The sequence below is a fragment of the Dryas octopetala genome, chromosome 9 (assembly GCF_963921425.1).
Source record: "Dryas octopetala chromosome 9, drDryOcto1.1, whole genome shotgun sequence".
NCBI classification, from domain to species: Eukaryota; Viridiplantae; Streptophyta; class Magnoliopsida; order Rosales; family Rosaceae; genus Dryas; species Dryas octopetala.
In genome coordinates, this window is record NC_141374.1 from 9,697,886 (window position 1) to 9,769,786 (window position 71,901).

Here is a 71,901-nt window from a genome sequence, read left to right on the forward strand (position 1 = left end):
ACTCTCACAGTTAGTCCTTAACATTTTGCTTTTGTCCATTGACTGGTCCTTACCATTTTCTTGTTAAATACGTAATCGGCTACATATTATTACAAAGCAAAGCTTCCTACTTTGGAGATGATGTAAGAACCGCATTCATAGATTGTAGACCATACATATTTATACTAATTTTTTACTTGAATTATTATCCTTTTGTGTATTTTTCTTCAAACTGCTCATGCTCAAATGCTCAAGCAGTTTTTAAAGGTTTACCATACAAGCTCTACAGCAATAAATTAAGCAATTAATTTCTTGACCTCCATGCTAAGCGTGCATGAATGTGGTACGTATCATAGACGAAGAATATGGTGGTGACAATTTTTATTTTATTTTATTTATTAAAAATAAAAAAAATTATCTACTACATGGACAGATGGACTTCAATGATAAAATAATTCATCTAAAGTTTTGAATGTTAAAACTAATCACCCAAGTTGTTTAAAATGTTAAAAAGACCAACAATATAAACGTATATTCCATCAAAACGTTGTTTCGTTCCGTATTGCTTTATTCATTTTCCATATGTATATACAACAAAAAAACGTAAGACATTTATTAAATATCATTTTCACATGTATGTTGTTCAATTGGGTTGTGATTCATCAAAGTGTTCAATTGGGTTGTGATTCATCAAAGAATGAGCTATGCTGACCACTCTTAACTGCTGAGTTGACCACCATAATATATTTTTTTCAACTTTTTTTCTATTTTACCCTTTATTGCAAAAATATGATAAAATCACCCAGATCCATTCGGTGGTCATCTACCGAAACATCCACCAATGTTCGGCAGATAAGTGTCGAATAAATACAAATATTTCGACAGATAACTGTCGAATGCCTTTTTCATTTCCATTCGGTAATTATCCACCGAATAATCTATCAATGTTCAGCAGATAACTGTCAAATAACCATAAATATTTCGGTAAATAACTGTCGAATGACTCGACGAACAAAATTAAAATTTTTTATTTTAAAGGTAAAATTAAAATTTTAAAATATTGTGGTCAACTCAGTAATTTAGGGTGGTCGGAATAACACCGGCCTTCATCAAAACATGGTGCAAAGCACTCGATGTAGTGCTGAGTGCTCGCTGATTAAAAAGTAGACTGACTTTAAATAAGTTTTTGTTTATGTGCCATTTTGTTTTTCTTTGTTTACTATTTTTTTATTGATAAAATGTTTAAATATTAATTTTCATATCATGTTACACAACTATTATATTTCAGAAACTTAAAATATTAAGTAATGGACAGAAAAATGTGCGTAGATTATAGAGTTAGGTTTGTAATTCATTGTTTGGTTGAGGGGTCACCTCATGAACTGCTCTTTTTGCCATTTGGAAGAAAGAGAAAGAGAAAAAGAATAAAAGGGGAGGCTCTAACTCGATCCGATTTGTCAAAACTGGTCCCCATAAACTATTATCACACAACATAAATGGTCCATTAACCCTACATGGTCATTGATCTGTCGATTGCATTATTGCACCTTAAAAATTCTCTCTGCCCCTGTTTCTCTATTTTGTGGTGGTCAATTGCATGTGGAAGCTGAGAGAGAGCATATGGGATAGGCATGTGGAAACATGCATAATCAGCAGGACCAATCATCTTAATTACCAAGAATTAGAAAACAAAAGGGTTGCGATCTGGTTTAGGTTATTGTTTTGTTTTTTTCACAATAATGATAATTATTAGTGGAAGACAAAACATTATAATATATGGCTTTTTGACATTGGCTAGCTATATGGAAATCAAGGATCTTAATTAAGCAAGCTGAGTCATCATAAGTTGCACATGTGGTTAGGAACATCTCTGTCCAATAATTTATTTGGATAGAGATGAATTAAGGCCACATCACTCTGTCCTGCCAAATTGGAAACTGCAAGTTTTTAAATTCTAATCTCTAATCAATGGCTTACCATGAACAGCCGTCACCTTTTCTCAATTGGGATTTCATCATATATATAAACACTGCATAATATACAAATAAATAAATGTAATAATAGAAATTACCCTAACTCGCAAATATGTAAAGATTATGAATGTGTTTTTATGTGATATATGTTTATATGGTATAATTTTCCCTCAATTTGAATTTGCAGCACCAACCTAAACTGCTGATCAACATCAACCAATTGTTTTGGGGCTAATTAATAAAAAACCTTAAATATATGTTAAACCATCAATTTGACCCTTTCCCGAGCCTTCTATTTTGCCTTGTTGTGTCTTAATCGTTAAGTTCAATTAACCCTCCTAAACTAGTAAATGATAAAGCCACTACTCAATATTGATTGATATTAATTTTACTCTTAACTTATTAAATATAACCCACGTTCTTATTTTGATTGAATGTTTCAGCTTCTAGTTTATGGCGTTTGACTTGGACTTCGACCTCACCAAATGCACAAAAAAGCTGAGATGCATCTGCACTTGGCAGCTTTATTAACATTATTGACCGCGCATAAAAATAGAATATTCTCTGACTTAATTTTATTTTTAGAACGAATTTTTACTTAACTAATAATAAGTGGACCATTTAGTATATGCTCCTAATTATTTGTGGACATTTTGAAGTTTAAGGTGAATGAGGTAAATGTGACTTTGCTGTCTTTCTGCATATATTTTCTAGCTTAAGGCGAAATTCCCAACATTAAGAACCAGAATAGATTTAAGACCACGAGGATTACTGCTACCTTCACGTTTATCATCCTTAATAATTAAGACCATAACGCCAATTTCCATCGTCAAACAAAGTGCGTATTGAAAAGTAGAATCAAGACAACAGTGCCACAAGACTCGATCCCAAAGCTTCAAACTCTGTTGTTGTCCACTTCTTCAGCCAAAAAACTAAACCCTCTTCTCCACTTGTCCTCATCTCCAATAATTCACATTTCCTCTCATGCATATATACATACAGACACGCAACACATGCTCACTTGTCTGAAAACTCTCAACCCCAAACCCCAAATTAAATCTCTCTCTACTTGTTTAATTGCAGAGAATTAAACAAACCCACAAACCCATTTGTACCATTTACCTTTCTGATTCATATAAATATTTGTACCAAACACATTGATTGAATCCCACATTGTGATTCATCAAACGTTAACCCACCATGACAGACCCGAGACCATTTCTTCCATCAGATCCCACCACCCTCCCCTGTACCTACGCTCCACTCCCAAACGGAGCCAACCCGGATGGAGCTCCGGCGACCCGAAGGCGGTCCATGAAGGAGCTCCTCGCAATATTTTCTGGGTTGCTGATGGTTCTTCTGGTTGTGGTCATCATTGGTGGGAAGGAAGCCAATTTCCATGCAAACAAAAACAGTACTGGACCATCTTTGGGCTCTGCTCCTAGTCCTACGTCCAAACAACCCGAGAAATTGCAGCCGGTGACAAGTGCCGTGTCGGCGGGGGTGTCCGAGAAGTCGAACCGGTTGTTCACCGGCGTCGGAGCGCCGGTATATCCGTGGAACAATAGCATGCTGTCATGGCAGAGAACAGCTTTCCATTTTCAGCCAGAGAAGAATTGGATGAATGGTACATACATTAATTTTCTCTACTTTTTCTTTATATTTTATTTATTTTTGACTCATAAATAAGGTAAATCAGTAAAAATTACATATAACAAGTACATACTATAAAACTGTTGTCCACTACTATTTCGAAATAAATTAATTAAACCACGTGGTTTCATAAAGGAGAACATTTATTATTGATTTTTCTTTATTCATTTGGTCCTCAAAAAAGTGATTCCACTTTTTTTGGATACAAAATTCCACTTTATTTTTGGGTGACCAAAATTATTCTACTTTATAAAGTTTTGAAATGAACTATTCACCCACATTTTTTGGAAAAAAACATTAAAACAGAAGTAAAATTGTTAGCAAAATAATATTCTCTTATTACACTGTCCGCATGTTATGATGTCCTATACTATGTTGTCAAACTCTTATCACATTGTATACATGTTATTTAAATTTGTAATTTTAATTAAAAAAATATTAAATATGGACGGTGCAATTTTTAATCTTTTTCAAAGATGTGTTACATGAACAAAACGTGAGCTGCCAAACTATTCTTCCTTAATAACAATAGTTAATTAGTCACTACAAGAAACCTTGTCCCATTGTAAAATGATGGCTTTGGCTGCACGTCAAAAATCAAAATAGTTCCCTTCTTACTTTTTGATTGATTAATCATAATTGGCAACATCACTCATAACAATCTAAAAACTTCAATTTTAATAAAATAAACTTGATAGAAGATTTTTATTTTTATTAAGTAATTGTTGCTAAGAAAGTTATTGCGTGGGTCTAGTGCTTTCATATTCTTATTTATTAAAATGAAATTATTGTTATTATTTTATTAATTCCATCGTCATGTGCTGACTGTTTTAATGGTTGGCTTTTTCAATTGGCAATTTTCTGACTGGTCCTCTTCCTGCTGCTTCAGATCCCAACGGTAAGCCAACCTTTAATTTTTTGTTTATGATCTGTCTATCTTGATGCTTGTGACCTTTATGGAATTTTATTATTGATAAGTTGATAACAGATGAATCATATTTACCAATTATATCTTCTCTTTTTCATATTAAAAAATATTTTTAAATCATTGGATCTATTTTTATTTATATGTTATATAAAATTTGTATTAATATACAAACTCTTTACATAGATAAAATCTATTTACATAAATACATTTTATATGAATCCTATGATCCTATTTATGTAAGATGCTTAGGAAGATGTGATGAGTAAACATAATACAAATATTGATCTCAATTCATGCATAGGAAAGATGGTCAATATATTTTCTTGGAAATTGAAAAAGTGCAACCCAAATTTGTTTTTTCCTTCTATCTTCAAGGTGCTCTCTCTCACATATGGGATATGATGTTGACATGTCGTGAAACCCTTGGTGAGAAAAAAAAAAAATTTTGAGTAAAAAGTTAGGCCAATGCTAGACCAAAACATTAGAAGACCTGTCTCAATGTCAAATTTTGCCACCTCTATGCTGCTGTGTATAACTTTCCATGAACTTCACAAGAAAAACAAGAAAATCAATATATCACTGACTTTTTCGACAATAAAAATTCTCGTCCTGAATAATGGGATCAGATGAAAGTAAATTGCACTTGTAGAGAAGACTATAGATTGTAACATCTAAATTTGAAATGTTATGCAGGTCCTTTATACTACAAGGGTTGGTACCACTTTTTCTACCAGTACAATCCCAATGGTGCAGTGTGGGGAGACATAGTATGGGGTCATGCTGTGTCCAAGGACTTGATCCATTGGCTTCACCTCCCTCTGGCCATGGTGGCTGATCAATGGTATGACATCAATGGAGTCTGGACTGGCTCTGCTACCATTCTCCCCAATGACGAAATTGTCATGCTTTACACTGGTTCCACCAATGAGTCAGTGCAGGTCCAATGTCTTGCATATCCTGCTGACCCCTCTGACCCTCTCCTCCTCAAATGGGTCAAGTACTCCGGAAACCCGGTTCTAGTTCCCCCACCGGGTATCGGGTACAAGGACTTTCGGGACCCGACGACAGCTTGGTTGACATCTGAAGGGAAATGGAGGATTACAATTGGATCCAAGGTTAACAAGACTGGCATTTCCTTGGTCTATGACACCAAGGACTTCAAAAGCTATGAGCTTTTGACAGGGGTGCTTCATGCTGTCCCTGGCACTGGCATGTGGGAGTGTGTCGATTTCTATCCAGTGTCGAAAATCAGTGACAAAGGGTTGGACACCTCTGTGAATGGGCCTGATGTGAAGCATGTGATTAAGGCCAGTCTTGATGATGATAGGAATGATTACTATGCATTGGGGACTTATGAGGAGAAGACTGGTACTTGGGTTCCTGATGAAGGCCAAATTGATGTTGGTATTGGAATTAGGTATGATTATGGGAAATTCTATGCCTCCAAGACTTTCTATGATCAGAACAAGAGTAGGAGAGTGTTGTGGGGTTGGATTGGAGAGTCTGATAGTGAAAATGCTGATGTCAAGAAGGGTTGGGCATCTGTTCAGGTACACTGGTTTCTTTTCTGCTTAATAAACAGAAAATAGTACTAAATTATGCTATCCAGTCCAATCTAATCTAGTCTAATCCAATACTGAGAGTAGCCATAGGAAAATGAACAAAAGTACCCTAAAATACTTTTGCACATGTATCTTATACAATGTTTGTGGGATACTTTTATGCAGGGAGTTCCAAGAACAGTGTTGTTTGATCAGAAGACTGGTAGCAACCTACTTCAATGGCCAGTGGAAGAGGTTGAGAGGTTGAGATTGGGGAGCAGGACATTCGATAATGTAGAGGTCAAGGCAGGGTCAGTGGTGCCACTTCAAGTTGGCACAGCCACACAGGTATGTACTAATTCTGCTCTTCAAATTATACTAATATAGACACAATTTGTAGGACATTTGTTAAGCTTAACTAGAAGATGCTTGGTAATGTAACAGTTGGACATTGTCGCGGAGTTTGAGTTGGACAAAAAGGTTTTAGAGAGCGTAGCTGCATCCAATGAGGTGTTCAGTTGCAACACCAGTGGCGGAGCTGCCAAGCGCGGTGCATTGGGACCCTTCGGCCTTCTTGTTCTTGCAGATGAGAGCCTCTCTGAGAAAACTCCTGTCTACTTTTATGTTGCCAAAGGACCAGATGGCAATTTCAATACTTACTTCTGTGCTGATCAGTCAAGGTAAGTCTTTCATGATCATAATGCATACATACACGCTCAAATATTCTTTTGTCAGACAGTCTGACGTATTATATTGTGCGGTCCTAATTTACATTTTAATGACATACCAATATACCATGTGAGATATTTGGCAATTAAACATGTCTTTTTCTCTCTTACAGGTCTTCTGTGGCAAATGATGTTGTAAAACCAATCTACGGTAGCTATGTTCCAGTACTTAAAGATGAAAAATTATCTGTGAGGATTCTGGTGAGTAGGTCTTTTCTGCTATGTGAATGAATGTAACATATATGTTATTCCAATTGTACCAAGGCTAACAAAGTCATTTCACCTCCTGCAGGTTGATCATTCAATAGTGGAAAGCTTTGTTCAAGGTGGAAGAACAACCATGACATCAAGGGTTTACCCAACCAAGGCAATTTATGGGGATGCAAGGCTCTTCCTGTTCAACAATGCCACTGAGTCCAGTGTTACTGCCTCCCTCAAGATATGGCAGATGAACTCTGCATTCATTCACCCATTCCACCCAGATGAAAAAAGTCATGCAAGCATCAACCCTGTTACAGCATTCATCAAATTCATTGTCCCATTTGGCATTTTTTTGACCTTATTTTTTGTCAGATAGGAAAGGTCATCGATTATTTGGTTTGTGGATGATATTTATGGAAGCATTTATTTTTGTTGAGAGTTCAATACCAGTTTCTGCAATTGATTTTTTGATGCCCCCAAGAAGTTCTAAACTCTCTTTTCATTCTACAAGTGCACAAGTTATTTATAGCCAAAAGGAGAACCATGTAATAAAGCATGACCAAACAATAGAGCATTCCAGAGCTCTGGACCAATTAATACACCCTCTAACCTGTTTTTAAGAAGGAGAAGGTCCAAAGGAGATTTGCATCTAATCCATTTCTCTAAATTAATTCTGAAAAAGGATCAGAGCGAGTCCAATACAAAATGAGGTTTATTTATTCCTATTTGAAGGACTGCATGCCAATTCAAAGCATTACAAATGAGTTGCTGGGCTCTTGAGTATTCTTTTCCTATTTTGTTCCGTTTATAAGGCCTTAAATAAGACTGTAATAGATTTTTTTTAATATAAGTAGCTAGATATAAAAGACTCTTGCTCTAAATAATCAACCCGCACATTTATTAGCAAAGTTTGCTTTGTTTAATCATGGATTCAATGTTTGGTTTTTTTTTTCCTCTTTTTCAGATTCAATTCAATGTTTGGTTAGATCTGATGTATGCCGGGCTTCGTTGGCTTGGACAAACTTTGTATGAGGATTTATTATCTTGTATAAAGCTCATAATGCTCCTCTAAAGGGGTGTTGCTCAAAATGGGGCTCAAGGCACAAATCTTATTCAACTTCAGTTTGGCCCCTTTGGACCGGCCCTAATTAGGATTTATAGATCATGTGATGAATGTAATGATAAAATAGGACATCACACAATATATAAATGTATCTCATTATTACTATGGAAATATCATCTTGTTAAATATATAGTTTAATTTGTTTGAATGTGTTATTCAAATTTTTCTCAAAAGAATGTATTATTCAAATAAACAGTTTGATAATATAACATGTCACTGTATCAAACTGTTTGACAAAACAACATTAACTCATCATCAAGTATTGGAAGTAGAATAAGTTGATGCTTGTGTGGTTCATACGACTTCTTGAATTATTTTCATAATTTCAAAGTAGACAACATGCCAAACACCTTTTGTCCTCCCAAGTATAACCAAAAATCAAAATCGAGGACTCTGAGTCTCAAAGGCTTGAGAGCCCAAATTCAAGACTGGGCTCTACACCTGTTGGGTCCATGACCTTTGAGGAGTCAGATACAGGATATCTGTCTTTCATGATTGATATAGACACAAAGAAAGACAAGGAATATGATCTTCCCTTAGCATGCATGAAGAACACTGAAAATGGTGGCTGCAAATAAGGTCATATGACTCATAATTAACCATAGCACAGATTGCTTCTCTGCAAAACGTTGGACCACATGGATCAAGTTTCTGTTGTGGTCCAAGACTACTTTGCCCCTTGCCCGAGTTTTGTTATCGTGAAAGGTATAATCCTACTGCACCTGATGCCCTATGTATAACTTCAATCCTAAATGCCAAATGGTGCCAACTTTCTTTATAAATATGAAAATCCATTATTAAAAGTAAGAACAGTTTTTCTTTTCTCACAAAACCATAATGTTTTGTGTCTATTTAGTTTCTAATTCTTCGGTCTTTTTATCATAATTTAAAACTCACATTTACACAAAAAAGATACAAAATTAGTAGATTATCTTTTAATATATTGGTATAAAAGTAGTAGAAACCATCTTTCAAATTCAACTTTGATAAAGAAAGTAGGTATTTAATTGTGTTAGGTTATAAACGCTTATAAAACGAGTTAATCATGTGAATTCAAATACGACTCGATCTACCAACCCAATTAATAAATGAATTATACATGTTACCTTGTGTTACTCTTTCATAATAACTTAGTTCAACTGAACACAAACAAATGAGAATTGCCCCTCTACCCAAACTAGTTTAATTATTCATGGGCCAGTTGGATCCAATCCAGCTGGATTTCACATTTTCACCACCTGATCATAATAATTCATAACCACTTTGTCTCTCAAATTGTATATAATATTTTTCTAAAGCAACTCATCCATTCCATCATTCTGGTTGGCCCATTGGCTCATTTACTATTTTTTTGTTGTGGGTGATCCATATCTTTCTAAAAGTAGCCAATTGAGTATTAAATTGTTTTTTTTTTTTTTTGTGATTAATTGAGTTGTATATTGTTATTACTCATTAGCAATAGCAATTATAGCATGCATATATATATGCATGGCCGCATGGGTATTTTAGTACGTCTATTACTATATATAGATGGCAACCTCTGACAAATGACAATACTCCAAGAAAAACGCATTGAAATTAAAATAACAACATTCCTTAAATCCTTATACAAGTTGAATACCACCAACAACAGAGATTTCATGGTCTACTAGCTATATATAATAAACAAATTTTGAACTGTATTACCTGTTTTCTCTTTTCTCATTAAAAGAATTGATGTATATTGTTTGGCCGGTCCCCTCCTTGTCATGATATGATAACTTAATTTCTTCTATATTTTGGTCTTGCTCTACAATAATTTATAGCACAATTACGTTTGTACGTTGGTATTGATCACTCATAAGTCAATAAGTCATGTACATAATTAAGCTTGTTATATTACTGAAGAACCACAATTAATAGTGAAGTGTGGGGATGCGATAACATACATATATGCCACGATCATTGCTAGCTTTGAGCAAAGATTTTAAATGGCATTAAACTCATAATTAAAGTGCAATTATTTAGATGTGCATTATTCTTTGCTGGATACCTACATAGTTAATATATATATATATATAATGGGATAGGATTATGGACAAACATTCAGACAAATACATTAACAAATATTTTGAGCATTTAGATCTTAGAAGATCCAAGAGCAAAAAATAAGACTAATGTATAATGTATAGAGGGGTCCAAATCATAAAGAACATGGAAGAGCTATATTTCAAAACAATGAAATTAAAGGGGCGTACTCAATCCAGACTTCTAATGACTTTTGTTAAATTAAAAACTCATGTGGTACTCAATCAACACTTTTAGGTGCTCAATGAAGACTTTTTAAAAGTCTATAAAAGTCATATGGTATTCAAAATGTCAATTACTTTCATTAATTTTTTCTCAAATTAATAGATTTTGAAAGACTTTTAGCATTAAAATACAAAAAGAGACTTAGAGTCCAGTCCATTTTATGATTCTTTCTTAAACTAAGACCGGTAGTAAATTAGGGTTTTTAATTAAGTCTTTTTATTTTTCTTCTTTGACCGTTTTATGTTAGGTTTTAACTCCAAGATTTTGGGCTCCGCTCAAAATCTCAGAGTTAAAACCTAACAAGCAGCCTCTACAAAGCCCACCCTACACCCTAGGAGGGGATATACCCTTTAAATAGGGGGAAATACCCTTCAAATCGGGGAATGACTTTATTATGAATTAAAATGATTTTCTTATAAATTATTATGAAATAAAAGAATTTTCTTATAAATTTTAAAACACCCTCGGTTTCCCACGTCATACTCTAGAGTTTCTCAAGTCGTTCCTTAGTGCATCTTAAGTCGTTCATTAAGGCATCCAAAGTTGTTTGTTGAAAATTTATGTTCGTACCTCGAGATAATTCAAATGTTTATATCATTGCTACATTTCAAATGGTACATAGTGACATTGCAAGTCATGCTTTGACGCTTCCCAAATCATACCCTAAAATTTCTCAAGTCGTTTTTTAGGGCATCTCCAGTCGTTTATTAGGGAATCCCAAATCGTTCGTTGAAAATTATAGTTTGTAACTCGAGTGATTTTAAATGTTTATACTCTTGGTGCATTTTCAAATTATACCAAGTGACATTACAAATCATGTTTTGACTCTTCCAAAATCATACCTTAGAGTTTTTCAAGTAGTTTCTTAGGGAATCTACAGTCGTTCCTTATGGAATACCAAGATATCGGGTGAAAATTGTCAATTTTTGGAATCAATTCGATGTTTAAAAAAACCAAAATAACAACAACCATCACCCCTTCCCTTCTTCTTTCTCCCCCTTTCCTTAATTTCTTTTTCTTCCTCCCCCAAACCCTTCTTTTCTCTGTTTTTTCTCCATCTTTCTCACCTTTCAATGACGATGGGAGCATTCTTGGCTATAGATGGTGGAGATGCCATCTGGGTTTCTTCAACGTCATGGTGGCCGGATCTGATAAGGAGGGATGGAGAAGGGATCTAATCGATTTGTCTTTCTCTTTTTTTTTTTTTTTTTTTTTTCAGTTTTTCTTATTTCAATTTTTTTATTAATTATATTCTACATGTGCCATGTCATTTAATGAGTAAATATCTTATACATTAGTCTTATTTTAGACCCTTGGATCTTCTAAGATCTAAAGGTTCAAAATATTTGTTTAAGTGTTTGTCTAAATATTTGTCCCATTATCCTATCCTATATATAATACATGTATAGAGGATTTGATGAAGAGATTCTTTAGATAAGCTTATATAACTATATAAGGGTTTTTATCAGACCAATTCCATATTGTAGTTCAATGATCAATTAGAACTGTCTATCAAGTACCCATTCAATGATTCTTCTAACGGAGAGTTAGATAAATTGGATATCATTTAACCATTTAATTAACTTATAATCATTTCAATATTTATAAAAAATATTGTATTCCTCTATCTGTTTTATCATACTTAGATATCACAATGTGTATATATACACACATATATTACCATCATTACTAGATTTGGGAAAGCTAGGAATTTACACGGCGTTAAACTCATAATATGTAATTATATGACCATGCATTATTGATTGTTAGATATCTACATATTAGTATATATATGGCTTAATTATCGATTTACCACCCAAAATTGTAACTCATTCTCACTTTACCACCTGAAAGTTTTTTTGTCCCAGATTACCACCTGTAACTTACATCCGTGTCCCATTTTACCTTGTTCCGTCAACAATTCCGTTAATGCTGACGTGGCGCGCTGGATGTGCGCCACGTGTCACATCTTTTTTGTATTTTTTGATTTTTCTATTTTTATAAACTTTGAAAATTAATTAAAAATAGCTCCGAACTTAGAAAAATACACGGAAAATTCCTACCGACTTGTCTTAACTAGTACTAATTTACTATGGGGTCAAAATGCCAATTTTCCCTCTAAAAATTTCCAAAAAATTTGGAAAGTCCAAATTTATTTCTAGAAAATTAAAATACTCTAGACTCTTTGAAAATTCATAGAATAATCTCCCGAACTCCAAAAAATATGAGGTCTGCACCGTTAGTCTTCTAAAAACTAACAATACCTTTCTCGTGAACACTTGCTACCCAAAAGACCTCTCGGTCTTAGAGAAAAATAAAATTCTCTATAAAATAAATTCTAGAAAAATTCTAAAATTTCTGTAAAGTCTCGAAATAATTCTCTAAAACAAGCTTTTGGAAATTTTTCAAAATATTTTTGAGAATTTTTCCAAGAGTTTACGAAAATTCTAGAATTTATTTAATAGAGGAAAATTTATTTTAATTTTTTAGAAATAAATTTGGACTTTCTAATTTTTTTGAAAATTTTTAGAGGGAAAATTGGTAATTTAACCTTATAGTAAATTAGTGCTAGTCAAGACGAGTCCGTAGGAATTTTTTTTGTATTTTTCTGAGTTCGGAGCTATTTTTAATTAATTTTCTAAGTTTATAAAAATAAAAAAATGCGAAAAAAAAAAAAAAAAAAAGATGTGACACGTGGCGCACATCTAGCGCGCCACGTCAGCATTAACGGCCAGATCGTCAGCATTAATGGAATTGTTGACGGAACAAGGTAAAATGGGACACGGATGTAAGTTACAGGTGGTAATCTGGGACAAAAAAACTTTCAGGTGGTAAAGTGGGAATGAGTTACAGTTTTGGGTGGTAAATCGATAATTAAGCCTATATATATATATATATATATATATATATATATGAGGGCTTATTCCTTGAGGTATATTTCATTATAGGCATAATGAGGTATGACTTGTGAGATTTACTGCGCATTATAGTTTGATTATCAAAGTCGTTTATTTTCTGAGTCTTTATATAATATCACCTATGCCAAAAATTAAATAAATTAGAAACCATTAAGACACCTAAATGTCATAAAACAAATAAAAGAACATAGTAATTTCGGATAAACACTTGAAATAATAACCATTTAATCAAATAATTAAATGATTTTTTATTTATTGAACTTTTTGTAGAAGTGATCCTTAAATTGATACTTAAAAATTAGAGGACTTTGATCATTAAACTATAATACTAAGTGAATCCCATAAGTCATGATTTGCAATTACTATAAGGGCCAGCTATATAAGTGATGTTATATACATACACATATATTGATGTGTTAATGCTTTTCAATAGTATATCACTTTTGGGTTCTGATTAATTAAAGTACGAGAAGCATATACTCCTTACCGTTAGGTTCATCTACATAATTTAATATGAAATGTGTATGTAATTCTCTTACTAATAGCATGCATAAATGACTGATGTAGCATTTATACAAAATAAAAAAAGTTCGTCATCCAATTCAAAGCCATAGAACTATTTTTTAGGGAAAAAAAGAAAAAAGAAAAACCTTTTAGAAGAGGAAAAGCCCTTATTTCTTGGGTCCCATCGCACGTGACAATCCAAGTGGCATAGGTGATAAAAGATTAAAAGGTGGCCTATGGCCCCTATCCTTTCTACCTGCTACCCCAACCACAAGGTCCAAAACTACCTATTATTTATGCTTATGCCTACACCGCTGGGCCCAGTTTTCTTTGCCATGCTTAAAAAGCCCATCTCAAAATGCAGTACCAATTTAGCATCTCGAGGTCAAACCACTAAACCAATTACAGGTTTTGGTTCAAATTTAAAACTCATAGTTTTTTTTTTTTGCTAACAACTCATAATATTATTTGAAATGTTAGCGTATATAAATCATCTGTACCTTCTTTTTCTACTTAGTTTTGCTTGATAATTTTACTATGCATTTATTATGGGAGGTTAAGGAGTAAAAGATAAAAGGCTTAATTATGTTTTTACCACTCATAGTTTTATTTGATTTCTATTTTATCATCCAAATATTTATTTATCTTACTTTACCACCTATAACTATTTTTATCCTACTTAATTGGGTTGGGTCAGCTCATTTAATAATTGGGGTGGGCTAGCCCAACTAAATTATTATAAACTTTAAATCCAATCCGGCTCATAGCCCAGTCCATAACGGCTCGTGTCGGGCCATGTTGGCCTAATTAATTATTTTAAGTTTCTATTATTATTTAATAAATCAAAGACTTAATTTTTAAAATTAATCAACAATATCAATATAACTTTTAAGAAAATAACAATTAATAAGAAATAAGTTTGTAATTGAATATATAATTGTATTTTAGTTTTTTGAAAATATTTTTATTTATGAAACTAAAAATTAGTCTTTAAATTTATAAAAAATAATTGAGAAACTAATATAAAAACTGATCAGCCCATAACGAGATTAGGCCAGCCCAACCCAAGACGAGTTTGTGCCGGGCTGACTCAACTGGATATAAAATCTTGACTCAATTCGACCCATAAGTACGGGCCGAGCTTGGCCCAGCTCACTTAATGATGAGCTAAGCCAAGCCGACTTTAAACGGGCCATGCCCGTGCTAGACTCGGGCCGGCCCGATCCTATGTACACCTCTATCCACATCTATAGTTTGTATCTTGTCATGCAACTCCATTAAGTTTATATGCAAATTGCCAAATTATACATAGACCCTTAGGCTGTGTTTGTTACACAGGGCTAGGTGGGATTGTGTTAAATAACCCATTATCCTGTGTTTGGGGACACACCGGATTGTATTTAAGTGGGACTATGCAACACCGGTTTTCTTAAAACTCCTCACTACGCCTTCTTACATAGCACGGTTGAAAAGGACCTCGCTACATAGCACGCCTTCTTCAGCCTTCTACATAGCACGCTGTAGCACAGCATCTCTCTAGTCTCTCCCTCCTTTCTCTTTTTTTTTTCTCAATCTCTCTCTCTCTGTCTCTCTCTCTCCTCTTTACTGTTCAAGGTGGCTTGGGATTGATCTACCAGATTTTTCTTAACTTTTCTGGAATTGATTTATTGGATTGATGGCGTGGGATTGAGCCACTGGTTTTCTGTTCTAATTTTTTTTATGGGTTTCTTCTTCCCTTTATCCCTATTTTTTTCTCTGAGTTTTTGCTTGGTGGCGGAGGGGCTGCACTCAAAGAGAAAGCACAGTGGCTCGAAGCTTGCGGCCGACGATGGGTGAGTTCAAGGAGGAAGAGAAGGCTCTGATGGTGGGAGAGCGGTGGGGTTTGGTGGTGGGGAGAGGAGCAGCGAAGAGACCCAAGATGGCTGTGAAGCTGTGATGGCCATTGTAGTAAGGGTTTTGAAGCAAATACCCAATCGACTCTGAGAAATGGGAATGGTAACCATGGATTTTGTGTTTTTTTTTGTCAACAAACTGCAGTAACAGAGGCACCAAGCTAGGAAAAACAAAGCCAAAAAAGAGGGCCAAAACAAAAACATTAACCCACCCTACCAGAAGCCCAATTTAGAAAGAGAAGGGGTAGGCATAGAGCTAACTGATCAACAAAGACGAAAAAATAAGCAGAAAAAAACATGGGTTTGGTTGCATTTCTTTTGTTAAAACGAAAACAAATATTTTTTATCATGGTTAAAAAAAAATAAACTTGGACATTAAAAATATGGTGTGATCTCAACCACACATTTTGTTTCAATGGTTGAGATTGAAAATTGATAATTAAACTTTTTTATTAATTTAAACAATAAAATAACTTTAGCTTAGTCTGGTCATGCACCAAACATAAGACAGTGCTATTTAGCTTATCCAGCTTCATAATCCGACACAGCACCAAACATAAAATAACATTTAGTCCAGCTTACTCCAGTCCAACACAATCCTGCATAATCCATAAGAATAGTCCAGTCCAACACAGTTCAGCGTACCAAACGTAGCCTTATTTAAATCCCAAAACAAGTCAACGACTTTGGGTACTTCAAATTCAGTCAACTCCACATCAAGAGAATTAGACGGTCATGATCTGCTCTAATAATCAAACCAGCACCATGATCACCATCCCCATGCACGCCTACATTTATGCTGTAGGGTCCTCTTCGTGGGAAGTGGCTCACGGCTGGCAATCATGTGGCGCTTTCAGAGAGATCCATCCGAACGTAGAGCATTTATGAATTTCTTTTCGGTTTTTTGTTCGTTTTCATTTTGTATCCATTTATCTTCTCGAAGGCAGACAACAGTCACAACAGTCAAAATAAAAGCATACGCGTGTGGGTGTTTATGGGTGAGAGACAGACCGTGAGAGAGTGTTTTGTGTATAAATACTATATATAAATTATATAATGTGGTTGTATAGCTCAAAGTGTGAACTGGCTATTGGCTGTCACTCCATCTTTCTCACTCCCTTTCCGTCTCTAAAAATGCTTACTCTCTCTTTCTCTCTCTCATGCTCTCATGGCTGATGACTGGTGACCGACAAAAGCTTGACCTCTGCTTGGGATCAGACCTCAGAAAACCAACCAACCAACCAATCTTCTCTCTCTCTCTCTCTCTCTCTCTCTCTCTCTCTCTCTCTCTCTCAAAGACTCAAACTTTATTATAATTTTTTAACCAAGCCCAAAAAAACAGCACTACGGTCACTACCCAACACACTATACAAGTAAAGAAAAAGAGCCGTTCTTTCTCTCTCTCTCTTCTCAGTTCTCTGCCACACACATACTCTTCTCTCTCTACTCCCTTTCTCTCTGGACTTCTAGAGGCTCTGGTTTCTCGTTCTTTCTTTCCTTCTTCCTTTCTTTCCTTCTCTTTCTGATAATGTAAAACAAAGAAAAGCTAAGGGGAAAGAAATTGGCTTTAGATTTGTAAGACACATTTTAAAGTACTACTTGGAAAATGGCTTCCTTAAGCTTTTTAACTGTGTTTCTCATCCACATTTGCTTGTTTGTGAGCTTGTGTCTCGCTGAGGATCCAACTTTTTACCACGAATTTGAGGTCTCTTACATCACTGCTTCTCCTCTGGGTGTTCCTCAACAGGTCTGGTTCCTCATATGCTCTCTCTTTCTACTTCTATAGCTGCTTTCTCTCCTTATATTCTACATTTTTTTCTTGCTACATTTAGCTAATCTTTTCAGTGGATGTGGGTCTGCATTTAGTATTCATGAATGAAAAATGGGTTGCCTTTAGATTTCTTAAAGTTCGAATTTTTAGCTTCAGATCTGCTAAGTGTGTTTATATTTTCAAAATCTGAGCTTATTTTGTTAGTTGTAAACTTAAAGTGATATCAAGTACTGAGCTTTTTAGGGTTCTAGTAACTGTTTCTAAATCTGCATTACCTTGCAGGTTATTGCCATTAATGGAAAGTTTCCAGGTCCTACTATCAATGTGACCACTAACAACAATGTCATTGTCAATGTTCGGAACAAATTGGACGAGAACCTCCTTATTACTTGGTAGAATTTACTGTAATGTGCACAAGAAATTCAAGCAGATGCATTATTGTACATGGATTGAATTCTTGAAATTGGATTTGTTTCAACAGGGCTGGAATTCAGCAACGGCGTAGCTCTTGGCAAGACGGAGTTCTTGGAACCAATTGTCCAATTCCGCCAAAGTGGAACTGGACTTATAATTTTCAGGTTAAGGATCAGATTGGGAGCTTCTTTTACTTTCCCCCTCTTGGTTTTCAGAGAGCCTCTGGAGGGTTCGGCGGGTTTATTATAAATAACCGGGCCATAATTTCCATTCCTTTTGCAACCCCAGATGGGGATATAACTATTTTGATTGGTGACTGGTACATAAGGAACCATACGGTTAGTGCTTGGTGAAATTTTTGACTTTAAGTACAGATTTGAGATTAGTGTGTAGCATGTTTGACGATGATAATGATTCCTTCTTGGAATGTAGGCTTTGAGGAAGACCCTTGACGCAGGCAAAGACCTTGGGATTCCAGATGGCGTTCTTATCAATGGGAAAGGCCCTTACCAATACAACACTACACTTGTTCCGGATGGCATTGATTTCGAACAAATTGACGTACACCCAGGTGATCAATTTTAGCACACTATTTTAGTACAACTATGTACCTAAAAAAATGATGCAATTAGAATATTGCAAACCAGAATTTGGAATTTATCTGTGCATGCCATATGCAGGTGATCAATTTTAGCACACTATATATGTATAACAATGTACCTAAAAAGATGATGCAATTAACTATGTACCCAGAATTTGGAATTTATCTGTGCATGCCATATGTCATATGAATATGTCTTGAGCTGCTAGATGCAGATAAAAATGTTGATTATACCATGCTATATGGCTGTTTGGGTTTAATTTAGCAGTAAATAAACTCATAGTAACATTTAAAACCATTTTTGGATAAGTATTCACAATAGATAGTGTTCATTCCATGCATCTGAAATGACTGCTCTTTTGACCGAAGTTTGCTTCTTCTACTGATTGTCACTGTCATGTGACATCAATGTCCATGGTGTCAGATGTGAAAGCTTAAGGCCAGCTTGTCATTCATATTTAGGTTTTCAGAGGAAAATGATTCATGACTTTGAAATGTATGGTTTTTGCAGTTGTTATTTTGTATATGTAGCATATCAGTGACCATAACAGGATGTGCTTGAAAATCTATATCTATGCATAAAAAGTTGTGAACACACTTCTTATTTCATTATGTAGTTTCAATGATGATGCTTGTGTGAGCTTATTGATTGTATTGAATTCTTCAAACTTCCAATGACAATGAAGTAATGCTTGACAGGGAAAACTTATCGTCTTCGCGTACACAATGTTGGGGTGTCAACTACTCTAAATTTCAGGATCCAGAACCATTATCTTCTTCTAGCCGAGTCAGAGGGATCATATACAGTGCAACAGAATTATACAAGCTTAGATATACATGTCGGACAATCTTATTCTTTTTTGGTAACCATGGATCAGAATGCAAGTACTGATTATTACATTGTAGCAAGTGCTAGATTTGTAAATGAGTCACACTGGAAAAAAGTTACTGGAGTTGGAATCCTGCACTATTCAAATTCTAAAGGAAAGGCAGCTGGGCCCCTGCCAGAGGCACCAAATGATGAATTTGACAAAACCTTCTCAATGAACCAGGCAAGATCCATCAGGTTGTTTTCTATTCATCTCTTTTGTATAAAGATTCTGAGCCACCTTTTTAAGCTCATGACATTTCAAGGGTTGGGATGCTTTTATATCCTTGAATTCTTTGTTCACAGATTCAGAAAAAATTCAAAATATGGGGAAAGAACATGGGGCCTATGTGTATGATTTGTTAATAGACTTAATATTCCCAGACATTATGGTGGTAATTGAATAGTATGATATAAATTGAAGAATTTCCCAACTGGTTTATTCATATTAAATCTCTTTCTGAAAAATTTGTGGACTAACTTTTCAGATGGAACGTATCAGCTAGTGGTGCACGTCCTAATCCACAGGGGTCTTTTAGATATGGCTCAATCAATGTAACTGATGTTTATGTGTTGAAAAACAAGCCACCTGTAATGATCAATGGGAAACGCCGAACAACACTCAGTGGAATCTCATTTGTCAATCCTTCCACACCGATCAGGCTCGCTGACCAGTACAAACTGAAGGGTGCTTATAAACTTGACTTCCCTACTAGGCCGCTTACCGGAGCACCCCGGATGGAAACATCTGTGATTAATGGAACATTTAGAGGATTCATAGAAATCATACTACAGAACAATGACACCAAGATGCAGAGCTACCACGTGGATGGATATGCATTTTTTGTTGTCGGGTAGGAAATTTTGCACTTCATTGCATCAAACATGTCTGATTAGGAATCCCTCAATGTTTTAACATGCATTGATTAATTTCAGGATGGACTATGGTGAGTGGACAGAGAACAGCAGGGGTACATATAATAAATGGGATGGAATAGCCCGGTCCACAATACAGGTATATTTCTGACAAAGTATCTCTGTAAATATTTGCATTATGTGCTATTAGAGTATTGACTCTCTCTCTCTCTCTCTCTCTCTCTCTCTCTCTCTCTCTCTCTCCGTGTTTAGGTTTATCCTGGGGCATGGACAGCAATCTTGATATCTCTGGACAATGTTGGAGTCTGGAACATTAGATCTGAAAACCTGGACTCTTGGTATCTTGGCCAAGAAACATACATCAGGGTTTACAATCCAGAAGCGACTAACAAAACCGAGCTGTCTATACCAGACAATGTCCTGTTTTGTGGTGCCCTCAGCAAATTGCAAAAGTACGTGCTGTGACCCCTTTGTACCAAACTTTCTCAAGTCACTAATGAGGAGTAATAATAATTCTAATTCTACATTTCGATTTCGTTTTTCAGGCCTGAAGACATCTCTGCAGCATCAATCACCATCAATAAGTTGTTCTTCACTCTCCTGGTGATCATCTGCACCACAATTCCCATTTTCCACTAAACATTTTGGTTTCCCATGGGAGTGTTCTCCCCCTCCCCCCCCCCCCCCCCCTCTATGTTTGTTGGAGCCTGGTTTCTTAGTGAGAGGTTTCTTAGTGAGAGGTTTGTGGTTGAGTGTTTAGGATTTTAAGTTTTTGTCTTGTTGATATAGATCTTCAGTAAGTTTGACATTCTTTTTTTCTTTTTGTATGTTCTAAATTTGTCCACGGCTTCCTCGTTTAGTTTATTGGGAATTATGATTCTTTTATTGCCTCTAACTTGTGTACCGTAGACAATTCATCAATTCAATACAATGCAACTTCTTACTTAAATTTGAATTTATCTCTTTACTGACCATTTTGAGCTCCTCTGATCCCACTTGTGTATTTCAAATTACTGAAGAGAAGATATGATGTTTGTAGAAGGGGACTTTGGCTTTTGCTGGTCACATGTTTGATGTTTTGTTGTGGTCCTGGGGTGTTTAATTGTCCTTTCAAGTTGTAAGTAGCTGTCTCTTGTTTGCTAAAATGTATACTATATCGGCCAAAAAGAGTACTGTGAAATATCTTGTCTCTCAACTGTGGTGGATGAGCTAAATTATCTTCATAAAGCATGATACAGAGACCTGTATATACAAACAAAATTGCCATTTTAATACCACTTTTATGAAGACCCAAAAACTGGTATGAGCTGGTACCCAAAAGACATGGCATAAACCAAAACACTCAACTACAAACTGGTGTTCATTTATTTTGTTTCTGAAGCATTTGTATTTTATTCCAGAACAAAAAAAAGAAAAAGAAGAAAAACATTTGTGTTTGAGGCAACATAATTCCAACTGGGCGAAATGAGGATAGTGTGGATTGAGAACATTCCAATTTTGTCTGTAAAATGGCAACTTGCAGCTGCAGGACTCTGCTGTAATTGAGATTGTCTTGCAATAAATGTAGACAAAGAAGCTCATGAGTCATTTTGTTTTCTCTCTCAGGCTCTATGGTATATATAATAATTCCTCTAACGTGATGCACAGTTAAACTTGTTTTTTTACTTGTGGTATTTTTATCTGTTTATTTTATTTAAAAAAAAAAAAAAACTCAGCTGAGGGGAGAGTCAAACTTCAATTGTAGATCTGAGAGTAAAGTGCTCTTCCTGTAAAACTATAAGCCTCCACATATTTTTAGTTTATTAGATTAAACTACTAGCTAATTGGATCACAAGGAAGAAATATCTTAATTCATATGCAATAGTGATGGGGATTGTAAAAAGCATTTGTCATATCTAAAATATAAAACGCCGGAAATTAAAAGTCTTAGGCTTCGTTTGTTACGCCGGACTATGTTGGATTGGACTATTCTGTTGGATTATGCTGGATTGTGTTGGACTGGAGTAAGTTGGACTAAATGTTATCATATGTTTGGTGCTGTGTCGGATTATGAAGCTGGATAAGCTAAATAACACTATATTGTGTTTGGTGCATGACCGGACTAAGGTATAATTATTTAAAATTTAAAATTAATAAAAAAATTTAATTATCAAAAATTTTAAATATAGTTTCAAGGCCAAAATAATTAACTATGTATTTATTTTAAAGAGACTTAGAGTCCACTATCAGCATCTCTTTTGTTTTTTAGACATTTCTCAAATCTCACGTGTAGATTAATAATGTATAACACATAAGCCCACGCATTAATAAATTTGCACAATCAATGTTCATAAAATTCGACTCATTCATAGTTCATAATGCATAAGTTCAAACATTACAAGGCTCCATTGCACATTAACTTTAATCCCTGCAGACTCCCGTGCTTCTTTTACTGATGATGTAGCATTGAGAACTACTGTTCTACCATCATCCTTCTTCCAAATTGGTATGATCAGCCACCTAGAAGCTAGTGATGAACTAGACAACTACTGTGATCAAATAAAAAAGAAAAAATGTAGTATTCTTCCTTAGAGTTTAGAGACGGAAGATTTCAACAACAAAGAATATTCCAGAGCAAACTACTCACCTTTGATGGCAAAAAGTTTACTTCAACATGTCAAACCTTTAAAAAATTTCAATATGTCATTAACATGCCACCTAGCTTCAGCATTGGTATACAATCAGAAACAAAGTCTCAGCACCAAACAATCAGTGATAAGCTAAAAATAAATCAAACATATAATTGAGAGACCAACATACAATACTGAGATTATCAAATACAAAAACATTGAGAACCCATGGTAGAATCCAAGTATCTGATTATCAAATACAAAAACATTGAGAACAAAAGCACTAACCGTTCTGATGTTAATTACTATTTCGCTTTATTCTTTTCTGCAAGTTGTTTTGCCCATTCAATTCATAGATTGAATGCATCCAGCCAAATGTCCCAAGTTAAATTATGATGAAGAAAAGTACAATGGGTTAGATTACTTAAAACCCAACTCTAATTCCTTAAACTTTCCCTAAGTTTGAGAAATTCCCAATCTTCTAACCAAATTCTTAGCCGTAAAGCAGAAACTCATTAATTGAACTTCTTTGTTTGTTTGCCGATTAATTCAAACAGAGAAAAGAAGTTCCTATGCTAAGACACCAGACGAGAGAGAGAGAGAGAGAGAGAGAGAGAGAGAGAGAGAAGACTCTCATTCACAAAACTCACATTTGCTGATTGAAGGTTTATGTTCAAAGTTTGGGTGCCGAAAAGAACCCAAAAAATATACAGAAAAAAACCCAATAGATCAAGCCATCTAAACAACAAAAAATCCCAATATCTGAAATAAAAGAAATCAAAAGCAAAGAACCAACAAATCCAGTAGGGTGAAAAGAAAAGAAAAGAACCAAAAGCAAAAGAAAAGAGTCATCATCCAGTAGAGTGAAATAAAATAAGAGAAAGAGAGAGAGCTGACCTCGTGAGATTTGAAGCAGAGGAAATTTGAGGAAGACGATGAAGTTCGCGAGCGTGGAAGGCCTAAGCAGATTGGGTGCTGTGTAAGAGGGAGCTTACATAGCGAGGTGTATCTGCACGGTGCTAGGTAAGAAGGCATAGTCAGGGGTTTTAAGAAAACCGGTGGTAGTTAGTCCCACTTAAATGTTATCCCATGTGTCCCCAAACGCAGGATAGTGTGTTATTTAACACAATCCGGTCCTAATCCGGTGTAACAAACGGGGCCTTAATATATATATATATATATATTTGTACGTGGGGATAACATTTGAACTTGAAACCTTTCCCGGCCAAAAAAGAAATTGAAATTTCTCCAATATTGTGAACATAAATAAAACTAAACCTTAAACCTTAAATCAGGAGAACATGCCAATGGCCTCTTAAGATTTATTTCACAAAAAAACGGTTATATCATATTATCACGATGTAAAGTCGGGGGTAGTCAAGCATATTATTCATTGGATTAGTTGGGAGAAGCTTGGCTTTCCTAAGAAGGATGGAGGGATGGGATTCAAAGATTTTGAAGAATTTAACTTGGCTTTACTGGCCAAGCAGGCTTGGAGATTGATCCATGAACCTGATGCTTTATGGTCTAGAGTTCTCAAGAGCATTTATTTTCCATATACTGATTTTTTACATGCTAAGATTGGGAGTAGGTCCACTTGGGCTTGGTCAAGCCTGTTGAAAGGAAGAGATATACTATTGGCAGGAGGAAAGTGGCAGGTTTCAGATGGAGCTTCAATTCGAATTTGGAGGGATGTGTGGATTCCAGGACAAACTACTCCTCTCTTTACTGTTGATATTTCTGGTGCTTCTGATGTCCCTCATAGGGTCTCTGATCTTATTAATCAAGAAAATTGGTCTTGGGATTTTGATTCTGTTCATTTTTATATGGATGAGTCTATGACGAAGAGAATTTATGAGATTCCATTGGGACCAAGGATTTGTCCAAATAGATTTATTTGGCCATTCACGAAGTCTGGTGTATATTCTGTGAGGTCTGGTTATCATTCGCAGCATGCTCAAAGGCCAGGTTCTAATATGGTGTCTTCTCATTTATCTCATCAAATAGATTCTGGTATGTGGAAAGCTATTTGGAAACTGAAAGTTCTTCCAAAAGTTCAGCATTTTGTTTGGAAGCTAATGCATAATGCTTTAGCAGCAAATTATAACCTCTATAAGAGAAAGATTATAAATTCTTCTCTCTGCCCTATTTGTCATAGATATCCTGAAACTTTGGAGCATTTATTCTTGTTATGTGATTGGGTGGAGCCTGTTTGGTTTTATTGTTTGGGGTATAAAGTTGATAAAGCTGCTGTTTCTTTTTTGGATTCCTGGCTGTTGGATGTGTGTCAGCCTTGGAAAAATGATGATGCGTCATTGATGGCCAGAATTGGTTTTATTTTGTGGCATATATGGAAAATGCGGTGTAAATCTTTTTTTCAAAAGCTAATTCCTGATCCTGCAGTGGTCTGTTTTAATGCTTTGAAAGCCTTTACTGAGTTTATGGAATCTCTTCCTCCCCAGGTTCCTAAACCTATGAAGCAGGTTTCCAATCCTATAACTGATGCTGAGATGTGGTCACCTCCTTATGGAAATGTGGTTAAGGTGAATACTGATGGCTCTTGGCTTAAAGACTCTCATATTGCAGGGATTGGAGTGATTATTAGAAATCATGTCTGTCAAGTTCTGGGGGGTGTTGCTAAGCCTTGTTCTGCTGAGTCTGCTGAATTGGTGGAGGCTCTGGCAATTAAGGAGGGACTTCTTTGTGCCAAGAATTGTGGTTTTGCTGAGTTGCTGGTGGAATCTGACTCTAAGTCTGTCATTATGGCTTTGACTCACTCTACTCTACCTATTTCTTGGCATATTGCTCCTGTGGTTCATGACATTAAACTGTTGCAGCAAGGTTTTATTTCTGTTAGATGGTCATGGATCTCTAGAAAAGCCAATCAGGCTGCTCATGAGTTAGCTCAGCTGGCTCGAAGGGGAATGTGTCCTGAGGACTGGGTTTCTAAACCCTCATTCTCCTTGCTTGGTGTGCTGTTAGCAGATGGACTACCATTGGATTAATTTCTGTATATGTTTTTCTGCATTATGTTGCTCTGTTTCATTGTGTTGATGCTGTTTGTTTTAGTTTGATGCTTGTTGTTTAATTGGTTTGAATTTTCTGCCTTTGTGGCTTCTTAATGGAATGGTTTCCAATTGGTCAAAAAAAAAAAAAAAGTCGGGGGTAGTCAAGTAAGACCCTTCTTGAGCCATATAAAATAGGAAAAATTATAGTTTAGTTCTTCTAACATTTCTTATTTAGAAAAAAAAAAACCTTATGACTTTTTTTTTTTCTCAAATAAAGTCCTTATTTTTTTTAAATAAAGCCCTTTGGCCATTGTCTTGTCAAAAAAATATGTCATTATTTTTTTACTTTTTGAGGGTATAAGGTACGGGTTCACCTCATATCTTCCTAGAGTATAGAATGAGGTTTGTGGAAGCTGCATTTTAGGTTTTAACTCTGAGATTTTGAGCAGAGGCCAAAATCTCAGAATTAAAACTGAATATAAAGCCAATAAACCAGAGCTTGAGAATGAGTAAAAATGCACTGCCGAACACTCGAAAATGACCACCAAGGGCTCAGCACTTGGTATGTGTTAAAAAAATTGAAACTAATGAAATGGTTACAATATTATTGGACTTTAGTTAAAATTTTAAAAGTCATAAGGTTTTATTCAGTAAATTGTTAAATTAAAGGATCTAAATAAAAATTTCCCTATAAAATATTGATCACACTCTAAACTGTAATGTGCGAATTTGTGAGCAACATTATTACAAATACGTGGTTGATAATAATGAAGGGAAATGAACTGAAAATGGCTAGTTGGTAATCTAACATGAAAGTTCTAGACTTCCTATAAGCCTGTAATTATAAGGTTCATTGATTTTAACTACTAAATTTTAATAACTTTTTAATTTAGGTACCAAAATTAAATAACATTTTAGATTAGGTACTAGTTGAAAAGTCAAACAAATTAATAAAGTAAAAAGTATTAGAATTTACAAATATTACATCACATGCCACTACAATAAAAAAAATTTAAAAAATATTACATCACAAATATTACATTAATTTATACTATATTGTATTATAAAAAATAAAAAAAAATCAATCCAGTCACAAATTAATTGTGACTGTTTTAGTAAATTGAAAGAGACAACTCACACCACTATACTATATATTATTTTGAGTAAAAGTATTGTTTTGACCTCTATTTATACTATATTGTAGTATAATTTCTCTAAAAAAAATTCAATTAAGTCACAACTTAACTGTGACTGTCTCACAAATTAACTGTGACTGTCTCACAACTTAGATGTGACTGTCATTTAGTCACAACTAAATTTGAAGTTGTGAGTGTCGTACAGTCACAACTAAATGTGAAGTTGAGATTACATTAATAAATTTTCAAGATAATATAAAAGCCTTAAGGGTAATTTTGTCAAAATCTTATAAATTTTAACTAACACTCATCATATGTGGGCCAAAGGATAAAAATGTCAAATGGAAAAGGCTCAAATCAAAGGGGCCAACATATCTGTGACCTAATCTAAAAAACTACATTTAAATTTAGTAGTTCAATTGAAATATTATATGGTATTCATGCTATACCAAAAAATTATTGAAATTTAGTATTTAATCCTAAATTTCTAGTAATTATACAGGTAAACTTAACTTATTTATTAGAAAAGTTTAACCATACTAAATTAATCTGACTCGATAGCCTATTGGGTTGGCCTATTGAACCAAGTATGCATGGGCTATGAGCTGGATCTGGAATCTGGATGAGTCTATTTTCTTGAACTAGATTGGGTCGCCTCAACAAAACCTTTGGATAAATTGAAGTCGGGCTTAGGCCCAGCCTAAGCTGGACGATTGGACCAGACCTACTTTGGACCTTTGATTCGTAGGGATTATTGCTAGATATATCATAATAAGATGGACATTAATATATGACTATTTTATGGGGCTGCTTGCTTTTGAGGTTTTCTATTTGCTGGTTATCTCTTTGTTTCCAGGCATAGTAAGCTACTAAGCTGTATGTTTTGCCCTTGAGCCTTCGTGCTTTTTCTATAAAAGTATATTTCAGACCAAAAATATAAAATAAAGAGGGCTGAAAGTTCAATGTCAAATGGTTTAAAAAGAGGAGAGAAAACTTGGTTTATGAAAGTGGAAAATATAGATTGACTAGTTTAGATGGGACCACCAAAGTTTATTGCCATGAACAGTTTGGTTGAAGTTTGCAGAGAAACCAAAGATTCTCTCGAGGTTGAAGGTGGAGAACGATAAACAAAAATAAAATAAATAATAATGATATTAATTAAGTACTAATTTCAACCATTTGATTTGATTTGGACAAGATTATCTTTTAATATTTGTAATATTAATCGGATATGGCAAACTAATGATATATGCAAAATAATTTTGTCACCAAAAATAGCTCGAGCCTCCAAATAATTCACCGAAAAATTCTACGCACTCGTATTTATGAGTACTAATTTCTTATGACCTCAAAATAGTCAAATTGCTTTCAAAACAATTATGAAAAATCCTACTCTCATAATTTAATTCTGAAAAAAATAATAATGACCAAATTCTTAAATTTTCGTTTTCTAAAATTCATTTCCACACAATTATGCTCTAGAACCATAACCAAAGGTTAAGTTAGTTAAAATAAACTTAAGGAAATTTCTAATTCCTTTAAACAAACCTTAAAACAAGTTTGAAAAATTTAAGTAACAAAATCACCATAAGCCAAAATTTGGATTGTTACACTCAGTAAAGACAAAGCTTGGCTGGGTGAAAGGCACGAGAAAAAATGAAGGAAAGATTAAAAAAAAAAAGATTGAAGAGAGAGACAGGGAAAAAAAGTAAGGAAAGAAAAAAAATGAGGGGGGTTTGGGGCCTTTGGGTAATTGAAAAGAAAAAAAAAGGTTTAAGATTTCGTTTAGTTATTTTAAACCTTAAACTCTAATACATTTATATATAAAAAAATAATTTAAAAATATCCTAAAGAGTTTAAAACCTAATATCCTAAACAATATAGAGTATATAGGATTTAATGTATAGATTATAGAGTATAAAGAGTATTAGGGTTTAGATTTTAGTGTATTATTAAATTATACAGTATAAAGAATATACTAATTTTATTATTCATTATACTAATTTTATTTAACAGTACGTATTTGCTCTAGTGCGCATTATATTCATCTGATATCACATGAAACCTACTATATAATTTGGTTTCTTCAATGTTTTTTATCAATTTAGTAGATAATATGTTAAATAAACATATGGTAAAGTTTCATTAAAAATCTCTGTATTTCCGTCTAATTTTTATCGAAATTTAAAAATTTTAGAAATTTTCATCGAAATTTCCGTAAAAATTTCTTTCGAAATTTCTATCGAAATATTTTCAAAATCCGAAATTTAATTCTTGGTTATATAATAGTCTGGTAAATCTCCTATACGCTAGGATTGATTTATAACTTATTCTAACAATAATTGTTTTAAATTTGTAATAATATTTGATCAATTGCTTTTTCTTCTTTGTTTTGTCTTCTTGGGATGGGATTGGGCACAGGGTTAAATAGTTCGATGAGATGATATTTGAAAAGACAATATTTAATGTGCGAAAATAGTAAAGTTGACGAGTCCAACAACTCTTCATGCATTTTTACGGCCCACACATATAACACGTACATGTTGATATTTTTTTCAACTTAGTTATTCGCGGTACTAAATGATTAATAAAATTTTTCTGAAAAATCTCGACATCCATTTTAGTTTTTGTGTGGTTTGTTTCACTATATACCAGTGAATAATTCCTGTGGGAGCACACATATATATAACTCCTAATCCACTTTTTCCAATAATACTAAACTTCTCTTTTTCTTCTTTTGATAATTACTTATTACTTTTATGAGTGTGAATTTTTGAGCAATGTACGTGGAAGTGAATTGAACGTGGCAACTATGTGGAAGATTTGAATACTTGGATATATTGGACGCATCTTTTAATATGCTAAATGCATGCATGCTTTCTTAAAAGTCAAAAGCTAGGGAGTGCTGCTGCATAGGGTGTTGCAATGTTGGAGTCGACGGTTGCATTTTGCTTGTAAGATGGAGCTGACGATCATGCTTTTTGAAGTAAAATGGAGGGTCGACAAACTCAGTTGGAGACCCCTTTTTTTAACAGAGATTTGTAGGGTTTTGTTCCAGGTATTCATGATTTCAGCCAACAGTGTTAGATGTTGGGACCATAAAATCACCTTTTGGTAATGGCCGCGCGCATCCTATGCATATATATTCACTGTCTACGTGAATGTTGTTTCACTTTAAAAGTCACTCCATACCTGCTATATAAAGCTTAATTCTCTGCATATATGTATAAATATAATATACATAAAATATAAACGGTTGGATCATAAGATTATATTATGTAATGGGCTCAAAAGAATAGTTAATTAACATTGTATTATCTTATTAACTGGTTAACTTTAGAATATTTTTTATTTATATATATATATATACAGGCTCCTTTTATTGAGGTTAGAGGTGTCAAACGGGTCGGGCCGGCCCGAGCACGACACGGCACGGGCGATTAAAATAGGCACGGCACGGCACGGTACAATTAAATGGGCTGGGCCGGGCCGGGCCGAAGTTTTTAGCCCATCGGGCACAGCACGGCACGAGCACGACAAGGGCCAAGCACGGACACGAAATGGGCCCGAATTAGGCACGACTATTTTAACATTATTTTTTACATTTTTAGAGAACTTTCCAACAAAAATATTCAATTTTTATGTAAAATAATGTTAATATTTAATTATAAATAAGAAAAAATATCATAAGATTAGTTTTATCACCATAAAAAATAAAAATAAAAAAAGGTTCGTGGGTCGGCTCGTTTAAGGCACGACACGAGCACTAATGGCCCGCGGGCCGTGGGCCGTGCCGGGCTTAGGTCTTAACTATATGGGCCGGCCCGAGCATGGCACGAAAGCACAATGGGCTCAACTTAAACAGGCTGGGCCAGACCGTTTGACACCTCTAATTGAGGTATACCTCAACTTATTTATGTTGAGGTATACCCTATTGGGGCCCACACGAGTCGTTTTGTGTCGATCCTAACCATTCATTTTTTACATCTTCATTGATAGATCATCCTTGCAAAAAATTAGCCAAATCGGAAATCATTTGCCTATCTAACTTTGATCAAATAAATGGACGAATCAAATAAATTTATAAGTACGGAATTGTGGGGTTATACAAGTTAATAGATATGGAATTAATTCTACATCTGAAAGGTGATTCAACAATCTACAATATATGAGTTAGGCCGGGATTCATTACATCAAGGCCTTTTGAAATAAAACCCCACACGTCAATAGTTTCATGAGGCTCACTCTTACGCACCCTTTGTTCGACCTACGTAATTAAGTTATTAGGGACAATATCGATTTTATATCAAATTTAGTAATGTGTTCACATTAATTAATTAGTCCTATAAGAAGTAAATATTTTAATGTATAATTAAATCAAAGTTCCTCATTTTATATCATTCCATCCAAATTGATATATGGAGCTTTAAGTGAATTTTAAGAATTTCAGTTGGACTGTATCATAGAAAATGTATATGATATGTTTCCCAGAATTCGGCTCACTTTAGCCCAAATTTTGAAACTTTTTTTTTTTGTCAGTTAAAAAAAGTTAGGCGTAAGTCCAAATATATATTGACTAACTACTACAAGTAACCCAGACACTTTGTTTTGTCTAGCTAGCACAAGTTATACACAAGTGATGGTTCACCAAGATCATAGGGCTCGCGCTAATCAGCAACTTAATTATATTGATCATCACCAGTTCATTTTGGAACATATCATATATATATATATATATATATATATATATATATATATATATATATACCCACGTTTCTAAAATGAATTATATGAGAAATTGCCTTACGCATATTATAACTTCATTTCGAAGTTATAATCATTCTTATAACTTCATTTCGAAGTTATAATCATTCTTATAACTTCAGTTAATTAGACATGCATTTGACTTAGGACGTACTCTTGCTTAAAATTAATAGCATAAAATATCAAATCCTAATTCTTCTCTTTTTTTTTTTTTTTTTAATGTTAAAGCTAGCTTAGTGTGCGTGATCATTCCCACAAAACAAGCAAGCATGGTTTTACATGACATGCTAAACAAATTAAGTCCATGCTCCCATGTATATTGGTTTGACCAAGATCAATGACCTAGATTTCACACATTAACGTCAAACATTATTAAATGGGATTCCAAGAAGCAGTATGCACAATTGTCCATGCAGAATATGTAGGAGCAAAACAACGATGAAAATAATTGATATCCCACCCAAAAGATTTATTATATATGGACCATGTTGTCTACTGTAATAAGTTCAAAAAATAGTTTATTTTGGAAAATGTTAAAATGATCATATTAGATAATTATATGCTATATATGGTAGTTGATGTAATACTTATTACATCAATTCTATATTATCACTATATTGTAATAAATTAACACATCAACTAGCTGTTGTCAATTAATGTTTTTCGTTTAGCATTACTCATACATATTTTTTCAGTAAAATGTGATTAATTGCTAATATGTGGGTGTGAAGACAAAAATAAAAAAACTTAAAATTAACAAGATGCATGGAAAAATAGTTGATTGATGAGCATCAATCTAGAGCTAGCTATAATCAATTGATGAGCAACATAAATCATCATAAAATGGAAAAGGATGGATGAACTCTTCTAAGTACAAGGTTTAGTTAATTTCAAAGCAAACTGAAGATCGAAATTAATTAAAATCTTAATTAAAAGTACTACTACATCTAAACGTGCAGTTAATTATCAACATTAATTAAAGACCTCCAGTAGCATATGGATTGTGAAGAAAGTAGAGTCATTAGGCATCACAGCTTCACAGGCATATGTTTGGGCCTCAAATCTTTCTCCCACCCACTACAAATTTAACTCATGATCGATCAATTAAGCAAAGCTTGTTGCAGTTACTTAATTAGGTAGCTAGTAAGGGGAGACACGCACATTAGCTGCTGAAGTGAAAAACCCATCCTTCATCAGAACGTCCTGATCTCCCTCCTGCACATCAAACCCAATTAATTAAACTCCATGCCAACATCAAATTAATGAATTAAAATGGTATTATTATTAACACCAATTCATATATGTTTAATTTTGTGGCATTTGCTAGTAGTAGTAGAGAAGAGGAGGGTTAATATATAGTACTAGCTAGTAGTAGTACAAGTGCATGGGATTAGGGGGTAATTTAATTTAATTAATTACCTGCTGCTGGCGGACGTTTGTCTTCTTGACAGACGTCTGGTCAGGCATGAGACCAAAGTGAATGTGTGGAAAGTGGGCCCACTGCATCATGTTCACACAACACAGAAATCAAAGAAAACTATTTTAAGAGGTTCACATATCAACCGACCCCATACCCACACATGCAGTACATTAATGTACTATTGATAACACAAAAAAAGAAAAATATCAAAAACCCTAATTTGGTAAAGCCGTAAAGGAAATATCAAAAGCTAATATAATAATATTTTATGAGAATGAGAAGCAATTAATTAATTAATGGAATATTACATTCTTAGCAGCTGCGCTGAAGGCTTCTCTATGGGATATATCAGGGTTTACAGACTTGATGCGTTGGATCTCGTCCCTGCAATATATATACACATACAGATATAACGGACCATTAATTCATATATATGTTTTTACTTCAATTTCAGCAACCCTATAGTCAATTAATTAAAATGTGTTTGTGTATGTTTGAGAGAGAGAGAGAGAGAGAGAGAGATGAACTAATGATGAATGGTATGGTATGCATCTATTTGATCATATGATCGATTACTTACTTGATGAAACGGTTGTAGGCGGAAGGGACTCTCTGTCTCTTCTCTGGGGCTGGACATGCATATATGCCACACACACAAACACAGTACAAGTCATGATCATATATATATCTCTGTCTACTAGCTACAATGCATATATGTAGATTGATGATCAATCGATCTACTAGCTACAATGCTTTATTGCTTTTAGCTAGGTAACTATATATAATTGCGGGGGAGATATATATACGACCTCTATGGTCCAACAATATCCTTACCTTCTACATTTCCGGGGGGCAATAATACCCTTTATGAACTTCTCTAAATAATGTTCAAAAAAGCACTCGAAAAAGAAGCTTATTGGAACAATATTGTCAAGTAAATCACTAAGCTATCTTTAAAACAATTCTCAGCTTTACCACTCTAGCGAGCTATATGATAATTTCTTGGTATATATATATATAATACTGATCCATTTAAAGACTGTGGTCATGGATGTTTCAAGAAGTACTATTAGTCTGGCTGCAGAGGTGGAAAAATTATTTCTCCTAGCCTGCAGGTGCAACTAGCATTTAAGTGTAAGCAAGTTATTATATATAAATTAGTGTTGGCTAACTAATTTATTCTACCTACCACCTCCTTTTTTAAGGTTTTGATCTTGAGGGCATCATGAAATGAGTTTTTGTCAATACTAGTTTTCCAGGACTAAAATGAAAGCAGAAGTGATCGAGGCAACAATCTGCTTGACCAAATTAAACGTATACAGTTTGAAGAAACCCATATGAAGTAGAGGTGTAGGCGTACACACACACACATAATATATATATATATATATAAGAGAAAATTAAGAAAAGTAATTAAGATGTAAAGATGAATGAATCTGACGTCTGTTAATGGGTGGGGGCCTTGGAAGTTCATGATGGTCAGCTCCACCTCTTGGCGGCCGCACAGCAAACTCATTCAGCACACCACTTTGATTCACCACAAAGTTTGGGATCGGATTATTTGGTATGATCTCTTGATCCTAATCAAACACGTACAGTCATCGATCATTTAAGATGAAGCATATATACGATCGAGCTAGCTAGCCAGTTGTTAATTAATTGCAACATATATGAAGATATATATAAATATGTACCAGAAGGTTATGGGAATTAGGGGATGAGAAGAAAGAGTGATGGCCAAGATGAAACTGGTTTGGCGAAGGCAGAAGCAACCCACGCATGTTCACCGGAAGCAGGTTGGTGCAGTGACCACATCGAACCGTGACAGTCTTGAACAAACTTGTGCAAGGAACACTCACCTAATATGTTATTAAACACACATCATCATCCTCATCATCACCACCAAATTAATTGAAGCGCAAAAATCCCCCAACTGTAAAAACAAACTATAAAAAAAGAACAATTTAAATAAATAAATATACATAGAGAGAGAGAGAGAGAGTACTGCAAGGACAGTGTCGCAAATGTTGCAATGAACATAACAGAGCTGCTCGGAAGGAGGGAGATGGTCAAGGGACAAGGTTGAAGCAGAAGAGCTGGATGACATGATCGATCGATGATTCCTCTTTTAATTTATTTTTATAAAATTGACTGATGAATGATTGGTCTCCCTTCTGGGCTTGATGGATTGATTGATTGATTTGATTGATTGACGGATGACAGCTTAACCACCACCTTGGATCTCCCCTTTCTTTTTTTCTTGAATTATGAGAGTTGTGAAAGAGAGAGAGAGAGAGAGAGAGATAGGGAGGTAAGGAGAGTGATCTAGCTATTTGGTCTACTAGATATAAGAGGCACCTTGGAATTGAAGTGAGAGAGAGAGAGAGAGAGAGATCCTTAATATTTATCTTCCCTCTTTTTATTGGTGGAGTGTTAAAGTTTATATATATCTATCTAGCTGAAGGAAATCCAAGCATTCAATTTAAAATATGTTTTCAACGTCAGATCTTTTTTTTAATATGTCTCTACATATATGATGTCAATCAAATTTAACATATGAACAATTTATATTGAATAGCGTAAGAGTATATGTGACCATGAGATCTTCGCATAACACATTTTGATATCATGAAAAAAATTGAAACATATAATTTAAAATCAATTGACAATGTGTAGAAAGATCCAACTCGGGCTCTCTCTCAACACTTAGATCATTTCACCACATATGTATGTATGTATGTATGTTCGTGGTTAAAGACATATATACTATATCACATGTGACATATATATATCCATCCATGATCATGCATGAATATATATCATGTCATTAATTTACCATATGCATGCATTAGTACTAGAGATAAGTCTAACATGCGCATGGTGTTCATTATAGGATATATAATAACATTATATATATGTGTGTGGTTGGCATTCCCGATGCTAGCTTGCTAGAGAGAGAGAGAGAGAGAGAGAGAGAGGCGGCAGATGTGGGGGAGAGGAGCTAGAAAGGGACGTGTGCATGGGGGTGATATAGCTTTCACACACACACACACACACCCTCAGGCCTCAGGCCTCACCTGTTGTTTTCAGAAGTTAAAGAGGCTGTTGTCTTTTGCTCTACTGTACATATATGGTTTCAATTCAATTCAATTCAATTCAAACCCTAAACCCTCTCTCTCTCTGTCTTTCTTTCTGTCTCTAATTAATTAATAATGAGTTAATTCATCAATTAATTAAATTTGCCTCAATTTCCGATCCCAAAACCATGGCCCTTCCTTGTACCTCCCGGACAATAAGCCCTAATTGATTTCCACACCCCTCTCTCTCACCGCCTCCATAGGGATAGGGCTCTATATCTATCTTCTGTTTCATGACCATCTTCTTATTCACTGCCCCGTGACTTTAATAACCCAACACCATCATAACTCAATCATGCATATACATTCTTGTATAATATATAGTATAATACGTACAAAACATATTAAAATTGGAGACCAGAATTGTATTTGTATTTTCAGTGATTTGACCACTCAATCCCCCTCGTCTTACGCACAGCACAGCCCAGCACTGAACACAACAGATACGTATTTAAGTCAGCAAGCAAAGAAACATTATCGATCTCAGTGGACAGCAGCATTGCCTTACCACTTTTGTCCTTTCCTCTACATATTTCTATTTCTATTTCAATTTTTACTTTTTCTTTTTGGTTTATTCTTAGCTAATTTACTTAGAATCTTTTTCCCACGCCTCCTCTGATCATCCCCATATCTCTAGGGTTTTCTTTTCCTTACAAATTTTGCAAAGCTACCCTAACTTTGTTGAAAAGTGAGCTTACGTACAATTCCCCCATATATAAATATTCATCTTTTTTTTTTTTTTTAGTAATTTTTCATGTTACAGATGATATGACCAGAACCATCACCATCTTACTCAGTAAAGACCTTTGGATGCATAGATTTCCTCTTCCCCAGAAAGTATTGTTATTATTCACTCATTCATTCACTCACTCATTCACAAATGAAATGAGAATGGGTTTCTGTATAACTCGAATGCAACAACATTAAATGTGTGGTAATGGGGGAAAAAGGTTGTAAAGTTGGTTGGCCTTTTACAGACCCATCACAATGGCCTACTCAACCCTTACCTAGCTAGCCATTAACAAACAGCTTGAAAGGGAAGTGAGCCTGAGAATCTGAGACACACACTTGAATGAATGATCAGTACTACTCCTCACTACTCCCCTAAAGATTAAGTTTGAAACATGTATGCATGATATGAATATGATGACCCATTTATTTGACGGCCAAAATTAATAAAAGCAACCCCATTACAATTTAAGGTAAAAAACAAGCGATCAGAAAAAACAAAAAACAAAAAAATAAAAAAGCTACAGCATATATGGATACGTACTTGGTTAAAATAAACGAGTTAATTACATATAACAGTACCTCTAACTTATGTCATGTTTGACAATTTACTTCATATATAGACTAAATATTTTGACACATTAGCCCCCAATCTCAATTACGTTAAACACTTCATCCTAAAACTATTAAAAAATTAATTTGTCCGTTAGTTGTGCACATGTAGCCTCAGGTTGGCACAACATACGTACGTGCGTAGCCTTCCATTTGTGGACATTTTCGTGTTAATCATCAATTGAAGCTGAAAATGAAAAGATGATATTTAAAATTTTCTGCGCTTGATCGATTACAGTCATATGTGTAATCCTCTGGAATAAGTAAGGACTAAGGAGTAATCCATTCTTATATAAAGAAAGAAACCATGCACGCACACTAATGCTAATGTTAAATGTTAAATCTCATACCCATTTACAATTGGGTGGCAAAAATTGAGAGAATATCAGCGTTTGCACGTAGTGTGTATGGGCTCATGAAGATGTGTGGCCAGACTCAACTGATAATATTTGTACAACACAGATCGAGAACATAAACGAAAAAAATGTAAAATAAATATAAGATTGCAATGGTTCGCGAGTTTATTAGGGGAATGCTATTCACCTTCTCTACCGACCTTCTTTTTTATTATTTTCATTCCATAGTGTATTTTCATAATCGGAGTTGTTTATTTTTTAAATAATTATTTATAGATTATCTTTGCAAAAAATTAACAAAATCGGAAATCATTTGGTCATATAATCGTTATCAAATAAATAAATGGTGAATCAAATTGTTACAAAAATTATCTATTCATTTAATCATAGTTACATAACCAAACGATTTCTGATTTGATTGATTTTTTGTAGAGAAGATCTTCATAGTTAGATCTAAAAAATGAACGGTTCTGATCATGAATTTACAATATGAAATAAGAATAATAAAGGAAAATGTCAATAGAGAAAGCGGATTGAAGAAGGTGGATAACATTCCTCTAGAGTTTATATGGTGTTTAGTTGGCGAAATGCAAAATGGGAATCAAAATGAAATCGATTTCATTGTTTGCCTAAAAATGAGACTAGGAATGGAATTAGTGAACAATTCCATTCTATTGTTTGACTAATCATTGTAATGGAATGAAATTACATAGAAGGGATAGGAAAGGGGATCCCAAAACTTATTGGGGCTCTACTTAGAACTCCGAATTTGCGACTCGGACTTGAAACCCTATTATACTTAGCGGTATTTTTGTCAAAATAATTATATTACGTCGTAGGGTTAAAACTAAAAATAAAACAAAAAAAGATTTATTGTTTTCCTATATATAGACGAAATTTACCATATTTGATTTTGGGAAATTTCATTAATTAAATAACCCTTTTTAATACCACTTTAACTTTTTTTACCATTCCCTCCCAACTTTATCTTTTTTGACTCTTTGGCGCCTCTTTTCGAACAAAAATACATTTTTAATCGCCACATGTGTCGATTATTTGTCTACCATTTGTCGTCGACAATCAAATTTCAAATCTGAAATAACAAATCCAAGTCAAAATTTCAGATCTGGAACATCAAACGCAGATCGAAATTTCATATCTGGAACAACAAACTCATGTCGAAATTTTATGGAACAACATATCTAGGTTGAAGTTTGTTAAACTTAGATCTAAAAATGAAATGACAAAAAAATCTAAATTTATTAAAGTTCCCAAGTCTCAATCCAATTTTTTTTTTTTTTTTTTTTTGTGGCTCAATAATGAATACAAATCTTTTTTCCCGATTATATCCACTACCCACAAAATTTCAAAGGAAAAAAAAGAGAGAAGAAAGTAAACAAAAGAAACCCAATTGAAATGAGATGTAATAAAAGATTAGATGGGAAGCTTAGTGACATCGACGACGATCTGGGGGGAGGAGGAGGAGGTGGAGGCAAAGGAAGAGGGATGCAGTGGTCGTTGAGGTTGACAAAGCGAGAGAAGAGCATGAGAGGGCAGTCATGGGCTTCCTTCGGCGACAGGTTCAAGTTTTGGTCATCGTGGGTGGAGAGGTTGATGCACGAGGATCGCTCCAGCGACTTTTGCAAGACTTGTTCTTTCTCTAGTTTTTTTGGGTTCTACTTGGATTTTGGTGTTCATTCTCTATGTGGAGGAGTGCAGAGAAGTCGGAGGAGGGAGGGAAGTGGTGTTCCTTCTTTTGATAATCTTATCTCACCAGCGATGGCTCAAATCTAATGGGAGAAGGAGGTAGGTTGATTTAGATATGTGGGTGGGTAGGTTTAGATATGTGATATGTGGAGAAGAAGAGGATGTCGATGTGGGTGGGAGATAGAAGGGCATTTTTTTTTGAAAATAGGGCAATGATTAAAAAAAGATAAAATTGGGAGGGAAGAGTACTTAAAAAAGTTAGAGTGGTATTCTAAATGGGTTATTGAATGAAATTTCCCTTTGTTTTAATTTTTTCTATTTAGGTTTCCTTATTTCTAAAGTAACTATATCCACAAGAAAACAGTGCTATATATGATAGTATATTGTTAAGAATTAGCTAGTTTTTCATTTGTTGAGTATGTTGAGAATGTATCCCATATTAATATGTAGCCTTACATTAAATAAAATATATGATTTAATAGGTTTTTTGTTTATTGTCAATTAGTTTTGAGTATACTCATACTTCTACAAAATTAAGTGTATGATAAAACTCTATACATATATAGAGCCATATATGCATGGTACGTATCACAGCCACTAATAAGTGTGGGTTACCTTAATTAATAAAAATTTCACATAAGAACTCTTTCCAATCACCCAACAAAATTAAGTACCACTTGTCCACATGTATAATCACCCAAAAAAGCAAAGAATGTTTCATGCACGGGCGGGAGTGTTTGAAGAATCAAGAAAAATGATTACTCAAAACTTGCTTCATATCTTCCAAAAAAAAAAAAAGCTTTCTTCATTTGATTAAAGTTTTTTTAAACCTATACCACCCAAATTTGGGATAGTCTCACATTACCACTTAAATTAAAATGTGTAGCAATGTGAGATTCATGCCTAACTTTGTCAAGATTTCTATTTAAAATATAACTGATTTGTTGGTTCTTAGAAGACGAAAATTTTAAAAGAATTAGGCTTCAAGCTCGCATGATAACAAATTAATGAATTATGTGACAATGACTTAATTTATTTTTCTGAGCGAGAATGTGAGACGAAACCCAAAATTTGGATAATATAGGTGTAAAAAACCCCTTGATTATTTAATCAACCTAGAGTAGTTCACACTTACCCACCTCAACATGACAAGACGTACTCAACCAAGTATAACAAACACAATTCAAGCTAACTTACTAATTGTGACAATGCCAAGTCCTCCATGCATCCTAGTCTACCCTTCTTCTAGTCGTCAATTTGGATAAGAATCTTTATCAGAACACACTGCATGCAATTGATCTGCGTTCAATGTTGAACACACTTCTTCTAGTTCTTCATTGGGTAGTGGACTAATGGAAAATATTTATTGGGTCTCTTATTTGATAATTTAAGGCCACGTACATTTGATATCTAAGATTGAGTTAAATAGGTTAATTAACTAACTAAATATATTCAAGGTATATTGAAGAAAAGAATAGAGGCACTTCTAACTTTTGTCCAATTTGAAAAAAGAAGATGAATTAATAATAAGGGAAACTTATCAATTCCAATCACTACAAAATGATGGGATATCAACCCCTTATAACTAATTCATCTTCTTAATTCCTATACACAAAATTTTATTAGTTAGCCTTAATTTCTTCCTTCAATATGCCTTGAATTTAGTTAGTTAACCTATCCAATCCAATCTTGAGAACCCCAAAGGAAGCCTAAGCTTTTTGTATGGATTTTCAGTAATTACTATTAATTTTTCGCTTCTTTTTACCTCTAATGTAAAAATAAAACAAGAGTATGGATATCTTATGTTGATCTTGTCTCTTATGTCTAAAACTACGCCATTTTTTACTATATAAATCCTAAATATTAACTCTAATCCAAAACTCTTAATCCATAAACCCAAAGCAATGTTGTCTTGAATATAAATACAAGTAAGCACAAAAAATGATCAGAGCTAGGATCCTATTTCAAATAAAACATATGGTAGAAATGCTGATAATTCCCCCAAAAAATTTCTTGGAATTATCCTCATTAATTAAAAGATATTATGACTAATTGTTGTTATATATGCTTCTTGTGTAATTTTCAGCCATGTAATTATTTGGTGTAACTAAATTAATAATACTTTTGGTCACGAAAAATGTGTTAGTTGTTACTAAATTAAACATCTAGTCACCGGCTAGTCTTGAGTCTTGACACATTTTTTGGGCTATACATTTTAGTGAGAAACCTTTATAATTTTATCTCAATTTCTGTTGTGTCTAAAAACAATTTTTTTGGTAGTGAATGAAAAGGAAAGTTAGAATGTCATTCATGGCCCATCATGTACACTTTCACTACTGATGGCATGCAGCTACATATGCATGGATTCATTCATGCATGCATGCATTAATACATATGACTGTATAGATGTACGAATGAGGAAAGCTATCACTGTAAAAAGCCTGTTAGGAGCTATTTGTTGCTGTTTGTGGGGATATGAGGATCTTTGAATCTCATTCTCACTCTATAGCTCTCTCTCTCTCTCTCTCTTCTCTCCCATGGTCTTATGGGGGCCGGTGTGGAATTGAATTAATGGGTGGGGTTGGGTTGGGTAAAAACCGATAAAGTTGAAACCTAGTGTTTCTCTGGTGTCTGATATATTTTGGCATCTCCAAAACTGAGCTTTGGCTTTGGCTTTGGCTTTGCCTCCTCTCTGTGTGACTGTGAGTCATGCAAGTCAAGTACGTACGAGTTTTAAAGGAAGGGCGGTGGTGATGTCTTTTGGCTTTAGCTCTGCTGCTGATCAAGCCACATGACATGCACTAGTCTCTCCCTCCACCCATGTTTCATGGGCATGAGCAATTTCTTGTTCTTTCTGAGCCCACACAAGGACATAGTAATTAGTAATGGACATAATGTCCTACAAAAGGGATGGGCCGATGGGGTTAGAGGCTTAGATCAAGCACATGGTAATTAATTGCCCTTCTTTTATCAATCAGTACTCTGTAACTCTCACCCCTAGCTAGCTTTACTCTGATTAATTCCAGTCGGATAAGGACAAAGGACCCTACTTGGAGTGATTCGGTCGACTTGGACTCTAGCCTGTACTTTCTACAAATTAAAGATCTGAGGTGCGCGCTGTTTCAACTACATAACTAGATTTTTTTTTAGATGAGAAGGTACATGTATAATATTATAATTCGGCTTATTTGATAGATTTAATATGAGGAAAAAATAAGGAATAACACATTTAATAATTAGATTTAACACTATTAAAATCAAGAATTCGTTAAAGTAAATTCATTGAATGAGTTATCCTCTTACTTGTTCTTCAACGTACTGTATAATACTATAACCTTTTTTTGCTTTTGGATGATAAAAAAATCTCAACAACCCACTTCTTCATTGAGTACCAAAATCTTTACATAAACTCAAGATATGTGATATTATAATTAAGGGCAAACGACCATTTTGGTCCATGTAGTTTAGTGATTGTTCTAATTTTGTCATCATTGTTTCAATTTTTTCAATTAAGTTTTTATAGTTTCGAAATTGTTTCAATTAAATCTAAAATTAGATTTCCTTCAAGTTTTTAAATGGTAGAACCTTTAAGGCAGGGGCATAATTGCTTCATTCAAAAGCCAATGGTAACAATCTTTTTGTTCTTGAACCATTATACCCTTGCCTTAACAGTTCTATCATCTAAAAAATGGATGGAAATCTAATTTTGGACTTGATTGAAACAATTTCAAAAGTATAATGACTTGATTGAAAAAATTAAATAACAAGGACGAAATTGAAACAACCACCAAACATAATTAACCACAAATTATACTTTCGAAGTGAAAAGAAAACAAATTATATAACAATGTTGATGCCTTACATTTACATTCACCAAACAAAATGGTGGGTGAGAATTGTATAACAAGCAAATTATATTGTTCAAGGTGTATCATATATAGATGTTGAGTATATAAATTAAATCTCACATATATCGAGAGTCTTCAGTTTTGCATTACAATATATAAGATAATAAGTCTATTTATTTATTGTCAATTGATTTTGAGTTAAATACTTTGACTTTTGATATAAGTCGTACTTTTGATCAAATTCCACCACATCAAAAATTCAAAATTTTAGGCTTTACATCATAATTATAAATATTGAGTCTCACACTCATTACCAAATTAATGATTTCGAATTGGATCATTGTATGTGACCTAATCGCTATAGTGGAAACTATAATCCTCTCATCGTATACACCCACCAACTCTGGGTGAAGACATACATATATATATATATATATATCAATCCTTTTATTGACTGAATTAAGCTTGGATTTTTTTGCATTTTAGTATTTGTTCTCGTGCATATGTAGTCTCCCATAGATTCCGGTTATGGCATGGCCAAGAACATGAAAAACTGCACTAAATCATTCATTGGTTTAGGTTCATGACACAAATGAAAAATAAAACGAAACAGAAAAAGAAACTAAAAAGAAGTAAGGTTAGTTATAGAAATGCTCTCTAAACTATTACTCATACGCGTCTCATTTTGCCTCCAAACTTTATTTTTCACGTCACTTTGCCCCTATCCGTCAATTCTATTAACTTTTCTAACTCATGTGTACCTTGACTGTCAATATAGGCCTTTGAAAAAATCCAAAAAAAAAAAAAACTAAATTCAATAATGGGAGACTAGTGAAAATATCCCTTTACAATTTTGATCCCAAATGTGTGCTAATGTTATTTGTCCCAATTTTTTTTCCCAACTTCCGTGTTTATACATTAGATTCTAAGAAAAAGATAAACTTTGTCAAATGACACGAAGATAAACATTGGATCACGGTGCAGTATTTTTCTGGTCGTTGAGAATTCGAGATGTGTGACCAAGAGCTCTCTAGCTGGATGCTTTCAAAGGCCTGTGGAGGCCGCCACTTCAAGATAAAGTGGCCCAAATTTTCTTAGCCATTCTGCTTACCATTAGAGCCCTTTTATGGCCCATATAGGCCCATTTTACGCATCCACAAATGTAGCTCAGTTCAGGTATCTCATGTCTAGGAAAATTAATGCAGTTATAATTGGTAAATTTCATTGACAACAATAACATACAAAAGATTAATAAAGTTTTTAGCAAAAGTTTAACAGGACAGTTTTCGCTTGGGTAAAGACAAATAAAAATTGATTGCAAGCAAATTGGTTTAGATTGATAAAAAAAAAAAAAAAAAAAAAAGGTTTATAGGACACCCTCAATTACTATAATCCAATGATATTTCTCTCCTTAATACTGGGAGAGTTCTTAAGTTCAAATCTATTCTCTTTTAAATAAGTAAAAACAAAAAACAAAAAAACATAGTCTACCAACCCCAACTAACAGATTTTCTCTTATAAGCATAAATATATAAGCTATGAAACTATGTAAGGTTTGAGCCATTGATTGCCAAGTACCTATTTTATTTAATTTAAAAACTTGCAATCTAATGACTTAAAACTTTGCATGCCTATGCATGTTTATATAACTTATGCTTATAAAAGAAAAGCTCCCTCAATTAAATGGAAAATTATTTGATGTGACCATAACATCAACATCACGTGCATATCCAACTAAATACACAAAATTGAAAAAACATATGAAGTGAAATAACCTTCCTTTGGTCAATTTTTATAGTCCATAATAACCCAAAGAAATATGGTGTAAAATAAATGGGATTGGTCCAGCACTCCAGCTCGAGCTAATCCTACTTCTGTTGGGCTAAGGTCTGGTTCGACCCAAGAAGACCCAATGATTTGTTGGGTTGACTCAACAAAGAAAATGTTGACCTTGGTCCGGCTTATGCCTGGCTATAGACAGACCAATGGGTTATTGGGCTGACCAATAGACCAGCGGGCATGTTTCATTTTTTAATCAAGTGTTTAATTAAAGTTTAAACATTAATTTTTCTTTTCTTAGAGAAAGTTTAATAACACAACAGCTAAAAGAGTTTTTGACATTGAGTTCTGAGTTCTGAGTTCTGACTGATACAAAGCTCATTGGTTTATGAAGTTAAGTATCAGAATCTGATTTTTCATTTTGCTGTCCTTTTTAAACTTATCCAACTATTATTTCTATTTGGGCTAGAGATATCACTCTCAGACTAAATTTTTTGATATTTTACTCTTTAAATTCAATTTCGTTAAACAATTTACTCTAAAAATATTGAAATTAATATCTTCGTTAGTTATGCACATATGGCACCATGTGGCATTCTATATGAAGACGAAAATGACATCAGAAAGAAGGCCACTTGATGCCAACACGGCGCTATTTGTTTTTTGGTTGGAAAGAGGAGAAATCGAACTTGGGTGCATTGTGAGTAATTTTACGACCTCCTTAACTGAGCTATCCAATACCAAAAACGCTATTCGTTCAAAACTAATGGAAAAATTGAGTTTTTAATGATATTTTGGTACACTGAGTAATGAAATTGAATTTGAGGGTGGTATATTTAATTAACCCTTTCTATTATAATAGAGAATCTGAAAATTGATCATGCCAAAGCATCATTTTTATCTCAAGCTTTTATAGCCCTTGATATCAAGATGACTTGGCATGGCACCAAGTGGCAAACCACAAACCAAAGAAGAAACAAACACACGTGTGCTCATCCGAACCACAAAATATGTGGTTCATCTCAGGTTTGAATCAAAACCTTCCTAATCCATTTCTGTCCCAAGTCTTCCCTCACAGTCTAACTTCTGTACTTGTTGCAACATTGGTAGCAAAAACACTCTGCAATGGCACTCACTTTTATTTCCCCACCATCCATTAAATCCTTAACTACTTCTTCTTCAAATTCAAAGGCTCCTCCAATCCGTCTGCAACCCCTCTCTAAACCCTTTTCCATGGTCTGTCAGATGGACCCCAAGAGACATCACCTTCATGGTAAGTCCTTCTATTCTATTATATAGTCTAAGTTGTTACTGTCATCTTAAACATGTAGTTCCAAGCCTAGTAGCTTACTGAGTTTTCTCAAAAAGGAAGATTGTTCCAACAAGCAGTGCATGACCATTAATGGAGGAGAGTCAAAGCAATGGAGAAACATTGTTTCAGTAGCATTGGCAGCTGTTGCAGTTATTGGCTTGAGCTCTGACATGCCCGCCATTGCCGACCTCAATAAATTCGAAGCCGAAACGCCTGGTGAATTTGGGATAGGATCAGCAGCCCAATTTGGTTCTGCAGACCTCAGGTCCCATTTCTCTTTAAAAACTGTGTTGTAAGCCTTTTTGGGTTCTGGATAGAGGATTAAATTCTGTTCCATTCTTGTTATGCAGGAAAGCTGTACATGTGAATGAAAATTTCAGGTAATTTTTCATTTTGGGGTTCCGAATTTAGATTTTAGACCCAATTTTCATAGAAAACATAGACAAGAGAAGAACTGTCTGTAGAAGACAAAAAAAAGAAAAAAACATATCTGCATTTTCATTGGTAGCTGATTTTTTTTTTTTTTTTTGGGTTGCTATCTGTAGCATGGTGTTTTGTTTGTTTTGCTGTTTGCTTGATTGCAAGCTTGCTGCTCTTTACTGCTTTTTGGAACTTAGGTTTTTTTTTTTTTTTGCGATCTTGTATATTTAATCAATCTAAATGGCTGATACAGAAGAGCCAATTTTACATCTGCGGATATGAGGGAATCTGATTTCAGTGGTTCAACATTCAATGGTGCATACATGGAGAAAGCTGTTGCATATAAGGCAAATTTTGCAGGTAAGCTTGTTTCCATTGAACATCATATTGTACAAACAGAACCCATAATATGAACAATTGAAAGGTACTAGAAGCACAAATAACTTTTAGCAACTTTATCATTCAACAATATTTTACATCAGAAAGATAGAACCCCCTCAGATCAGTACAATCATTCCTTAGAAATTGATTCTTACTACCATATTTGCCTGAAAAATCTCCTCAAGCCTTGTTTCCTGTTTTTACTCAGCTTCTTTCCCAAATCTTGGTTACATTTTAAGGATACCATATAGGAATCAGATTACTCTTGCAAGTACTTCAGACACTCCAATTGTATCAACTTGACTTCACCTTCGGTGACATCTCTTCTGCACCAGTTCTTGTTTCCCAAACTCAGTTCTAAAATCAGCAATGTCTTAATTGAAAGCATTCTCGATTCTTCTATTTGAACACATTTTCCATTCGCCATTGGAACTCTTTTCAAACTCATTTTCGGAGAGCCTCCATTGATTTCCAAAACCTTGGATCACAATGGCTCCAACCCAGAGTTTTTGCTGCTTTGGAAAATTCAATTCCCATGGCAATGTAAGGAGACTTTCTTACTCACAAGAGAAACATAAAAATACTAGAAGAAAGAATCCTAATTAAAAAACTTGCAATGGCCTATAACTCTTTTCACAGAAAAAAGGATATACCAGTTACTGTCAATTTAATTGAGTGCCTAAATTTAGATATTATATTTCTATGTTATGATCACACACTACACACAACCCATATCAAAAATATTTTGTTTTTTGCTACAAATTCTCTTATAAGCATGAGAAATGTAAGCATACATAAGCATGAGAAGGGTGAGCTATTGGATTGCAAATACCTACTTTATTTAGATAAAATTCTTGCAATCTAATGGCTCACCCTTATGTTTATGTACGTTTACCTTTCTCATGCTTATAAGAGAATTCCTCTTGTTTCCGTTGCGTTATGTTTTCTAACAGTATACTCCAAACATATTGTAATGACTAGAGGAGTTAGCTATGCTTTAGCTTATAAGAACATAAGCTAATTTCATACAATTTCCAATTGTTTCATCATTCTACTTTAAAACCTGCACTTAATATGGTGTTCTTTTTGTTCTGACATTGTGTTTGAAAACTGCACCTTTTCTTGTGCATTATCCAGGATTGGTATCTCTTCTAGGTTTCTTGTTGCATATTGTCCTACAAGTTACAATTAAATGAATCTTTCACAACTTCATGAAGTGTCAATTTTCACACAAGAAGTCCTTAATTTGTTAATTTGTTTTGACATTTCACAGGTGCAGATTTGAGCGACACGTTAATGGATCGAATGGTATTGCTTGAAATCTTAGCACAAAATCCTAAACTATTTGACTTTAACATAATTTAGGCATAGTTTTTGAAACTTGGAGTTCGTTGAAACACTACCTTTTTTCTTTCATTTCCATAGCTCAAGAATTATAATGATCGCAGGTTCTTAATGAAGCTAATCTCAGAAATGCCGTGCTTGTTAGATCGGTTCTCACCCGCAGTGATCTTGGTGGTGCCCAAATTGAAGGTGCTGACTTCAGTGATGCGGTTTTGGACCTCCTCCAGAAGCAGGTACTGTATATTGTTTATGTTCAGTTAGAAATATATTTCCTTCAAAATCAGATCCTAGCCTTGTATATATTCCACATTAGTGTTTTTAGACAAATAATATGGATATACTTATGCTGTAAGTCTGTAACATTCTCTTCCTTAGCATAGCATGTATATTCTTACTAGATACTAATTCTTGGGTTTGTTCATAATCATATAGGCTCTTTGCAAGTATGCAAGTGGGACGAACCCAACTACAGGGGTGAGCACCAGAGCAAGCCTAGGTTGTGGAAACAGTCGACGAAATGCTTATGGCACTCCCTCTTCCCCTCTGTTAAGTGCTCCTCCTCCAAGACTGCTTGATCGGGATGGATTCTGTGATCAAGGCACTGGTCTTTGTGATGTAAAATGATTCCAAAGTAATGCATGGTAATTAATTTTACCAACATCATTAATCACATACCAATACCATATCCGTGCATAGATGTATGTGCAAATGTGGGATATAAGAAAATGCAGAGATCGAACCAAAACACCTGTATATCCTTGAAACATCAGGAAACCCTAAACCATGAAACACATTTGAAACAGCAGGCAAGGCATCAGGTTTTGATTATGATCATATTTTGATGAGACACATTACATTCTCATTTCCATGGCTCATGTGTTTTGCTCTGTTCTAAATGCCATTTCCTTAGTTGACTATGTGCATGCAAGCTCTTACAGTAGGGAATCTGGATAATAAGCAGACTGGTTTATCAGTAAATTTTATAGACTGAGGCTATTTACTCATTCTTCTGTCAACTAGAATTATAAAGGGATTTGATCAGCCTATTCATAATCTGATTGCAAGAGAAGTTTGTGACTGAGATTGGCAATTATGGTTTTCTTGCTGGTGGTTGCCTATGAGAGGACCATGTGGTCCATTTCATGACAAAACTCATCTTCTGCAACTTAATTGTTGATGAGGATACATACACCAAATAACAATACTTTCTTTCTTGATCACCAAAAATCCATAACAATACTTCTTAATCATCATTCAAGGATCAGAAGAATCGAGGAAATTAGCAAACGAACTGCTTTAACATTTCGTACAAGTTGGTATGTATGTTACATCACTTTTCACTTTTGACAAAACAAACCACAAGTAACATCTACATCTGTGCAGCAAACAATATCAGTTGGAAGGGGAACCTGGAAACCTAGTATGACTTTGCAAAGATGGCTACTTCCTCTGCAGGATTACCAGTCATCAAGCATGTTTTAATTCCGTGTGGCTGTTCAAAAGGAAAACACCTAATGGTTGCCCCCGTTTCTTCTTTTACTTTTAACTCATCTTTGTCACTGTACAAATTATTGGACCTTCATATTAGAATCAGAAGTGCAATTTTAACCCAGTAGTATACATTATTATGCAATTCATATTTATTAGTCAAATAACAAAACCACTGATAAAAGAAGTCAGGAATAGGTATACCTAGCCGACCAAGGACCTCTTGCCCATTTGCCCTGGGAGATTGCAACTTTAAGTTCATCATATGAGCTCACTTCCACAATATTGCTGCAAAAAAGATTAAAAGGAAATTGTTGCTGTCAATGCCTCCACAATTTTTCCAACAAAGCGCCAAAGCATTTGAAAGAATGGATATCTAATCAGAGTGCAAAGACAAGGTGTTGAAATACCCCTGGCTTTCTATAATGACAGTGGCAACAAATTAATTACCTACATGTTGTAACTATCATCGTTACCTAGATTGACTAAAACCACCAAACAGTTAGTTCTCATATTGTTCTTAACTTCAGAGAATTGATTCAGCACCATTAATTCTTTTTACTAGTAATGTTTTCTAAAACTCCATGGAGGAGAATGCATCGTAAGGATATGTTAGAGCAAGAAAACGCACCTATTTCGAAATGATTTTGCTTGTCCCAAAAGAGATGACTGGATCTCATCCAACTTGTCCTTGACATAAGCCTCCAAATTCGAAGGCTCCATGGATATGCCAAAAACCTTTCCTTGCTTTCCAGGAACATCTCTTCTAGATACAACCACACTCTGGCTTGAAACATCACGGGGGCCAATTTCAATCCTTAACGGGACTCCCTACAAAATCAAGGCCTGTTATTGAGGTGATTGGCAATAAGAGAACATTTTCCTGCAACCATTTTTATTTTAAAAGAATAGATATTATAAACAGGTTCTTGCAAAAGATAGATCCAATATATTATTTATGCATGCAACAGAATCGGCACTCAAAAAAAAACTGAAAATAAACATGCACACATAACAAATTCCAGTCTGAGAATAAGGAAATGTCAACTTTCACCCCAATCTTTAAAATTCATAAAAATAAAATAAAAAGAGAGAAAAAAATCGAGAGGACATCCTAGTCAACTCTCATGCAAGTCAACAATGAGAATGATGAAATGGTTAATAGACGATGGCTTTTCAACTCTGAGATCTTCAAAATAAGTTGCTTTCAACTCATAAGATTGCTATGCTAAAAATAACACGCCATACAGTACCAAACTCTGCTTTAACTTTAGTAATGAAGACAAACCTTCATCTCCCAGAAATTGAATTTCCATCCTGGGGTTCTTTGATCAGAGCCATCAAGTTTAACTCTAATCCCTGAAGTCTGCAGTGCTTCTTTTACAGATGATGCAGCATTGAGAACCCCTGCTCTATCATCATCCTTCTTCCAAATTGGTATGATCACCACCTAGAACCAACCGGTGCATTTTTTAGGATATATATATAACGAAAAAGGGATGCATACACGCTTGGACACATATGACACACGAAACAAGCACAATAAAATTGAACTTTAAGCATAACAAGCCATCCATTCTTATGAGAACAAAGATTACTAAAACTAAATGATTATGTAGAGTGGGAGAATATGTTAATGCAACTACAATCCGCCAGAAGATAAAAAGAAGAGTTTTTCTGTATGAATTCTTAGCCAAATAATGGACTATAACATTACAAAATTGATATGCATCCACGAAATCTGGATAACGGATTTTTCTCAAATACAAGGGGGTCATATATCCATGGACCATATAATTATATGGCTACATTCACCAGCATGGTTCTGTCTTTCCGTGCATCAGAATTTTCCTATCTATGAGATGCACCTTGCAAAGTTGCTATATACTAATAAGCCACAGAAAGGTGACACAAATGCTTATCTTGAACAAATTCTATAGTCAGATTACTCCACCAGTCTTTCGCTACTCTTCCCATTAAGTCATTGACATACATTGCATGTGCAGTAAATAAAAGTAGCAAGTTGTGACCTTAACAAAACTAACAACAAGTTTCCAGATACCGTCATATAAACACAGCATATGCTAGGATACTGGCATCGACATATAATGGATTACATTTCTCAAAAAGTCTATGACTGAAGATAGTCTTACTGCAGCTTTTAATTTTATCCATATAAGCAAATCATTATAACGTTAGGAATATGCATTAGCATCATAAAATGCATAAAGGTCTCCAACTTTAGCACTTTACCTGTATCGGTGCAATCTTTGGGGGAAGCATTAAGCCTGTATCATCTCCATGGGTCATGATAATACCACCAACAAAACGGGTACTGACAGCCCACGAAGTCTGCCAAACATGTTGTTTCTGTCCATTTTCATCAGTAAACTGTGCAAGCACACATTTTGGTCAAATTTCTCACTAGCTGATGAATCATATACAATTAAAGCATAATAGATCAATGACTAGCTAATCACACAAAATAGTGATACAAGTTGAAGACTCTAGAAGAACACTTAGAGATCATATTTCCTTAAATAGAATAGCAAAAAAGAGGCTTTGATTGGTTGAAGCATATGGAATATAACTGCAAGAACCACACCGGCATATCAAAATACCTGTGTTCCAAAAGCACATGAAAAATTCTGCCCAAGATTGTGGCTGGTTCCAGCCTGTAATGCCTTCCGATCGCCCATCATAGCCTCTATTGTATAAGTCCTAACAGCACCAGCAAATGTTTCCACTTTTGACTTTCGACCTGCAATAACAGGTATTGCAGCTTGCTCATAAGCAAATTTTGTATACACGTCAATCATCTGTATAGCCTGCAGTTTTGCATCACTAATTCATTAAACAAAAATGGCACTCATTTTGCAACTGTTTAAGGGTAGTCATTATGTCAGATACAAACCTCTTTTTCTGCCTCCTCTGGGGTGGCATGAGCAGTATGGCCCTCCTGCCAGAGAAATTCAAGAGTCCTCACAAAAGGTTTTGTCCGCATCTCCCATCTTGTGACATTTGCCCACTGAATCAAATTAGACCCGACAAACACCAAAGTTCAATGCCTAATTCCTCTAATGGAGGTTGAAACACTGCAAATGATGTGACGAAGCGTCGTACCTGGTTAACCATAAGGGGAAGATCACGGTAACTATGAATCCACTGAGTGAACATGTGATTCACTATGGTCTCACTTGTGGGTCGAACCTGCCAGAGCCTCAGGAAGTGCAACAATCAAAACCAAACCTTTGGTCATAGTTATTCAGTAACTTCAATACTTGAACAAAATAGTTCAGTTCATAAAATCAAAAAGAAATTCAACAACAGTTGTAAAGGGTATACATACCACAAGTTTTTCTTCAAGTTCCTTCCCTCCTCCAATTGTCACAAGAGCTAATTCAGGACTAAAACCCTCAACATGGCTAGCTTCTTTTTCTATAAACGAGTAGGGTATAAGCTGCACCATTCATTCCACATATCAAAAAACTCAGAGTTGTAAGCATACAATATGCATTGTAAAAACAAAAAAGTATTATAATTTAATTAATACCTGTGGGAAATACATGTTGCTGTGACCAGTCTCCTTGAATTTTACATTCAGATAATCCTACAGAATCAAATTATATTCAACACCCTAAATTAAGAAACCCTAAATTAAAATTAAGGCAAGCAATAGAACAGAGGTAGCTGGACTAGCCTGAATGGCTTCCCAAATGGCATAACCGTAGGGGCGAATGACCATAGTTCCGCGAACCGGACCGTAATCGGCGAGCTCTGCGTGTTCAATGACATCGAGGTACCAAGCATTGAAGTCCTTTGATCGAGGAGTGACGACTCGGTCCTGGACTCGGTTGTTCTTCTGAGTGTCGACTCGGTCCTCGGACTCCAACACGCTGCTCTGGCCCGAGAAACCGGCAGCGAATAGCGGCGTCGTCCGGAGGTGGTGGCGCCGCCGGATAACCGCGGAATAACGGCCGGAGATGGAGGGCGCGAAGAGCGAGCTCAGAGAAGGTAGTCTCAGCGACACGACCATTTTCGTTTGGGGCTCAGCAACTTGGTGATAGACGTTTCTATCTCTTTTGATGGGTCGGGTCATTTCTAATCACCATATTATACGGTTCGGGTCATGGATCTTATTTTATTTTTGGAGCCTTTAAAATTTTAAGCAAATTACAATTTAATATCTTAACTTTATATATTATTTCAATTTAGTATCTTAACTTTGAAAACTTGCAAAAAAGTATCTCAACTTTCATTTTGTGTCAAAATAATATTTCCGTTAGTTTTTCTATCAAATAAATCGTTATTTGCTGACGTAGCAGAGGTATTTTTCATTTTTTTTTCCATATTTAAAAAATAATAATATTTTAAAAAAACTTTTGAATAAAAAAAATTAAAAATTTTAAAAGGGATGCGATAGGGTTGGGGGGAAGGGATGCGACAGGGTTGGGGTGGGGGGAGAAAGTCGGGTAGGGAAAGGGGGAGGGGGTGCGACGGGGGTCAGAGCGGGGGGAGGGAGGAAGGAGGGAAGGAGTGGGCCAGAGCAGGGAGGAGGGAGGGGTGGGTTGGAGCGGGAGGAGGGAGGGAGAGGGTGGGTCGGAACGATGGGTAAGAGCGGGGGGAGGGGTGGGTCGAAGCGGGGGGAGGGTCAGAACGAGGGGTGGGCGGGGTGGGTTGGAGCTAGGGGAGGAAGGTGGGTCACCGGCGGGCTGGGGTGCTGGGGGGAAGGGTGTAGTGCGACAGGCTGGGGATGGGTGGAGGGAGAGGGTGGGTCGGGCAAGGAAAGGGGTGGGGGGAGGGAGTGCGACGTCGGGCAGGGAGAAGGGGGAAAAATAATTTTTAAGAAATTTTTTTTATTTTAATCTTTTTAAGAAACTTTTTTAGGAAATTTTTTTTATTCAAAAGTTTAAAAAGTATTATTATTTTTAAAATGTGGGTAAAAAGATGAACATACTCTTGCAACATTAGCAGATAACGGTTTATTTGACAGAAAAATTAACGGAGGTACTATTTTGACACAAAATGAAAGTTGAGGTATTTTTTTTGCAAGTTTTCAAAGTTGGGGTACTAAATTGAAACAAAATATAAAGTTGAGGTACTAAATTGTAATTTGCTCTAAAATTTTATGGCTTTTAAAATTCTAACTAAAGTCAAATAATGTAATAACAAAAAATGTTCTAGAGCTAATAAGTTAGTAAGATAATACGGTGCTAACCACCTTATTGAGCCCACTATACAATGTAATCTCATAATTCAAACCGTTCATATTTTAAGTCTTCATTTAAAGATCAACCTCGCAAAAAATCAACCAAATCAGAAATCATTTAGCCATTTGATTATCATTATAATCATTTTATGTTTTATTGAAAAACTTATGTTCGTCCATTTACATGAGCACAGTTAGTTGGCTAATAGTTGACTAAACAATTTCTGATTTTGTTAATTTTTTACAAAAATGATCTTTGAATAAGAATTTAAAAAATACACAATTTGGATTATGAAATTATATTGTATAGTGGGCTAAAAATGATAGTTAATATCGTATTATTTTACTAACTAGTTATTTCTAGAGCGCTCCTCATATTATAATCATTTCATGTTACATAATATTAATCCATTAATTTATAAAAACCATCCATTTGGTCCAAAAGTGAGTTTCAGATTCGGTTTTAGTTAAGCATGTATAGAAATGGACAACACAACACATGTAGAATATGCATAATGATTTTTGAGTTAAATGCACCATTGGTTTACTTACTTTCACGTTTTCTTAAGTTGGTTTACGATCTTTTTTGTACAAAGTTGGTCCACTTTTTTTTTTTTTTTTTTTTATGTTTATCTACTTGGTCCATTCTGTTAATTCTATTATAAATTCTGTTAAAATGAAAGACAAAATTGTCTTTTCATATTAAATAAATTTTAAATTTTATTTTAAATTTAAAAAATATTATAACTAAAAAAAGAAACCCAATAATTAAATTTAAAAAACAAAAAAAACAAAGAATAAGATCCAGTAATGATTTTTCTTTGGTCCCAGGCTCCCGGCTCCCAGCAACTTCAACTTCTTAGAAATCTTCCTGAATAAACAGAGACAAAAGAAACACCCAACTACCAAAAGGACAACAACGTTATAGAGGAAATGGATTAAGATTCTAAAATAAAAAATGTTTCTATCCTGCGAATGTGAAAAAAAAAAAATCAGGGTTAAGTATAAATACCAAAGCTGATTAATTCTCCAAACCTTCACTTGAAAAAACGAGGAATACAGGAGCAGATGACCAGACAAAACCGTGAGCTTGTTTCAAAAAGCAAGTGACGCCATCCCAACACTAGCTCTTCATTGATCTTTCTCTCTAATTTTTTTCCCCCTTTAATTCCTTTTGGTTCTTCTCTTTCTATTACATCAGTGTTGTATGTTTAAAAACTCTATAATACTCTTTATTCTTCCATTGATCCACACTATAATATAATTTATTTCATTAATTTTAACACCCGATTTGAGTAGGCCTGTACAAATCGATGCCTACTCCTAGTATAAGAGCTTGCCTTGTGTATATTCTTTTCATAAGGTTTCAAAGAATAACATTTGGTTTGCGGGATGCAATTACAGGTTATATATAAATGGGCTACTTTTGAGGACAACCTTGTACGTATATTTTTGTGCATGTTCTTTTTTTTTTTTTTTTTCACACATATTAGGCGTCAACCTCTCATTCTAACAAAAACATGTTATTTTTATCTTTCATTTTTAAAAATAAAAATTTAATTTATACATTGAATTAATGAAAATACTAGAAAGAACATACTTTGGTCAGAGGCTCTAGTGTACATAGTTGGATTGTCCTTCTTCCTAATTTATTAATGAATTGCTTATTCTTCGATTAAAAAAAAGAAAAAAGAAAGAACATATTTTGGTGGAAGAGGTTGGAGGAACTCCTTCTTCATGGGTTGGAGGCTTGGAGCCAAGTATTTTTCTTCCAAATAACAGTAAAGAAGAGGCATATATATATATATAGAGGGAAATAAGTAGCTAGCTAGCTATAGGCATATATGACTCATGAGAGGTTTTCCAAGTTGTGGACTGTGGAGTGTCATAAAAGCTACATATATAGCACACTTCAAAAAAAGTGGTGGGCCGGGAAGTCCATCCTATTCCCAAGTCAAGTTTGAAACCATCGAGATCTACTAAACAAACCAATTAAGTAGTTGCTTGGCCTTTACTTTTCTCTTCATTCGAGTGGACAAAAACATCAAACAACATCAACAATACCCTGCAGCACCCAAATGAACGTGTAAGAAAGAGTAGTGAAACATCAAACATGGCCATCAATTTGTCTCCTTTTTGGTTGCCTCCTAGTCCTAGTCCTAGTCCTAGCCTGCATTACGTATACCAATCGAGGAATGTGCCCTCCTGCCCTGTCAACTCTCATCCTCTTGGTCCATGTGTGTCTGAAAATCTACTAGCATGCATCGATTTCGATCTTGAACCAATTGAACCCTTTGTTTATTTTCAAATGTATTAATACTTTAGAACATGTATATGATTAATTAAGGTGATAATGTATAGTAGTGGTATGTACGTATTAAATTATTAATGTATTCATTCATTTATACTATCATATGGTACATGAATATATAGTTTATGAACACACGCATTCTAATTATTTATATAATTTGTACAATATGCAGTAGTCTATGGAAGATAAAAGATATCTATGGCAGTAGGCCACTGGTCATGCATGCAAACCCAAATTGGAGTTTCCCTTTTTACTTTTTTTGGTGCTTTGTATGAAAGACATCTATAGTATGTTTGAATGTAGGGCGAATATATGCTGCAGGTAATACATGTCAGGTTAAACAAAGAGCTTCTGTCTGACCTAATCCTAATTAATATCACAAAGCTATGTGAATGTCTGCCATCATGCCCTTGGATGCAATCAACAGTCACACACAATGACATCACCAAAAGGAATGGTGAGACTATATCAAGTATACCCAACCCAAAAATATAGAACCACATACGACAAAAATTTATAACCACAAATATGACGTGCACATCAAAATGCACGCTACATTTTAATTTTTAGGTAATATGCGAAATTTTATGTATGGTTCCTATTAAAGGTAACTTATACTTGGCTATTATGATATCTTATTAAATACTACCCTCTCCGTTCTGACGAGTGAGAAGCGGCTTTTTCTATTGCGTAAATACTGATATTTTGACAAACATAATCAGTTTAATAGATAACGGAAAATAAATTTGGAAAACTTAATTAAGGAAAGAGATGCGACAAACCAATTTTTATGGGCGGAAAAGTAAATTTGAGAAATAGCTAGATAAACCGACCATTGGATTTAAGCGGAAACAATCTCAGCCATTCGGGCTCGGAGATAATTCAAAAACCGTTTTGTTTTATTATATAGATTTATTTTTAAAGTTTAAATTATTATAATCTTACTATTAAATACTTAATTCATCTAATGTGATCTAGACTAATTAATACTCATCCGTGTGCACTAATATATAACCATTTTTATATTGAACATGATCCACCTATAATCCTATGACATATGTACAAGTCTAAAGTCATCAAATTAACGACATATATACCTCTCATCTACATAATAAAATATGGAAATTCGGGATTGAGTTATTAATTTAGTATAACAACATCTCAGCACCCCAAATGAGATGTTGATTTAAAGTCTCCCAATTAAAATAGTGTAAAGGCAAGTACAAATGATCAGTAGTAGATCGATCAGACAATTAAGTCCGGACTCCGGGAACTGTGGAACTAGCTTTGGGATTTATATAGGAAACTAAGGAAACACATGAATGATGCTGCTTCACATGCGCTGTTGTTTCACAGTACGATCACATAATATTGTGATCGAGTAATGTTTATCTTATTCTTAGTCTACAAACAACATTTTTAATTGATATATAAACCCAAATTATATATTCAGCCACACACTGCTTGCAGCATTGTCCGCTAATTGTTCTGGATTAATTCTCTGTCGTCTGATCATATATATGCCAGCAACTGAGAGAATATGATTGAATGAATGCCATTCTTTGTGTCTTTTATCGCAAGTGACGCAAGAAAAAAGCTAAGAATGAGAAGATTGCAAACAAAACCCTAATGAGGAAGTGCAACACAGCTAGCACGTCAACCTAGCTAGCTTGGTCAGAATAAAGAAGCACTCACTTCCCATATATATTTGCGCGCTTACCTTTTCCTTTTTTTTCAATGAAGAGTCCATTTCCCAAGCCTTCTCTCTCTCTCAAAGTAGTGTGTGTGTGCGTGTGTGAGAGAGAGAAAGAGAGAGTTAGTTGATGCATGCATAATGAGACCATGAGCAGCACGCCCAATGATGTTGTCCCTTCAAAAATTCTCCTTGCTTAAAAGGGCCGGATTTCCATGCTTGACTTCAACTCAAGTAAGAATTGAAGATGCTCTCCTCTTATAAGGTCAATATTCTATAACAACCAAACATATATTTACCTTCGTTCTTGTTCCTATATATGTGTGTGTGTGTGTGTGTGTGTGTGTCCCATTACACTCATTACAGTACTCTATCTCAAACTTTGTTCTGTTATATATATTTATAGCCATTTAAACCCATAAGCTGGTAAATTTTAAAATGAACTTCTATCACGCGGGTCCATCAAATCTAAATCTGCAAAACTTGCCATGCTAGCTAGCTCAACCTGCTGTCCGGGGACGCTGAAGTCGGTGAAGGGTGATTGATATCTAAAGCACAGCTAATGTGCCATGCATATATATATATATATATATGTGTGAAAGCATTTACATCTTCTACTGCATCATGTATGTGTTCTTGGATGGTTTAAATTTGAGAGCTGTTGCGCCCAAAACTCTTTAATTTCTGCTTCAATTACCCAGTTCTACATATCGATCCTCGATCTGGTTTTCGATCCAGTACTTGTATATATAGTTCCAATACTAAGGGAATTGCAGTTGTCGAAGAAAAACTTCTGCCTGAGTGATCATATATATATATATATATATATCTGCTTGCACAGGTACGTACGTATACGTATGTCAACTGTCAATTGTAAAAATTAAAAGTCTCTTTGTTGGTCGACATGCAAATTCTAAAACCTTAGTAAATATTACAGTATTATATGCATATACGGTTATCGATCCATAAAATTAAGTACCTATTCGATCTTGTTCTATATATAGTAATAACTGCATGATCCAGTATAGTACATATATATATATATATATATCCATATTGGACAGGCTTTGTATTTCTAAGTAGTTGTTTGACAAGAGGCCCATGACCATTACAAATTAATTTATATCCCTTTGTCTTGAATAGCATCAATTAATCGAAGCCACCATCTAATTCATTTCTGTCTAATAATTAGTTACTACTCGATCTTTCAAATTTATACATACAACCAAAAAGAAGTCACGAACTTCAGAAAAATTGCTCGATTAATTTATTTTCTAGTCCAAACAACATATATAGACTTCTATACCTGCAGCCTCAGTACTCCCTTTAAATAGCCATAGTACTTTTTTTTTTGGCCAAAAATAGCCATAGTACGTACTTAATTAACTAAACACAACTCTATAGTTAATTGCTACAACTGTTTCAACAAGGTCTTGCTAACAGACTTTAACTACCATTAATTCCAGATCAGTACCATGTTGTAACTGAAGTATATCGATCTGCCGACTTGTGCTGCTGACTCTGTATAGCAGATATACGTATTAATTTTCCCTCAAGGGCAACATTTCTTTTGCAAGTATATATCCTATATATATTATGTGGTATGATTGTGGTAAACACATCAACAAATTATATTAAGGACACGTTAAACATGTCATGTGCTGCACGTGTAGCCGTTGAACTTGACTCGTGAATAATCGTGTTTGATATTATATTAAATTAGTTAGACCATGTAACCAAGGTCAATTGACAATGAGTTGAGAGCTACCATAAAAACTTGCCATCTTCCATTGAGCCTCCGATTAATTTCTCCATTAATTGTGTAAACTATATGCATGACAACTCTCAATATATTCTCTTAAGTATATATTCATATATGATAGGAAAAACATTTACTAATTAATATGCCACAATTAATTAAGTCGATCAATATATATGCTAATTAGAACTATTCTTTCAATTAAAAATGTTTAATCAATCCCCAAGTAATAGGGTGATCAGGTATGACTGTACTTTATGAGGATCATTTTTTGAACATAAACGAAATTTTATTTGTAATTTTCAGAAATTTCTAAGGAGAAGAAGTGCTTGCTATTCATTTCATTTGAAACAATTAACGACATTGCACCCAACCATATATTTTTTTAATTCACTGAAAAGTGGTACACGTACTTTCTACACACAAACATATATATTCATATATATATATATATATATTGACAGCTGCACATATATATGCACACAATTAAAATAATTATCAAAAAAAAAAAAAAAGGAATTGTTGTGTTACTGCTGCTACTTCATGAAAAACATATCTGATCGAGTAGACAAAAGGGTTTTCAAACAGAATATTCATTAGCTATATATAGCTATGTGAAATAAGGCAAAATACATTCAACAAATTAATAATGCCCAGATAGTTCAACGAGTGCTGCTCGCTCGGCCATATATATAGTCCATGCATGCATTTAGTCTTGACTAAGTTATTTAATTTGTAATTAAACATAAATCTTCGCTCTGCTACTTAACTATGTACATGCAGCAACTGGATTAATACTTCAATTCCCTTTAAACTGTACCTCCTATGATTAGTATGTATTGGATCGATCGCTGCTAATTACTGTATGTAATTTAATATGCATATATGTTTTCATTTCCACAGATCAATTTGGCAACTAGAGGTGGATGTTGAGGCATAGTCTTGTGCTGCAACTTCTGACCTTTTGGACTCATTGCCTAATATCACATTGCTTATGTGTTCATCAAACACTGCTGCATTGGAGTAATTTGCTTCCTTGGAACCATGATCTTGCTGGTCATCATGGCTGAGTTGTGATGCAACAAATTTGTCAAGCACTCGCCAATCCGTCACTTGATCCACAGCAGCTAATTGCTCATTGTAAAGTAATGATGATGATGAAGGGTTCAGATTTTGCTGATCATTGAACTGATGATGCAATTGCTCTTCTTGTGTGAGTGATGAAGACTGCATCACACATCCACTGTTCCTATGGTCATAGCCATATGGTAGTTTGGGGCTTTCGAGTTGAGGGAGCTGGAGAAAAGAATCATGGTGATGATGAGGCATGTTGTACTGCAAATGATCGAGCTCTTGTTTGCAGGAATAGTGGTGGTGATATGAGGATGTGGATGATGTATAGTTAGGGTGGGAAATTGATGATCTGGGCCTTGGAGAGGAATCGACTTCTGGCATGAATGAGACTTGGTCATACCAACATGGTGATTCATAATCACCCATTTTGCGCACTGTGGCCAAACGTTTCTTGAACACCCTACACACAACCCATCCTTCTTCCTGCATGCATGTATTGTTAGAACAAAATTGAGAATAGACAGAAATTGAATTTTGAGGCAGGTTAGAATGTTTTCCTTAAAGTGATAATTGCTTCCCATTTCAACAATATACAAACTGGCCGGAAATATCATTCTCTCATTCAAATCAATGTTATAGACATATATTACAGTACCAACATATATGGCCCAGTTATAATCAACAATAATATTTCATTTTAGAAAAAACCTCAATTTCACAACAAAGAAACATATTTGTGGAGGCACACAAATCTCATGTGGATATGTACGTATATATGGTATGTTCTATTATTAGACAGTTTGACGTTTTATGTTGTCCTGATAAGAACCATTTTGCTCATGTAAATACTTCTTTGAATATATAGTGTAGATTAGTAATCTAATAAAATAGTGTGTTAGAAAACTGGTAAGAGGTCATTACACACAAACACACTATATAGTCCGGTTCAAAAGTCGTTCACATTTGGGGCGTCAATCTACCTAATTCACTTGTTGGAGGCTTAATTAGGATTTAGGGATTCGTTCTCAAGTGTTGTATATTGCCCAAAATTAAAAAGTCAGACCCTAAATCCTAATTCTTGAACAACAATTACACTCTAAAGTAATATATTCATTCGATCTATATAAATGTAAAATTCACAAAATCAATCAAAACGGTTAAGAACTTGAGTAATATTAGTATCAATATGGCGGCTCTGGCACCATATTAAACTATCTAACCCTAAAACTTAAAATTGTAATTATGTGAAGAGGCTATCTCATGAGGTATATATGTATGCTATACACTTAGCCCTACCAATGCATGATGGACTAAGTGCTCAAAAATAGGTGTGAATATATGTTAGAAGCTCATAGATTAAAAGATAACTAACGTAATCGTACTAATTTTAAGACACATGCAATAGTTTTATTTCGTGATTATGAAATTGGAGGGGATAACATGAATATGTTTTAATCCCAAATAAAACCAAAATAAAAACACTTGCCTGAGGAGCTCCATTTTCACTGGTTTCTAGTCGATACTCATGCATGATCCAATCTGACTTTTGTCCATTAGGAGCACGACCTTTGTAAAACACCAAGGTCTTTCTCATGCCAATTAAGCTGTGCCTTGAGTAAATAGCCTTGTCTCTTCCTGTAGCTTTCCAAAACCCTGCTTTTGTTGCTCTATTTGTGCGAGTCCCAGTCGGGTACTTCTTATCTTTGTGGCTAAAAAAGTACCATTCATTCTGATCATCAGTTCCTATCTTGCACAATTCTGAATATCATATAATGGTCAGCATATGATCAGCAGATAATTAGTTAAGTTCACTTAATTTGTTTAATTAATTACTACCTTGAAGATCCCATGGCTCAATCTTATAAAGATCAACATCCTTGATGACATCAAGGTCAATCCTTTTTGAAGCAATCTTCTTTCTAAGATAATAATCAACAAGTTCTTCATCTGTGGGATGGAATCTAAACCCCGGGGGTACATGTGAAAAAGTATTCATATTCTCCCAATTAACGATGGAAACCTGCACTTCAAACATGAACACTTGTATCATGGCAAAACATGAACACTTGTAAATAAGATTAGGGTAAATATCATAACTTCTAATATATATATATATATATATATATAATTGAGGTCCATCATATCAATAACAACTGTTAGTCAGCAATCTTACCATGCAACAATTTAACATGCTAGCTACACATGTTATATTGTAAAAATTAATTACTGGTCAGGACTATTGATGAAATAAATTCATGTATAAATATTGTATATATAAACATACTTGAGCAAAATCACATATCAGACTATCTAATAAAAAGACATTATTCTCTATATCCATCTACATAAAAAACATAAATATAATATTACGTTTCCAATTTCACAAGTAATCCTGCAAAGTTTCTTATGTCATGCATGTTTCCTAATCTCTGGAATATAACTCGCATGAACCATGATAACCCCATAAAGTGATGCAGCACGTAACAAGTATGAAAAATAGGAAGATGAGAATCACAAGTTCAGTCTTCTTTCTCACAATAGAGAATGCATGCCAAGAACAAAGGGTTGGTTTTTCAGAATACCAAGAACATTAATAGCATAAATAAATAGAGAAAATTCTGTGTTATTAATAAAAATATTGAAAGGTTGTGCCAAAAGGCTACAATAGCTCGTACTTGTAGGCTGGGTTAGAACAACCATAGCATTAAGAATATATTATAAGTAAAATCGGAAAATCAAATCAAATCTGAAAATTACCAAAATTGAAAAGTGCATGATTTGATCAAGATCCTAAAATTATTTTTAGATTCTTTCTCGATTCCTACTAGATCATATATAAATATATATTAATTATATATTAAGAAAACAAAACTTTCCCAAAGCTGTCCGAAGATGTAGGTTGCATCACAAACAGCCCGGCCACGAGACAATGCAATAATATTGAGATTATATGAAACTAAATTACCAACACGACAATAACTCATTAAAGTTAAAGCAGCAGACATACTAAATCACCATGCTTAAATAAGACAATTAAGTTATAATTAATAGTCTATGGTTCTATATATCTTTTATTTCGAGAAATATAACATATATAACTTATGCATATGCTCATCTAATTAATTAAAGGCATAACAAAACATTCTCTAAAAAAATAAAAGGCATAACAAAACAAGAAAGAAGAAAAGTCCAACAATGGATTTTGAGAACAAGAATATTTTCAGTTAAAAATATTTAAACAATTAATATTACATGGAGAAGAACTTGATATTACTCAATAACTGGGGCCATCAAAGCATAGGATTATTCGTGAGGCTATAATATCTTGATGAATCTACATTATCTACTGACCAATATATTATGTAAATTAATTTAACAGTTGATCGCAAATTAAAAACATTTTAATTTCTTACAAAAAAAAAAAATCTTTAAATTCTTGTACCAAAAAAATGACATCTTTAAATTCTAAACTTAATTAGAGAACCTACGTGTAGTACTTGCACTGTAAAATATGTACTTTTGTAATATTCATTTGTTTTTTTGAGAAGAAAATGTACATCCATGAACTACAAAATATGAAATGGTTTCTGTGAACTAAAAAATGTAAAAGTTTACTAGAAAAAAAACATTGTAATGAAAAAAATTAACTTTATTAAGATGAAAATAAAAATTAAAAGGGTACAATCATATTTAGAGTTAAATGAACTATATATGCTATCAGCTAGTACACATAATTTATTATCTACACATAAGAAACTAAGCAATATATCGATCAATCTCACAAATCAAAAAAGAAAAAAAAAGAAAAAGAAATCAATCAATCATAAGTATGGCTGTATAGTTAATTTCATGATAATCAATACTAGATTTTTGTGATAAAAGAACCAGGCAACCATATTATTTTCCTTTTCACTATCGACCCATAAAATATAGATGAAGATTGGTAAAAACATATATGCTTTCTTATTTCAATCGATGAGCTCATTCAAAGAACATTGAAAACTCCAAAAAGAAAAAAAAAACAAACAAACAAACAAAATGTGTATTAATGACGCACAAAATGGCTCCTTTAGAATTCAAAGATACGTATTGAACTCATTTCTAAAATATATTTACGATATGTAGCTAATTTACTTAAAATCAAGAACGATCAAAATCCAATGCAAGTTATTATCTAACCAACAGAATGATTATGCATGTAGGACTCCTCTTAATGATTTTGTTTTCCTTGTATCCAATATGGCATGTTCTAGAGAGTATGGATCCATGTGGCCGGCATATATGAAAAGTACATGGTGCTAGTTGTGATTTTCATTAAACTCCATCAAGTTGATCAAAAGAAGATATTTTGATCATTCGGGTAAACCCAAAATTGAAAGATTTTAAGAAAAATTTAACCAAACAAAGAAATAAGATATCAAGAAAAATGGAAGATAATTAATTATTCATCCAAAAAATATGAAGATTAACTCATTAATTAAAGAAGAAGAGTACAACTGGTCTTGCAGATGGGATTAATTGTCCAATATTAATAGCAACCCATATATTTGTATCGATGAGACACAACATGAAAACTGAACCGGCTAGCCAGATCGATCGATTCATTCCATAACAAGAAAAAAAAAAGATGTAAAAACCCAACAAATGAATATAGTAGAAGTACATACCATATATATCTGGAATTATGTATAGCGCGCATATGATCTGAAGCTGGTCTATTATTTGACTCAATTAACCTAATCATATATTTCATTTGCTTATTCTTAGCTTAACAAACCAAAATAAGCATCCACCATTTTGATCATGCTGTAAACAGTTATGACCATTCCAATATATGCACGCAATAAGGCCACACAGATCGAAAAGAGAGAAGAAAGCAAACCCAAAAGCCGGAAAGAAAAAAAAAAAGTAGAAGAAGATGATAATGATGAAGATAAGAAGAAGAAGAAAGAGGTAAAGGATGAGAAGGAGGTGATGACAACCTTGGTAATAATCTTGTACGGTAGAGCCTATGGAAGCTAAAAGTGCAGCACAGATCTGGTTGAAGTAAACCTCGTATCGACCAATCAACTGAGAGATGACAACAGGAATAAGCTGGGGTTTCTGTCACTCTTTTAACTTTTTGTTTGCTGAGAATCCCACTGAAGCAGACAAAAAAGAGAGAAAGAAAGAAAGAAAGAAGCAAAGAAAGCACAGAGAAGAGGGAAAGGGAAAGCAATCCTCGGGAATTGAAGTGATCTCCTCCAACACAAGAGTTGGACTAGTCCTCTCTTTAGAAGTGTCCAAAGAGAGAAAGGGTCGATCAGATCCCGAGGAAAGGAAAGTGAAGAGAGGAAAGGGAAAAAGAAAGGTTTAGGAATGGGAAAACAGAGAAGAGGTAGAGTTAAATAAGAAGCAATTTAGCAAACAAAACAAAACACATATGCCCTAATTAATAAATATCCATATATGTATATATCCCTTTCATTTTCTCATTTATACATTAGATTTAATTCTCTCTCCTTATCTTTTAAGAGGGCTTGATTGCTGCAAAAGCTTTGCAAGCGAGAAAAAAGGGGGGGCGCTCAAATGGCTCCTGAAAGTGAATGATCCAATCACAGAGAGAGAGAGAGAGAGAGAGAGAGAGAGAGAGAGGAGAAGGGTAACCTCCAGAGCCACCCACCAGCAACTGATGGAGACCCAGCTAGAAGAGAAGGTTTAGCAGCTTCTTTGAGGCTGCTTGTCTCTGTGTGAGAGTGAAACAAGAAGATTGGACGGTGAGGATGAGATGGGGTAGTTTTAAATATTAAAGGACAAAGGAATTAACCAAGTAGTGTGTTAAGGAAATTAATTGACCATTAATGTATGATGATGGTGATTATGATATATAATCACTCAAAGATAGATATTTTTGGTGGTGACCCCTCTACCTCTCTGCCTGAGGTTGTTCTCCCGCCAAAAAGTTACACATGCCCTATCTAGCTAGCTAGTTCTCTCTCTCTCTCTCCCTCTCCTATTTCTATATATTACTGTTTCATTACAGTTGAGTGTACACCGCGTGATGTGCACGTCCAGATTATTAATACCACAATTAATTTATGACATTATATTATCCCTTCTAGATGATAATTATGTCTTTCTAATTATATTAATTAATAAACTTTTCCTAACTTCTAAGAGATAAAAACCATACAGCATACATTTGTTGATCTATAAATTCTTACATATAACGAGAATACATAATGTGTCTCTAATAACAAATGATTGCGTGGTTAGCATCTAATTAAGAGAATTTTTATAAGATAGACGTTGTATACTACATACGCAGTGTGTAAAAATTTTGGTGGGCTTTGAGCCTAGAAGCTCTAACTTTCCTACAAACGTGATTGAGTTCTCTCTAATTGAATTAAAATTTTGTTAATTAGTTGGTTCAAAATGACTTACTATTTCAAATAACTCACTAAAATAACTAATTAGTTATTAGTCAAGTGGTGTTTCTCTTCACCATATTAGATATGTTCCAAGTTTAAATCCCCTAGTCCCTAGATAAAAATGAAAAAGAAAAAGAAAATATATTTGCTGAATAAATACTACAGCACATCTACAAGAGTAAAGAGAGGACGATGAATTTATACTTTTAGGATATAATATTACTAAATATACATATATTTTAATATGGGTAGATTAGTCATACCACGTGATGGTATTATATATATAGTTGAATCGAAAAATTGCTTCATACAAACACATTTAATGATGGATATAATATATACTTTAGTACGTAGTCTGGAAAAGTAAATCCGGTAATATCCAATAATTTTTTTAAAAAAACATCTTCAAGATATGCAGTGTTTTCACCATAGCATTTCTCAAATTTGAGTAATGCTACAAAAACCAAAACAATATTTCACTTGTTCATATTCAAACCAACTCTAAGTCTCATTTATTTTAACAATTAAAATATTGTCATATTAGTTGCCAATCATTTAGTGAAGAAAATTTGGAAAAACTTTTGATACCCCTAATATTATTGTTGTTGAATTCATCAATTTAGTGGTCTTTTTAAATTAATACTAAAGATATGCTTCTAATATTTCTCTTATTAACTTCTTTTGAGTTTTATACCGTTTCATTTAAATTGCATGTCATTTGATCCGGATTCTCTACTAATCTCTTGTGCTAATCACATACTAAACAATTAAAACTACGATGTTTTATAGTGTAAGCTAATAATCGGAATTGTTCATTTTTTAAATCATCCTTAAAGATTATTTATGTAAAAAATCAATCAAATCGAAAATCATTTCGGTATGTAACTGTAATAAAATAAACATACGGTTTTGATAACAACGAGGTTCACTATCTGTTTATTCAATAACAATGAGGTTCACTATCTGTTTATTCAATAACAGTTACAAGAATTTGGTTGTTTTTCGCATATATGATCTTTAAAGGGTTATCTTAAAAATGAGCAATTCTGATTATGAACATAAATTGTAAAACAATGAGTTTTAATTGATTAGTATGAGATCAACAAACATAGAATTAGTAAATGATATGCATTTAAAGTATAAATTACATCCATGGTTGATACCTTTTTATCTTTAACTCTCAGTATGTCTAACCTCTATATACACCAACAATATTTAATACCTTCATGGCCAAAAAACACAATATTTAATACCTTTCTTAGAGGAACCATCTCCAACTCCCTAGAAAGTTGCACTCTAAATCCTAAAACAAACAAGCTCGAACCCGTTACAAATAAAAATAATAATAATAATAAAACAAACAAATAAAACAAAACAAATTTAATTGAAAAAGTGCAAATAAATTAATGTAACAATTCTGGAAACAAACTTTTTAAGGTTTGAAAAAGAATTAATGTACTTACTATATATTATCCTCTCCTCACCAGCAACTGCACGCGAGCTCTGGTTGGTTGGTCCGCAATTCTCTATTATTGTATTTTATTCAGTTCTCTCGGCTCTCAGCTTTCATGAACCGGGCCCCACAAACCGACCCGATACAATACGATAGCGACACCTCTCCAAATACACAAAATAAAAAATTCAGGAAATACAAGAGTTAAGTTACTAGCTTGAATCGGCTCGGCGGCTTACACAACGAGCCAGGTGACAGCGAGTCAGTGTAAGTCAGCCTGTGTTTGCTGTGTGTGTGTTTCTGTGCCTGTGGTGGTGGACTGTGGGGCCCAACGGACGGAATGATGTTCGGGACGCATTACGTGGCGGCTGATGGTCCGGCGTGGGCTAGCCCACGATCATTAGTCTCACGATTTGTGTTGCAGGCCGGTTTATGCTTGCGGGACCCACCCCCGTTATCCCGTTACGGGCCTACCGGGGGCCCACTTGGCACCTTTTTTGCAAGAGAAGCTTATGCGTTGCCTGCTGACACGTGTGCTGACCCCGTTCAAGAAGGATTTACAAGATTAATACATTAAACACACCAATGTCCACAAGCATTGGGTACCACCTTCAGTTTTAAAGAGATAATGATCATTTTAATATAAATTAATACAAAATTAATTTTAACAACTTGTCAAACTGTTAAGCAAAATTTTAATAATTGTTTTTTCAAATTGACAAGTTGTTAACATAATATATATGAAAATGATTAGTAATGAAATTTTATCAAGTAATAGTAATGAATTTATAATATTTTTCTTAAAATTATTAGTAATGAATTTCTATTAAGTAATATATGGTAATGATGATTAGAGATAAAATTGGTAATAATTTCTATTGAGCTAAGGCAACCCCACCATGAGCATCGCTTTTTCCTGTATATCGGGCCGGTCCTTATAATTTGCCTTGGGGTTAGGGCCTTTAGGGTAAAGGGTAAATATATGACAATATGACAAATATAATTTCAATTAAGCATTAATTAATAATTATATAGGTTTCGTTGTGATTACATGCAAGTAAAGAAGTGAAGCCAAAGTCTCACACGTGATCCCAGTGTCATCTTGGAGGACCCCACCCCCACCATTCTTACTTACGTGGCAGTTGTGTGTGGTGACAAGTATGAAATCCAATTGGACCAATTCAAATGGGTTCATTACTCTTAACTTGTTGATGGATCGATATATCGTTCTATCATGATAAATTGAAGAAGATGAACTGATGATGATAATTAAGCTAATTCATGAGTTTATGGCACCAAACACCAATCACTAGAAGACAAGCTATGGTTACATTGCATGCACTAATTATATATATGATTCACAAGCTCAATCATAAACACAGTGCTGTACTTAATTGTTGGTTATTGGAGGATTTCAATTGCAATAATCGAAACCACCAGTACTTCATTCGTAATTCATGAAAATTTTCACTTTAGATAACTTCTTAATCCTCAATTTTGTTTTTTATGATTATGTACTTTTATTTTTTGAATGTTGAATAAATTAATGTTAGAATAGTTCTATCGTATATGTTTTTCGAACAATTTAATCTCATGGATTTACTTTCTAACAATATTATTTAAATTTCTGAATTATCGTTATAATATCATTCATATGATTAATTAAAAAATTTTACTATA

General features: G+C 34.3%; 6 protein-coding genes across 8 annotated transcripts; 3 read left to right on the forward strand and 3 right to left on the reverse strand.

The window, feature by feature from the left end:
• The first annotated feature begins 2,915 nt into the window (after nt 1-2,915).
• On the forward strand, nt 2,916-7,478 carry ATBETAFRUCT4 (Glycosyl hydrolases family 32 protein). The gene is made up of 7 exons (XM_086256274.1): nt 2,916-3,579; nt 4,495-4,503; nt 5,227-6,083; nt 6,261-6,422; nt 6,519-6,754; nt 6,916-7,003; nt 7,095-7,478. The coding sequence occupies exons 1-7, from the start codon at nt 3,153-3,155 to the stop codon at nt 7,377-7,379; spliced, it is 2,064 nt and encodes a 687-aa protein (XP_086112400.1). The 5' UTR covers nt 2,916-3,152; the 3' UTR covers nt 7,380-7,478.
• A 9,620-nt stretch (nt 7,479-17,098) lies between these two features.
• On the forward strand, nt 17,099-21,155 carry LOC147273831 (monocopper oxidase-like protein SKU5). Its single transcript, XM_086256257.1, has 9 exons — nt 17,099-17,479; nt 17,786-17,895; nt 17,985-18,255; nt 18,350-18,488; nt 19,218-19,584; nt 19,875-20,240; nt 20,323-20,401; nt 20,515-20,714; nt 20,808-21,155. The coding sequence occupies exons 1-9, from the start codon at nt 17,339-17,341 to the stop codon at nt 20,899-20,901; spliced, it is 1,767 nt and encodes a 588-aa protein (XP_086112383.1). The 5' UTR covers nt 17,099-17,338; the 3' UTR covers nt 20,902-21,155.
• An 11,481-nt stretch (nt 21,156-32,636) lies between these two features.
• LOC147273832 (axial regulator YABBY 1-like) lies at nt 32,637-35,522 on the reverse strand. 3 transcript variants are annotated; one of them, XM_086256482.1, is made up of 8 exons: nt 35,205-35,522; nt 34,894-35,058; nt 34,641-34,779; nt 33,780-33,828; nt 33,508-33,583; nt 33,199-33,279; nt 32,941-32,994; nt 32,637-32,856 (listed from the first exon to the last, which is right to left on the reverse strand). In XM_086256482.1, the coding sequence occupies exons 1-8, from the start codon at nt 35,304-35,306 to the stop codon at nt 32,752-32,754; spliced, it is 771 nt and encodes a 256-aa protein (XP_086112608.1). In that variant the 5' UTR covers nt 35,307-35,522; the 3' UTR covers nt 32,637-32,751. The 3 variants fall into 3 exon arrangements, with proteins under 3 accessions (XP_086112608.1, XP_086112610.1, XP_086112609.1); XM_086256484.1 differs by having other exon boundaries at nt 34,894-35,145; nt 35,205-35,263; XM_086256483.1 differs by having other exon boundaries at nt 32,741-32,994; nt 35,205-35,520.
• A 10,899-nt stretch (nt 35,523-46,421) lies between these two features.
• Nucleotides 46,422-49,686, forward strand: LOC147273833 (Pentapeptide repeat-containing protein). Its single transcript, XM_086256871.1, has 7 exons — nt 46,422-46,640; nt 46,740-46,944; nt 47,030-47,059; nt 47,353-47,459; nt 48,754-48,788; nt 48,929-49,057; nt 49,257-49,686. The coding sequence occupies exons 1-7, from the start codon at nt 46,493-46,495 to the stop codon at nt 49,446-49,448; spliced, it is 846 nt and encodes a 281-aa protein (XP_086112997.1). The 5' UTR covers nt 46,422-46,492; the 3' UTR covers nt 49,449-49,686.
• A 325-nt stretch (nt 49,687-50,011) lies between these two features.
• LOC147273834 (proline--tRNA ligase, chloroplastic/mitochondrial-like) lies at nt 50,012-54,357 on the reverse strand. Its single transcript, XM_086256869.1, has 11 exons — nt 54,013-54,357; nt 53,866-53,922; nt 53,662-53,772; nt 53,436-53,522; nt 53,227-53,340; nt 52,934-53,140; nt 52,566-52,703; nt 51,601-51,762; nt 50,944-51,143; nt 50,517-50,600; nt 50,012-50,383 (listed from the first exon to the last, which is right to left on the reverse strand). Exons 1-11 carry the CDS (start codon nt 54,346-54,348, stop codon nt 50,242-50,244), a joined length of 1,638 nt encoding a protein of 545 aa, XP_086112995.1. The 5' UTR covers nt 54,349-54,357; the 3' UTR covers nt 50,012-50,241.
• Nucleotides 54,358-62,039: 7,682 nt separating this feature from the next.
• Nucleotides 62,040-67,453, reverse strand: LOC147273835 (NAC domain-containing protein 7-like). Its single transcript, XM_086256206.1, has 4 exons — nt 67,341-67,453; nt 64,195-64,378; nt 63,845-64,116; nt 62,040-62,841 (listed from the first exon to the last, which is right to left on the reverse strand). Exons 2-4 carry the CDS (start codon nt 64,352-64,354, stop codon nt 62,176-62,178), a joined length of 1,098 nt encoding a protein of 365 aa, XP_086112332.1. The 5' UTR covers nt 64,355-64,378; nt 67,341-67,453; the 3' UTR covers nt 62,040-62,175.
• Between the last annotated feature and the right edge of the window lie 4,448 nt (nt 67,454-71,901).

Coding starts and splice junctions, on each gene's coding strand:
- LOC147273831 (XM_086256257.1), top strand. CDS start 17,339: ATGGCTTCCTTAAGCTTTTTAACTGTGTTTCTCATCCACATTTGCTTG. Junction 20,241..20,322: donor TATGCATTTTTTGTTGTCGG/GTAGGAAATTTT, acceptor GATTAATTTCAG/GATGGACTATGGTGAGTGGA. Junction 20,402..20,514: donor TAGCCCGGTCCACAATACAG/GTATATTTCTGA, acceptor CTCCGTGTTTAG/GTTTATCCTGGGGCATGGAC.
- LOC147273835 (XM_086256206.1), bottom strand. CDS start 64,354: ATGAATACTTTTTCACATGTACCCCCGGGGTTTAGATTCCATCCCACA. Junction 64,117..64,194: donor TGAGCCATGGGATCTTCAAG/GTAGTAATTAAT, acceptor TATGATATTCAG/AATTGTGCAAGATAGGAACT. Junction 62,842..63,844: donor GTGAAAATGGAGCTCCTCAG/GCAAGTGTTTTT, acceptor ACATGCATGCAG/GAAGAAGGATGGGTTGTGTG.
- ATBETAFRUCT4 (XM_086256274.1), top strand. CDS start 3,153: ATGACAGACCCGAGACCATTTCTTCCATCAGATCCCACCACCCTCCCC. Junction 6,084..6,260: donor AGGGTTGGGCATCTGTTCAG/GTACACTGGTTT, acceptor ACTTTTATGCAG/GGAGTTCCAAGAACAGTGTT. Junction 6,423..6,518: donor AAGTTGGCACAGCCACACAG/GTATGTACTAAT, acceptor GTAATGTAACAG/TTGGACATTGTCGCGGAGTT.
- LOC147273832 (XM_086256482.1), bottom strand. CDS start 35,306: ATGTCATCCAGCTCTTCTGCTTCAACCTTGTCCCTTGACCATCTCCCT. Junction 33,829..34,640: donor GCCCCCACCCATTAACAGAC/GTCAGATTCATT, acceptor ATGCATGTCCAG/CCCCAGAGAAGAGACAGAGA. Junction 33,280..33,507: donor TCAGCGCAGCTGCTAAGAAT/GTAATATTCCAT, acceptor AACATGATGCAG/TGGGCCCACTTTCCACACAT.
- LOC147273834 (XM_086256869.1), bottom strand. CDS start 54,348: ATGGTCGTGTCGCTGAGACTACCTTCTCTGAGCTCGCTCTTCGCGCCC. Junction 53,341..53,435: donor TTCCCCTTATGGTTAACCAG/GTACGACGCTTC, acceptor AATTTGATTCAG/TGGGCAAATGTCACAAGATG. Junction 52,704..52,933: donor CATGTGCTTTTGGAACACAG/GTATTTTGATAT, acceptor GTGCTTGCACAG/TTTACTGATGAAAATGGACA.
- LOC147273833 (XM_086256871.1), top strand. CDS start 46,493: ATGGCACTCACTTTTATTTCCCCACCATCCATTAAATCCTTAACTACT. Junction 46,641..46,739: donor CAAGAGACATCACCTTCATG/GTAAGTCCTTCT, acceptor TCAAAAAGGAAG/ATTGTTCCAACAAGCAGTGC. Junction 47,060..47,352: donor CATGTGAATGAAAATTTCAG/GTAATTTTTCAT, acceptor TGGCTGATACAG/AAGAGCCAATTTTACATCTG.